This window comes from Chlamydotis macqueenii, chromosome Z (assembly GCF_036417535.1).
Source record: "Chlamydotis macqueenii isolate bChlMac1 chromosome Z, bChlMac1.mat, whole genome shotgun sequence".
NCBI classification, from domain to species: Eukaryota; Metazoa; Chordata; class Aves; order Otidiformes; family Otididae; genus Chlamydotis; species Chlamydotis macqueenii.
Window position 1 is genome coordinate 83956222 of NC_141593.1, and position 67988 is coordinate 84024209.

The 67988-nt window shown below is 52.9% G+C and overlaps 6 protein-coding genes across 6 annotated transcripts in view; all 6 read left to right on the top strand.

Moving 5' to 3' along the window:
- Positions 1–12163: 12163 nt before the first annotated feature.
- On the top strand, positions 12164–12982 carry LOC147596466 (syncytin-A-like). The gene has a single exon (XM_086771417.1). It carries the CDS (start codon positions 12164–12166, stop codon positions 12980–12982), a length of 819 nt encoding a protein of 272 aa, XP_086627543.1.
- Positions 12983–18882: 5900 nt separating this feature from the next.
- On the top strand, positions 18883–24917 carry LOC147596467 (dynein regulatory complex subunit 4-like). Its single transcript, XM_086771418.1, has 11 exons — positions 18883–18969; positions 20239–20436; positions 20633–20839; positions 21132–21186; positions 21588–21793; positions 22067–22234; positions 22571–22657; positions 23647–23856; positions 24194–24259; positions 24579–24754; positions 24866–24917. The coding sequence occupies exons 1-11, from the start codon at positions 18955–18957 to the stop codon at positions 24915–24917; spliced, it is 1440 nt and encodes a 479-aa protein (XP_086627544.1). The 5' UTR covers positions 18883–18954.
- A 6188-nt stretch (positions 24918–31105) lies between these two features.
- On the top strand, positions 31106–37029 carry LOC147596468 (dynein regulatory complex subunit 4-like). Its single transcript, XM_086771419.1, has 10 exons — positions 31106–31192; positions 32462–32659; positions 32856–33062; positions 33355–33409; positions 33811–34016; positions 34290–34457; positions 34794–34880; positions 35870–36079; positions 36417–36482; positions 36802–37029. Exons 1-10 carry the CDS (start codon positions 31178–31180, stop codon positions 37027–37029), a joined length of 1440 nt encoding a protein of 479 aa, XP_086627545.1. The 5' UTR covers positions 31106–31177.
- Positions 37030–43328: 6299 nt separating this feature from the next.
- Positions 43329–49252, top strand: LOC147596469 (dynein regulatory complex subunit 4-like). Its single transcript, XM_086771420.1, has 10 exons — positions 43329–43415; positions 44685–44882; positions 45079–45285; positions 45578–45632; positions 46034–46239; positions 46513–46680; positions 47017–47103; positions 48093–48302; positions 48640–48705; positions 49025–49252. The coding sequence occupies exons 1-10, from the start codon at positions 43401–43403 to the stop codon at positions 49250–49252; spliced, it is 1440 nt and encodes a 479-aa protein (XP_086627546.1). The 5' UTR covers positions 43329–43400.
- A 6299-nt stretch (positions 49253–55551) lies between these two features.
- On the top strand, positions 55552–61575 carry LOC147596470 (dynein regulatory complex subunit 4-like). Its single transcript, XM_086771421.1, has 11 exons — positions 55552–55638; positions 56908–57105; positions 57302–57508; positions 57801–57855; positions 58257–58462; positions 58736–58903; positions 59240–59326; positions 60305–60514; positions 60852–60917; positions 61237–61412; positions 61524–61575. The coding sequence occupies exons 1-11, from the start codon at positions 55624–55626 to the stop codon at positions 61573–61575; spliced, it is 1440 nt and encodes a 479-aa protein (XP_086627547.1). The 5' UTR covers positions 55552–55623.
- Positions 61576–67761: 6186 nt separating this feature from the next.
- The window catches only part of LOC147596471 (dynein regulatory complex subunit 4-like), a 6023-nt gene continuing 5796 nt past the window's right edge, over positions 67762–67988 (top strand). The window contains exon 1 of the mRNA XM_086771422.1: positions 67762–67848. Within this exon, the coding sequence (XP_086627548.1) occupies positions 67834–67848 (15 nt within the window). The 5' untranslated portion in view covers positions 67762–67833. The remainder of the gene's footprint in view (positions 67849–67988) is intronic.

Consider the following 67988-nt stretch of genomic DNA (forward strand, 5'->3'; position numbering starts at 1 on the left):
AGTTTTTCTAACAGTTTTTCAAACTGGCTTTCAGATTTCTCAGTCAGTCTTTCTATAGCTGAGACACAGGCCTGCGTCAGGCAAGAGAGATTGTCTTCATATTGTTGGAGCTGGTTAGCCACTGCACATACTGGTGGCATCTCATCATCTTTCCAACTCATTGCTGCCAATGAGTTGGCATACAAGGATGGTGCACTCTGTACAAATTTCTGCCATACGGGTCAGGTACGTTCAATTTCATCTGGATCTACGGAAGTCCGTGGGTCATCCAGGTTATGATAAATCAGCTCCCGAACAGCTAATTCCCTCAGAAACTGGATACATCTCTCCATGGTGGTCCACTTGCTTGGGTGGCATACAGTATCTTCCTTAAAGAAATACTTGTCCCTCACACCTGACAGGAGTCGCCTCCAGAGGCTGCAGGCTGCTGATTCTCTTCCAATTGCCCTGTCAATGGCTGCTTCCCTAGACAGAGATCCCAGCTGCCTGGCTTCCAGGCTACTGGCCCCACTGTCCCAGCATCAGAGCAACCAGGTGACAAGTTGCTCACCTTGATTACAGCTGAAATCTTTTTGCATATCTTGCAGCTCACTGGATCTGGTGACTACCTCACCTTCTGCCTCTCCCTGTTCATGTGATGACCCTGATTCATCATCATCTTTCACTATGCGAACTGATTTTTTTTTGTGTATTTTTTTTTATGTACAGGGGCAACTGATACTGGTGTAGGTTGTTTTTTTTAGTTTATCTTTGGTACTGCTTGCTGAGGTTTGAGTAGTCAGTGCCTGGCGTGGGGGCCAAAGCAATCGCAGTGCCCGTAGCAGGGGCTGGGGTGGCTGTGGTGCCTGCAGTAGGGGCTGAAGTAGCTGCAGCATTTGTAGCAGGAGTTTGAGTAGCCACAGTGTCTGTTGTGGGGTGTTGGAGGAGCCATAATATTTTTTTAAAAACTGTCTAAAGTTAATCAATATCAAGATCTGAGATAGCTGCAGGAGACCTGCCAACGTGAACACGGTGGAAGGGATACCTAAAGGGTATTCAAAATTCTCAAAAGCTGTTGAAATTAGCTTGCCAAAGTGGGGAAAGCTGTAAACAGATGTTCCCCCCACGGCCTGGCTTCCTGGAACAAAACAACAAGTATAGTTCCAAACAACACCCTTGAGATGGCCCCCAAAATACCCGGGTGGATCTGCCTCTACCTCCTCGCTCTGCACGCTGCCCACCGCCATTGAGTACAAATATGAAATCGGTCCTGTTACCAGTGATCTCACCAAGCAAATCAGTTCCACATAGCACAGCAGAACGATACCTTTGATCCTTTTTATCCAGCATTGATTGTGGGGCCCTGCAAGGAAAGCAACAAGACTACAAGCAAGACTGCATGTACACAGAAAGGCAACAAGGCTATGAGCAAGGTTGCACATACACAGGAAGGACGGTCCGCAATGATTTGCGTGCCTGCTGATGCCCTGTGCCCTGTACTAAGTGAGTCTGGGGAGGGGGTAGGTGCATGGGCATAGGGGGCTGGTGCGTTCGCATGCACAGCAAGCGTATGGGCTTGCATAGCAGGTGTATGGGTATATATTGCGATGTGATGCAGCAGTAAATTGAGAGCTGACTCTACGGCATCTATGTCTGTGTCTCTCTCCCTGGGATGGGATCCCGGTAGGGCGGGTCGGTTCTTTGTTGCATGGCAACAAGTGGTGACCCTGACGTGATCTAATGGATCGGGTTTTCAGTGCACCGAAGTGAGCGGGGCTCGGGGTAATCCAGACCCCATCATGTCGACGGTATCTGCCAAGGAGATGGTGAAGGTTCTGAAGGTACTGGCTAAGGAGGTGGGTGAGAAGGTCTCCTCTAGCGGTATGGAGGATCTTATCCAATGGATGGTGTGTAAGGGGTTGATCCAGCCTTCGCAGGTGATGGATCTGGAAAGGGTAGTAGTGGTGGGGGAGGAGTTGTTAGCTCCTGCCGCCATGGGGAACAAAACTGCCCTGTCCTTTATTCCCGAGTGGGGAGCGGTCAAGAGGTGCCTTGAGAAGGTCCATGATGTTCGGGGTGTCTGGCAGGTCGCGGCCTCAGTGGTTTGCGGGGATTCACTGAGTGAAAGGCGACCTGACTCAGGTCCCGATGGTTGGGCTAGCAGTGATACGCGGGGCGATAGTGAGGCAGGGGCTAGTTTTGAGGTGGCGCCTGAGGAGTCACGGAATGTAGAGTGGGGTCCTAGCACTTTCCTGGTGGGGAAAAGGGATCCGGCTTATAAGCCGGACGTCACAGCTGATTCGTTCTTTGAGCCCAGTGACGCCTGCCTGGGCAGGGCCTCTGCCCTCTGTGCCACCGGACTGCGAGGGCCCGCTTGGGGACACAAGCATGCCCTCAGTCTGGCCGGAGAGGGTTCCCCTTCCCCTGTTGATGGGTCCACAGTCATCGATGTGGCGGCGGGGGAAGACTTAGTACACTGTTTGCTAACGGAGATTCGCCAGCTAGCTGTTGGTTCGGGGGAGTTGGCTCAAGAGTTGGCAAAGCGGACTCTGCTGGCCCTGGCTGAGAGTCAGCCCCTCCCTTTGAATTCGGGCAAGCCCTCGTCATCACCCAACCCTGCCGCCCACTGGCGGTTCGTCGTAAAGAATTGTGCCCTTCAGGGAGAGGCTCACCTGACCCCGACTTGCCCAGATGCCCTGCAAGACGGAGACTTAATGGCTTTTCCGGTGGTCAGGGGCCTGGGTGGGGCAAGGTGGGAGCCCATCAATTGGAAAATTGTTAGGGAGATCCTTGCCGCAGTGGCATCCTCGGGGCTGGGCAGTCCCGTCTGTGAGGCCTTATTAGACGTGCTTGAGTCTCACAATTTTACGCCCTTCAATTGGCGTAGCCTCAGTAAGGCCATCCTTACACCTGTGCAGCTCGTGGTCTTTGAGAGCAAGTGGGAGGGCTTCGCAGTGGACGCTGCCATCAGCTTCACTACCACTGCGGGTCACCCCTGTTTTGGGGTGGGGGCAGACCAGTTGCGTGGTGCTGGGGCCCACGTCGATCCTCGCCGCCAATGCACCTGGGACCCTGCCATACTCCAGCAGGTTAGCCTCTTAGCCAGGAAAGCACTGAAGGCAGTTGCTCGGATGGACACGAAGAGCCCACCATACACTTTGATTTATCAGAAGGCCAACGAACCTTACCTGGGTTTCTTAGATTGCCTTAACAAGAGCCTTGAGGTGTCCGGCCTGCCCAGTACCACTAGAGGTCCTTTGGGGAAAGACCTCGCCTTTTTGAATACCAATGACGTCTGTAAAAAGGCGATCCAAGGATTGCTGGCAGGTTCTGGGTTGGGACAGATGATTGAACCATGTGTTAAGGCTGAGAGAGCAAGGGACGCAGAACCGTTAGCATTTGCAGTCACCTTGGTGGTGAAACAAGTGGTCAGTCCCCCAGGTGGGACCCCCAGACAAGGGTGATGTTTTCAACGTGGGGGTATGGGCCATATGAAGAGTGACTGTCCCTCTGGGAAACCGGGGGGAGCTAGTGAGAAGGTTCGGGCCTTGAAGGAGTGTTTTAAATGTGGGAAGAAAGGACATTCCTTGCGTGAGTGTCGGTCGGGAAACGAGGTTCGGAGCGCCCGTCCGAGTGCGACAACACAAATGCAGGCAGCACTCCCTCCGCGGAGGCCTCTGGCTATGGCCGGGGCACCTTGGCCAGGGCCCAACCAGGAACACGATTAAGAATTGACAAACCCCTCTTTCTCCGGGGCCCGACTTGGACCTCTGTTGTGGGCTCACTGCAGTGGGGAGGACTGGGGTTAGTCTGCAGGGGCTTTGGGGCTGAGGATTGGGGAATACAGGTGTGGCCGTCACATCAAGAAGCAGCGTCAGTGATGGAGGTCATGGTGACGCCACTGATGGACACCCCTGTATACATCCCACAGGATCTGCCCCTTGCCATGGCCATGTGGGATCTAAGTTCAAGACCGCGTATGAGCGTGACACTTTCCCAGGGTCGGGATGAAATTCATGTCATCTGCCTTATCGATTCAGGTGCGGATATTTCTGTGTTTAGTAGAGAGGTCTGGCCCTCTGGGTGGAGGGCGGTTACCTGCCCGCTGGGCATTTCCGGTGTCGGGGGTCATAGCAGCGCCCAATGCAGCGTAGATCTAGTAACGATTAAGGTTGAAGGGGAGGAAGGAGAAGCGCAGGTAAGACCCTGTGTGCTTGCCGGACTCCCTCTCAGCCTGCTAGGCTTTGGCGCAGCTGCAGGCCCGGATCCTCATAGGGCCAGATTTTTGACAGGGGACACTGAGGGTATTGGCCTGGTGAAGCTTTCTTGGAAATCTGACCAGCCCTTGTGGGTCAGTCAGTGGCCCCTATCGCAGGAAAAACTGGCCCATCTTCACACACTGGTGCAGCAGGAAGTGGCCGTTGGCCACCTAGTACCGACCACTAGTCCGTGGAACTCTCCAGTATTTATAATACAGAAGAAATCTGGGAAATGGCAGTTCATACACGACCTGCGAACTGTCAATGACTCCACGCACGACATGGGCCCCCTGCAGCCAGGCTTGCCCATTCCTTCCGTGCTCCCTCACGACTGGCAGCTATTAATAGTGGACTTAAAGGATTGCTTTTTTACCATACCCCTCCATCCTGATGACTGCCCACGGTTCACCCTCACCGTTCCCTCTCTGAACAATAGTGAGCCAGCTAGAAGGTACCATTGGACAGTGCTTCTCCATGGAATGAAAAACTCCCCCACCATATGTCAGTGGTATGTAGCAACGGCTCTACAGCCTTTCCGCCGGAAGCACCCTGAATATCTTGTGTATCATTACATGGATGACATCCTGATTGTGGGGTGCCCCCTGGGGCTGGGTGCTGAGCTTGAGCTGCCGAGCCACTTATCCCGCGTTGGGTTGCAGGTTGCCCCAGGAAGGTCCAACCTTCTGCACCCTTTAGGTCAGTTATCAGCAACAGGAGGGTTCTTCCTCAAAGACGAAAAATAGATGTGCCAGTGTCAACTCTGAGTGACTTGCAGCAGCTTGTCGGCAGTATCCAGTGGATCCGATCTTTTGTCCCATTGACCCCAGAGGAAATGTGTCCCCTGATCAAGGAGTTAGCGAGAAAACCGGACCCATCGGCCCCTCGGCAATTGACGCCAGTCCAACGGGCTGCAATCGCTTGCATCAAGGACAAGCTGGCTACCTTTGTGCTGGGTCGGTGGGTCCCAGGACAAAGCCTGGAGTCCCGTTTTGCAGTCACCACGGCAGGAGTCATGGCATTATTGTATCAGTGGGACCCAGGGGCCCCGGACAGGAATATGATCGTCCCTATTCTGTGGCTGTATTCAGCCTCCAGAGGTCGAACAGTTATCACAGTTTCTGAAGCGCTATCCTGCGTGCCTGCTGGCGTGCATTACAGATGTTGGGGACTTATTTGAGTCATTGCTTCTGCGACCTCCCATGGGTGGCACTCGAAGGAGCTCTTGCGACTGATCCCTGTTTGCAGTCAGCACTCGCTAATTACTCGGGTATCCTTGGGAAACCACGTCCGCACCCGTGGCTGGTGCGGTGTGCGTCCTTCCACTGTAGGCTTGTCATTCCCCTCTCGCCACGCCCTGTGTCCGGCCAGACAGTTTTCACCAATGCATCAGGGAAAACACGACAAGCGGCATACATTTGGTACGATTGGGAGAAATGGCACCAGCATGTGTGGGTAGGAACGGGGAGTCTGCAAGACCTGGAACTGCAGGCTATTCGAGCAGTCCTAGAGTGATGGCTTGCCGAGCCAATTAACATTTGTTGGATACCTGGAGAGCCAGGGGCACTTAGTGAACAATCCAGACCGAATGGAATTGTTGTGTTTTTGAGTAGCAGGCCTCAGGGACATCGATAAGGCCGTTTGTGAGAAAGTACTGAAGCTGCCTGTAAGAAAAATACTGAAGCCACCTGCGAGAAAATAATGAGGCTTCCTGTGAGAAAGTAAACGAAGCAACCTTGAGAAGAAGGAAAACAGCTGGCATACGTGACTGGGGGCTGAACGTGATACAGGGTGCAGGTGGAGAAAGCCGTGCGCGTGAACATAGAGACTTAACGAATCATACTTTAGCTAGGAGCGCGTGCATGATATAGTTAACCAATTAGTAGAGAGCTTGCGCATGATACGGAATTAGAAGGGCTATATTAACCGGGATGTATCAACAATAAATTGGCATTTGCTTGATCATATTGGTCGTCAGCAGTGTCCGTTTCTTCCGCGCCAACAGGTGGCGCCCGAACAGGGACCCTCAGATCGGCGTTGGTCATCCCGACGGAACCGAAATAGGAAAAGAAGAGGGGGCGGAAGCCGGTCGCAGGCGAGTGCTGCCCCGGCACTCGGGAAGTCGCTATAGCGCAAAAAGGTACGAAAGGTACAGAGGGAATCTCGTCTTGGCCAGGCGAGCGGCCGGGGAGGAGATGGGGTCCACACTGACCAAAGAGGAGTCAGCAGTGGTTAAGCTCCTCCAACATATGCTCTCTGCGAGAGGACTGAGTTATGACTCGGCCGTCCTAGAAGCTTTGCTGCAGTGGGCAAAGAAAAGGGAATTAATTCCCACAGTTGATGATGCTTTTGAACTCCCGACATGGGAAAAGATAGGAAAAGAGCTGTGGGATGAAGTAAGTAAAGGATCAAAGGAGGCGAGCAAACTCTCCACTATGTGGAGGCTAATTAACGAAACACTGATAAGCATGAAAGCCGAGCGTTCAGTTGCCGCATCTGCTTTTGCGGCCTTAACTCCAGCCGGCGGGTCCACCTCTGCTACTAGCATGCCGTTCTCGGGTTTAACGAGCCCTGCCGCCGCCCCGGCTCGTGCTGAGGGTGGGGGGGTTCGAGTCCCAGCAAGGACTGCAGGAGCTGCAGCCACAGCCCCTATAACTATAGATATACAAGCACCAGAAGGAAAAACTGCCGAAAGCCTTTCACCACCAGATGTACCACTACCAGGCACCCCGCCACACTGCGCCAGTGCAGGCTCAGAGTCACGAGTCTTTTCGCCGACACCGACAGCTCCGGTTTATCCCCCATTACCACCTTCTTCCGTGCCACCACGGCATGAGGAGGAGGGGGATGAACATTCATCTGGCTCCAAGGACGCACAGCTGGAAGAGACGCTAAAAAGGCTGGAAGCCCTAGAGGTTCGCCTAGAAGCGTCACTGGGAAACTTGTCAACTCCTTCGCCTGTGCCACATCGAGACCTGCCAGCGTCCAACCTATTCGTTCCGAACGGAGCATCGGGTGAGATCAGTCCTTTTGCACCTTTACAAGGGACGCTGGCGGGAGGGGCCGGGGATTTGAATCCGATAGCACGGTGGAAAGAGGTGATTCGAGATGCTTTGATAGAAGGAGAGCCTTTTCCTATGGCATTTCCAGTTGTGACTGATAATACCGGGAGAAGTGTGTGGCAGGCATTAGATTGGAAAATATTGAAGGAAGCTAAAAATGCAGTTACTCAGTATGGGCTAAAATCATCATATACTCAAACTGTGTTGCAGCATATTTTTTTGTCACAGTTGTTAACTCCTTATGATACTAGAATGATTGTCCAGATGCTTTTGCTGCCGTCACAGCAGCTGCAGTTTTTTCAGCACTGGCAGACTGCTTGTGATAAGGCAGCTGCAACTCCTCGGCAACAGGGTGATCCATTATTCGGGGTGCAAACTCAAATGCTGATGGGAGCGGGACCCTACACACGATCTGATTGGCAAGCGCGATTTGCTACCGAAGTATTAGAACTGAGCCAAGATTTGGCTTATAAAGCACTTGCTAGGGTGCACGATGAAAAGTCCGGACCTGCCTTTACGTCAGTAAGGCAAGGTCCCACAGAACCATATGGGAAATTTATTGATCGGTTGCACGCTGCAATAATGGGTCACCCTGATCTGGATGATGACATGAAAGCAAAGTTCTTAGATATGCTTGCCTTTAATAATGCTAATGAAAAAACTAAGAGAGTCCTTAGTGTGCTGCCAAAAGGATCTAGTACAGGGCAACTGCTGGAAACTGCCGAGCGAATGGTAGAAGAAGAAAAGGCTACAGTCATGGCTGCTGTCGTAGGTGCAGCAGTTAAACCCTTGGTACCAAAAAAGCAGGCAAAAAGAAAGAACAAAAGGTGTTTTAGTTGTGGAAAATTGGGTCATTTCACTAAGGATTGTTTGCGATCGGGAAACAGGGCACGGAGCGCGTTCCACCCACGCGCAACGACACAAGTACAGGGTGCTTGGACCGCTGCGCGGCCGCCACAGTCGGCAGTGCCGGAGTGGACTTGGCAACAGCAGTAGATGTGACATTAACAACTTCAGAGGTTCAACTAGTTGATTCTGATCAGCAAGGACCGTTAGGGCATGGGTTAAGTGCATTACTTATAGGCCGTTCATCAGTGTCTCGAAAAGGCATATTTATAGTGCCTGGAATCATTGATGCAGATTATTGCGGGACTATAAAGATTATGGTGTATACACTAACACCACCCCTGACCATACCAGCACAATCAAAGATAGCACAATTGGTACCGTTTCATGCATGTGTTCCTCGGGCGCACTCGGTCGTCCGCGGCCGGGGAGGCTTTGGGTCCACCGGCGCGCCAAGTGTCTTATTGGCAATCGATATCGCCAGGGGAAAGCCAGAAGAAAAGGTCACAATTAAACATCCTAATGGACAATCCTTGGCGCTGTCGATGCTAATTGACACGGGTGCAGATGTTACCATTATTCCTGCAACAAAATGGCCCTGTAATTGGCCATTGGTACCGGCAGTTACTACTGTGGTAGGGGTGGGAGGCGCACAGCGCACGATGATCAGTAAATCAATAGTGTCATTTAATTTTCAAGATGGTACAGTAGTTACCACGAGGCCGTATGTAATGCACATGCCTATAGCTCTTTTAGGTCGAGACGTGCTGTCCCAAATGAAAGCCCAGCTTGTAACCCAGCCTTTTTAGGGGCGGCCATGGTCAAGCAGCCTGTTTTAAAACTCACCTGGACGACGGCAACCCCAGTGTGGGTAGACCAATGGCCGCTAAAGCAGGATAGGCTGCAAATATTACAGAACCTAGTACATGAGCAATTGGAAGCAGGTCATATTGTGCCATCTATAAGCCCTTGGAACACCCCCGTTTTTACTATTCCAAAAAAATCGGGTAGATGGCGACTGCTGCATGATTTACGTGCAGTAAACGCTGTCATGCAGGATATGGGAACTTTACAGTCGGGATTACCTTCCCCTGTAATGATCCCTGAAAATTGGGATTTACTTATTATTGATTTAAAAGATTGTTTTTTCACCATTCCTTTACATCCAGATGACGCAGAAAAATTTGCTTTCACGGTACCAACAGTTAATAAGCAGGAACCTGCTAAAAGGTATCAATGGGTGGTGCTACCCCAAGGCATGAAAAATTCCCCCACAATGTGTCAGAATTTTGTCGCATGGGCTCTGCAGCCATTTCGGCAAGAGCATCAGTCTTTGTTAATCTATCATTATATGGATGACATCTTAATAGCAGGCGAAAAAATGAATGCAGAAAAAATATTACAAGAGTTAATAAAAACTTTAGAGCCAAAAGGACTAAAAATTGCCCCTGAAAAAGTACAGCGTAAAGGCCCATGGCAATATTTAGGCTGGGTAATTACTGGAAGCACGGTGCGACCGCAAAAAATACAAATTCATACAGACATTAAGAACCTCTCAGATGTTCAGAAATTGTTGGGAGACATACAGTGGGTAAGATCCATCACTGGAATCACTAATGATGATTTAGCTCCTTTAATGCCCCTGTTGGGAACTACGACCAAACCAAATGAACGGCGAACTTTATCAGTAGAACAGAAACAGGTGTTAGACCAGATTGTAGAAAAAATTCTAACAGCTACCACACAAAGAAAAATTAATGATTTACCTTTACAGTTTTTGATTGTTAATTCGTCACCAAAGCGACAACATTTAATAGGGCTCATAGTGCAATCAGAAGAACAGCACATTAGAATTTTGGAATGGGTATTTCTATCTTACCAACCCAAAAACACAGTTTGTACAAGGGTCGAGCTGTTAGCTAACATGATTATAAAAGGCAGAAGAAGGATTTTGGAATTGTCAGCTCAAGAACCTACAAGGCTATTTGTACCTATAGCTCAAAATTATTTGGACTGGCTGTTAGCAACTTCAGAGATGCTTCAAGTCGCTTTAGCTGACTACCCAGGTGCTGTAACTAATCATTATCCTTCAGCCAAACTTTTGTCACTGTTGCAAAATCAAGACTTTGAAGAAGCCCCTCGCAGGTCGGAAGTACCGGTAGAAGGACTCACAGTATTTACAGATGCTGGGAGGAAATCTAAACGAGCTGCCATCGCTTGGTACAGTAATAACCAATGGAATCATCAAATTCTTACAGGTTACATCACGGACTCCCTGCAGACGCTTGAACTGAGAGCAGTGGTGTGGGCCTTTCAACAGTGGCACGATGAGCCTCTAAATGTTGTTTCAGATTCATTATATGTGGTGGGCACGACACAGCGTTTAGAACGTGCCATGATAAAAACAGTAAAAAATAATACTTTGTATATGTTATTGATGCAGCTGTTGTTTTTGCTAAATCAACGCAGAGAACCTTATTTTATAACACACATTCGCAGTCATCAGTTTAACCAAGGCTTGTCTATAGGAAACAACATAGTAGACAAGCTAGTCGCTGCTGCATGGAAAAATCAAACGGTTAACCTGTTTGAGCAGGCTCGTTTATCTCATAATTTCTTACATCAATCTGCTAAAGTGCTAGCGAAACAATTTGATTTAAAATTCTCAGATGCTCGAGGAATAGTGCAGTCCTGCCCTGCTTGTCAAAAATCAGGAGTTGGTCTAGGCCTTGGGGTCAACCCTCGAGGTTTAGGTGCCTTGCAATTATGGCAAATGGATGTTACTCATATTGCAGAATTCGGACGTCAGAAGTATGTGCATGTCAGTATTGACACTTACTCGCATGCAATATGGGCCACTGCTCAAACAGGGGAAACAGCCAAACATGTTCTGAAGCATATGCATGCTGCCATTGCCGCACTAGGAGCTCCTCAAGAAATCAAAACTGACAATGGCCCTGCATATGTTTCGCAAACGTTTGTACGCTTTTGCCAACTATGGGGTATTCGCAGAATAACAGGTATTCCTCACTCCCCTACAGGCCAAGCCATTGTAGAGCGTGCACATGCCACCTTAAAATCGCTTTTGCAAAAACAAAAAGGGGGAGAGCCGGCACCCTCTGAAAGGCTTGCAAAAGCGCTTTATGTGCTAAATTATCTGAGATTAACAGGAGACCGTGAATCTCCTCCAATTGTAATTCATCATATGTCATTGCAATCTGGACTGCAGAAAAGTGATTCGGTGAAGGTGCAATACCGGGATTTAAAAACTGGGGAATGGAGAGGTCCGGCAGAAGTGAAAATGACCGGTCGAGGTTATGTTTGTGTTTTGACAGACGAAGGACCACGATGGGTTCCAAGTCGATGGGTGAAACCTTGGAAGGAAGACCTGGGACAGCAGGATGCATCATCATCATCCTCCTGATGCTGGTAACTGGGTGTGTTGGTGAGACTGTAGACTTACATCGTATTGACCCCAGACCAAACATGTGGCTGACATTTGCCAACATTACAAACCAATCATCGTTTTGTGTGTCAATGGCTACTCCTGCTGATCCTTTTCGTACGTGTCTGATTGGTACTCCCTATTGGAATCCGGATGACTGGAAAGGATGGGTCAATAATCACACTGTTTTGAATGAGACTGTGGTGAATCAAACATGCCACGCAAAGATGGAGTGTGCCAGCCTCCGCCCTGGACAGAAACCGGTGTGTTGTTCTGGGAATAGCAATCAAATTGGAATAGCTGCAGCATTGGTGATTAGGCATTTAAATCACAGTTTGCCTTGGGATCCACAAGAATTAGATCTAATGGGATCCTTAAATGGTTCAGGGTCTTGTTTTATGCTGGGAGGTCCCCTTTTTACAGAAAAGGGGGTAAGTACAGCATGGAACAGGAACCAATGGACTGATGTAACTAGTAAAATGACTGACGCCCAAGGAAAACCTGTGTATACTTATCAAAACAGCTCAGGAGATTATTGTAATGGAGCAGTGGGAGCAGAAATCAAAGGTTCAAAGATGCCTCTTTGGGTGAATGACACGGCCAAGGCCATACCCCCGGGATACTTCTTAATTTGTGGGGATCGGGCCTGGTCAGGAGTGCCAAAAGGGGCTATAGGAGGACCATGTTATTTTGGAAAATTGATAATGTTTGCTCCATCTATGAAAGTATTGCGAAATCGTACTCGAGCAAGGAGATCACTAAAAGTATTGGCTCCCAACTGTGACGGCAATTTAACCCTAATGGGTACAGCTGAGCGTATAGCATTATCTATATTTGTTCCTTGGGCGGCATCTGCAAAAGCTTTAGCTAGCTTAAATAGATTAGCTTGTTGGGCACAAAAGCAAATGAATTTAACCTCTAGCATGTTATCGGGATTGTTAGAAGACATGGATAGTATGCGTCATGCTATTTTGCAGAATCGGGCAGCCGTTGATTTTTTGTTATTAGCGCATGGACATGGATGTGAAGATTTTGAAGGTATGTGTTGCATGAATATTTCTGATCACTCTAAATCAATACACTATCAGTTGGCAGAGTTACGCCGGAACATGCATGCAATACAGGTGGAAAATGGACTTTCGGACTGGCTAAAATCATTGGGAGTCACAGGTTGGCTAAAAGATTTGATAGTACATGGGCTGGTAATATTAGTGGCTTTGCTGTTGGCACTAATGGTATTGGGGTGTATTTTAAAATGCTTTGTGAAAGTTATGGAACGTATGATAACTGGGGTCTGGATTGTTCAAAAACAAAAAGGGGGATTTGTTGGATACCTGGAGAGCCAGGGGCACTTAGTGAACAATCCAGACCGAATGGAATTGTTGTGTTTTTGAGTAGCAGGCCTCAGGGACATCGATAAGGCCGTTTGTGAGAAAGTACTGAAGCTGCCTGTAAGAAAAATACTGAAGCCACCTGCGAGAAAATAATGAGGCCGTCTGTGAGAAAGTAATGAAGCTTCCTGTGAGAAAGTAAACGAAGCAACCTTGAGAAGAAGGAAAACAGCTGGCATACGTGACTGGGGGCTGAACGTGATACAGGGTGCAGGTGGAGAAAGCCGTGCGCGTGAACATAGAGACTTAACGAATCATACTTTAGCTAGGAGCGCGTGCATGATATAGTTAACCAATTAGTAGAGAGCTTGCGCATGATACGGAATTAGAAGGGCTATATTAACCGGGATGTATCAACAATAAATTGGCATTTGCTTGATCATATTGGTCGTCAGCAGTGTCCGTTTCTTCCGCGCCAACAAACATTGTCACGGACAGTGAGTACTACTTCGTCCTGGTAACTAGGCTGTCAAAAGCCTTAGCGGTCCTGACTAAGGCCGCCCAAGACCTGCATACCTGTCTCTCAATGCGAGCTGCCCCTTTCTTCATTACCCGCATTTGCAGTCACACTTGGCTGCCAGGCCCACTTGCCGAAGGCAACGCCCGGGCGGACCAAGCAGCTGGGTCACTTGTTGCCATGTACGTGGAGCCGGTGCCAGGTCTGTTTGAAGAGGCCCGTCAATCCCATGAGTTTTATCATCAGGGCACGCACACCATACGACGTCAGTTCCAACTGCCCATCTCACAGGCTTGGGCTATAGCAGCAGCCTGTCCGGCATGCCAAGCAGCAAAGCCAAACCAGCCCTTATACTACCCAGGCATTAACCCCTGGGGGTATGCTCCGAACCAGGTGTGGCAAGTGGATATCACAGAGTACACACCATTTGGCCGTTTTAAGTACATTCATGTTGCGGTCGACACTTGCTCCTGAGCTCTCTTCACATGTCCATTCACAAGGTCCACGGTGCAGAAATCCATCCTGCACTGGAACCTGGCTTTTGCCTGCCTAGGGGTGCCTCGGGAGATAAAGACCGACAATGGGCCGAATTATCGATCACAGGCGTTTTGCCACTTCCTGCAGATGTGGGCAGTCCGCCATATGTTTGGCATTCCTCTGAACAGCACTGGGCGGGCGATTGTAGAAGGCACACACAGAACCCTGAAAGCACAGCTAATGCGCCTAAGAGAGGGGGGAGAGAGGGGTTTGCCAGAGGTCTTAGTCGATAAAGCACTTGTGGTACTGAATCATATGTCCTTTGCCGACCCGCAATCCGTTTACTCTATCCAAAACCATTTTTCTTCGCATCAGCTGTTGTTTGGGGGCAAGGCACTCCCAAAGGTCTGGTAATGCCTGCCGGAAAACCTACATAGGGAAAGTCCTGCTGACCTGCTAACATGGGGACGAGGGTATGCTTGTATCTCCACAGGTGCGGGGACCTGATGGATCCTAGCCCAGTTGGTACAGCCATGGCTGGAGGATCGGCAGGGTGACCGAGCGGCGCGGCACTCTCCAGCTCACCCTGGTGGGATTGATCCTGATTGTGAGTCTTCCAGCGCCAGTGATAACGACTAATTTCTGGGAGTGGTTCATGAACTACACCAACTCCACTCAGGTTTGCATGGTGCTTATGAGTGTTGATGGGCCTTTTACCACTTGTGCCATGGCGGTACGCTTTGCCAATGTCTCCTTCCGACTTGGTAACTTGACCCAGTGGTTAAATTCACCGCAGATTCAAGTCTTACATCAGTATGCCCGCAGAACATTCCTTGTTTGGATTGTACGACAGGGCTGTCGACATCCCAGGAAATGATTTGGATGTCAATATCTCAACAATCTATAGAAATGACTCGCGCCTTTGGGTACAGGTAGAGGACGACTGGAGTACCTTTGCCGATTACGCGCTGTTTAGTGGTTACTTGTTGACGCAGAAGTCACGGACACTGCACACGATCAATATGATCAAGCAAATACCACTTTATTGTTGATACATCCCAGTTAATATAGCCCTTCTAGTTCCTTATCATGCACAAGCTCTTTACTAATTGCTTAACTATATCTATTCACGCACTCTTAGCTAAAATATGATTTGTTAAGTCTCTTGTTCACGTGCACGGTCCTCTCTGCCTACGTCCTGCTTCATGTTCTGCTTTCAGTCACATACACCAGCTTTTCTTCCTCTTTTGAAGGTTGCTTCATCACTTTCTAATCGCAGGCAACCTCTGTGATGTCCTTGAAGCCTACTGCTCACAAACATAACAACTCCATTCAGTCTGGATTGTTCACTAAGTGTCCTTGATTCTAGATATCCGATAGTTGCTCGACTGCTGCTCTGATCCTTAGTGGGGAACCTGCTCTGCAGGCTAAGAGTGTTAAATGGCAGGCCTGGAGAACAACATGCCCCAATGAAGCCACAGTGGGATGGTTATGGTTCAATAGTACCCATGCAGTCATGCCTCTTCCCCTGAGTGAAGATGCGTGGACGGATGAGTTTTTCCCACTGGGTCAAGCTTTTAAGGTGCTGCAGGAGTGTGACAATCGTCGCTGCGCTACTGTGGTGCAGTTGACTCTGAACAATTCTGACCCCATCAGCTTACCGCGGGGCATGTTCCTCATCTGTGGGGGCAGTACTGTATATCCCGTCATTCCCCTACAGCCCCATGGTGGTCCTTGCAGTGTTGGATTCCTCGCAATGACACCGACGACGGTACAGGAGTTCCTGGAGGCTAATGTGACAAGGATAAGGCACCGACGTGATCTTCGCAGTGCCACTTTGGATGCAGGCTGTGACGATGGGATCAGACTGACCGGATGAGTTCAGATTATTTTTGAGACCTTTTTTGTATGGCCGCAGCTTGCCCGAAATACCAAGACCCTCGAACGCTTGGCCTGTTGGGCTGTAAAGAACGCTAACCGCACGGCTCTCATCATATCAGAGTTAACAACCACTTTAGTGGCGCACGATGAGGGGCTGACTCAGGTAAAACTGGCATTAGATTATGCGCTTGCGAGGCTTGGTATCGGTTGCAGTGACTTGGAGGAAGAATTAGGTCTTCAGGGCTATTGCTGTTTGGACTTCAGCAGGAACGCCACATTGGCCTTAGAGAAGGCGCGTACACATGCTGCAAATATTGCCCGGTCAATAGTCAACATCAGGGTCCAGAAGAACTGGGGGTGGTTCTCAGGGCTGTTCCGTTTGCCTCAGTGGCTGGGAAATATAATTCCTATGGGTTTAACTATCATAATTGTCACTTTGATAGCACTCTGCTTGTTTCCACTATTGTTACGGCTTATACACAGCATTATTGATGGGGTTGCTAGACGAATATTCACAATCAATCCCGCTACGACAGCTTCCACCCAGGGGTACCAGCCCCTTCAGCAGCAAGATGTCGGGGCACAATTGTAAAGAGCAAAGAGAGGGGGAAATGTGGGGCCCTGCAAGGAAAGCAACAAGGCTACGAGCAAGGCTGCACGTACACAGAAAGGCGACAAGGCTACGAGCAAGGCTGCAGGTACACAAGAAGGACGGTCTGCAACGATTCGCATGCCTGCTGATGCAATGCCCTGTACTAAGTGAGTTTGGGGAGGGTAGGTGCATTGGCATAGGGGGCGGGTGCATTCGCCTGTGTAGCAAGCGTACGGGCTTGCGTAGCGGGTGTACGGGTATATATTGCGATGTGATGCTGCAGTAAATGGAGAGCTGACTCCATGGCATCTGTGTCTGTGTCTCTCTCCCTGGGATGGGATCCCGGTAGGGTGGGTTGGTTCGTTGTCGCACAGCGACTATTGATAAACTGTACATAAACACCAGTAAACAGCAGCAAGTAAGGTACCGCCCAATACAGCTCTAAAAACAACTCTGAGAACAAATAAAACAACGTGACCAGTGATGACCAGCCGACATAATGAATGGTTGTAACAAATCTGTTTTCAACACACTGTGTTCAAGCCTGTCCTTATCTCAACCCTTCGGACTGACTGGGGGCTTGAACCTTGGATCCTCAGACTAAGGTCAGATGATCTCACAACTGATCTAGTGAGGCCCCTTCGAGCCCCACGTTAGGCGCCAAAAAGACTGTGGTCATTTAGCCCAAGTCACCACACAGTTTCTTGCTCACCCACCCCCTACCCAGCAGGACGGGCGAGAGAAATTGGGAAGAAAGGAAACCTCGTGGGTTGAGATAAAAACAGTTTACAGTTTATTAACTGTTTACTTTTTTAGTAAACAGTTTACTAAAAAACTAAACAGTTTACTAAAAATACTAAAATTTACTATTTTAGTAAATATAATACTATATTTAACAGGATATTAATATATGCAAAATATACAAAATGAACAATGTACAATTTCTCACCACCCGATGTCTGAATGACCGACGCAGCCCATCCCCAGCAGTGATCATGGGGATGACACCGAGCAGCAAGCAAAGGTGGGAGAGCAAGCTAGCAAGGTAGAAGGAATGATGCCAGCAAGCAAGAGAGAAGAAAAGGATGCCAAGGATGCCTGAATGGGTGCCAGAATAGAATGGAATGCCCGAATGGAATGCATACCCCCTCCCATGGGCGACCCCCAATTATATACTGAGCATGACGTTTATGGCATGGAAAGTTCTCTTTGGCCAGTGTGGGTCAATTATTCTGTCTCTCTTTCACCCAGCTTCCCACATCTGCACGTTAAAGAGACTTTAACGAGACTTGGAAAACCAGTGTCCTTGGTCTCATTAACAACAACTTGTATCATCAGAGTGTTTTTATCAACATTCTTCATATACGAAATCCAAAACACACTGGCTACTTAGAGGAAAATTAACTCCATCCCTGCCGAAACCAGGACATATGCCAATAAGCAATAAAAGACTGTATGACTGGAGTCACTCAAACTCCACCCTAATATAAGAAGCAGTGTAAAAGTAAATGGGCCAGGGTAGAAAACTGAGGAAGACGCCATCGTAACTCCACCAGGCCACCATCCTAGAAGACTTTCCGCGCATACATTTTCCTGTACAGACAGTCCGCTCCCCATCCCCAGCTCCTGGGCTCCCTCTGCTGGTTTTGTCCCCCCATGGCCCCACCCTGACCCCCAGACCCCCAAATCCCATGAACCCTTTCTAATCTGGCCGGGCCCCCCAGCACGGCCCCACAGGCAACCAGGCACACACACACACTCCCTTCTTGCACCCCCTCCTTGCACAGATTTTTCCCCACCTCCATTCCAAGCCCCCTGCCCCCCCTGCATCCCCATACCTCCCCCGATGATCCCCTTGTGCCCCACTCCTTGCCCATCCCTCCTTGCACATCTCCCGTTCAGCCCCTGCCTTTGCACACTCCCCTGCTGGCACACTTGCACACCCGATGCATGCACACCCTGCCCCTCGAACACACCTTGCACCCCCTCATTGTGCCATCGGGGCCTGGACTAGGCCCCACCCCCGTTGCCAAGGTGCAGCCCCACGTTGCTAACGGGCGTGTCCGACCACCTCACACCTCTCTCCAGATGCGCGTTCCCATTGCCTTGGAGACCACAGTGTGAGTGGCAGCAGCCATGGTGAGAGCAGGGCCTGAGCTTGTCCTGGGCCCAGCCCTGGGGAGGGAGCCCCTCAGCGCCATGCCCAGGCCTGTGATGCTGCTCCCGAGCCCTTCTTTTGGGTACGGGCATTCTGGGCTTCGCTTTGGGCCAGCAGTGGCTGGGTATGAGCCGTGGCTGTGCTGGAGGCTGTCAGGGGCTTCCAGGCCCCTTCCACGGACCCTGGCTCCCTGTCCCCCTCCTCACCCTGTCCCAGCCATGAGAGCAGGGACATTTGGTAGCCTGGGCTGCTGTGGGAGCTCTGAGCAGCACAGTTTCTTCCCAGCACCTGAGCCATGCACACACCTCGTGTGTTTTGCTTTCTCTCCTTAGGCACCCAAAAAGAAAGGCGGGAAAAAAGGGGAAGAAAGCAAAACTCCAGCAGTGGTGGATGCTTTGTCCCCGCAGGAGATGAGCAAGGAGCAGGTGAGAGAGCCCTCATCTTCCACACCAGTCCCGCTTAGGAAGCCCAGCTCAGCACCTGGCTCCGGCAATGACAGGTGGCGGAGGGTGACAGAGACAAGCAGCTGAGGATCATTTCCCTGCCTGATGGCCAGCTGTGCTGGTGAGGGATTCTCACTGGTCCTGGAAGGAGCAGCCCCCTCGTCCCATCCTCCCTTCTGCTGGTCCGGCCCACTCTGCTCTCCAGCCCTGTGCCCTCCCTGTCTTCTCCCCGACTCCATAACTCCGGCAGCCTGCTCAGCCAGCTGATGGCTCAGCTGGGAGCTCTGTGATGGCAGCCTGCTGTGCTCTTGCTCGCGGTGCCCTCAGTTGCTCCAAGTCCCCTTGTTTTGCCCAGTGTCCTACCAACAGAGGAGCAGATGGCCCTGGGCTGGGGACCTTGCTCCTTGGGAAAGATCTTGCACATCTCAGAGCAAGCAGCATGCCCAGGTGGCCAAGAAGGCCTACAGCATCCTGGATTGTCTCAGAGAGTAGCCAGGATAATTAGGGCAGTGATCGTCCCCTGTAGTCAGCACTGGTGAGGCCGCACCTCCAGTGCTGTGTTCACTTTTGGGCCCCTCACTGAAAGAAAAACATTGAGGTGCTGGAGCACACCCAAAGGAGAGCAACGACGCTGGTGAAGGGTCTGGAGCCCGAGTCCTGTGCTGGAGAAAAGGAGGCTGAGGGGAGATCTTAGTGCTCTCTACAACTACCCGAAAGGAGGTTGGAGCAGAGAGGTTGTGGGTCTCTTCTCCCAAGTAAGAAGTGGTAGGGTGAGAGGAAACCACCTTCACCCAAAGGGTTCTCAAGCATTGGAACAGGCTGCCCAGAGAAGCAGTGGAGTCACCACCCCCAGAGATATTTAAAAGGCACACAGATGTGCTGCTTAGGGACATGGATTGGTGGTGGGCTTGGCAGTGTTGAGATAACGGTTGGACTCAGTGATATTCAAGGTCTTTTCCAACCTAAACGATTCTATGATTTGATTCTACAAATCAGTAGTATTTAGGCACCTGGGAATGGTGTTACTCCTTTTCCAGGGGCTGATGGGTTCTGTCAGGCCCTGGGCAACCCCCACAGTCCCCAGATGTCCCTGTGTCAGGGCCTGTCCCCTTCTCTCCTGCGCGCCTCCATCCCATTGATGGCCACTGTGGCCTGCCAGGTTTGTGACATGGCTTGCCACGGGTGTCTTGTGGAGGTGTCTGTCTGAGGCCTCTTTTTTCCCCTCCCTGGCTCTTCCCCTTGGCTTTGCAGCTGGAGAAGCATGTTGCGCGTCTGCGGGAGGAGCTGGACCGGGAACGGGAAGAGCGCAACTATTTCCAGCTGGAACGTGACAAGTTTCACAGCTTCTGGGAGATGACCCGCCGGCAGCTGGAGGAGCAGAAAGCAGAGTTGCGGAAGAAGGAGTGGGAGATGAAGGAGGCGGAGGAGCAGCAACAAGTGGAGCTGAAGGTGGGAGGGCAGGAGGCTGGGAGATGTTGTGAGTGCCCCAAGCTCTGTCTGAGCCTTGGGCAGCTCTGAGGAGGTGAGGGAAGGGCTAGAGGAGGAGAAGCTGGGTGAGATGCAACCCAGACGCGTCACAGATAAAAATCCCAGGTCCACATGTCTCCTGCAGAAGCCCCTCACCCAGTCTGTAGCTTGTCTTTAGGTTTACAAGCAGAAGGTGAAGCACTTGTTGCACGAACACCAAGAAAACCTCACCGAGCTGAAGGGGGAGGGCACCCTGTCCGTGAAGCGGGCCCAGAAGGATCACTGGGCCCAGGAGATGGAGCTGAGGAAGGACATGCGTTCCATGAAAATGGAGCTGAAGGAGCAGGAGCTGGCCAGTGAGGAGGCACTGAAAAACATGCACCTGGTAGGTCCCTGGCCGGGCCGGAGCCATGTATGAGCCGTGTGCATCTGCTGCAGAGGGAGGTGGTGGGGCTGCGGAGAAGGGCTTCCTGGGGCTCCCAGCTCCTGCGAAATCCCCCTCCTGCAACGGAGAGCTGTGAGAGCTGCTGGAGAACCCATGAGCTGCCGTGTGCAGAGATAACGTGGGACTGGCACCACAGCAGGGGCCTTTCCCAGGGAGCAGGAGGGAATCCTTCAGGATGCAGCTGCCTGAGGATTTGATTATGTGTCTCTGACATGTAGCTTCTCCCTAACAGAAACAAGAGGAGGAGATCACCCAGCTGCACAACAACTTTGAGAGACAGGTGAAAGGTGAGTCCGTGCGCGTAGCTCCTGCGTGACCTCCCTTTGTCAGTGTGCCAGGGGAGGCTTCTCCGAGCTCTGCTGTGCTGCCGGGCTCCGTGGCAGAGCCTCGAGCAGAAAGGGGGATGGGTTTCCCTCCAGTTCTGGCTTGTTTTCCCCGAGTTCTGGACAGTTTTCCCCAAGTTTCCAGAGGGTGCAGGCAGGGCGCCTGTTGCTCTGCTCTCCGTGGTCCCAGTGTAGCTGCTCCGCACACTGGTGGCAGCTGTGGTGACACTGCTAACAAGTGTCTTGAACTCCAGTGATGCCACAGTGGCACACGCCACTCTGGCACCTCACCTATTAATGGCACTGGGGCATGTTACGTGCGATCTCCAGGAGGTCCTCACTCAGCTCTCTGTGTGCTCCCCCAGAGATCAAGGCCAAGTACACCAACAAGATGGAAGTGCTGCGGGACGAGCTTGACTTGTGTAGAACGACCGAGGTCCACAAAGTGGAGGAGGGGAAGAACACCCAGATTGATGAGCTGATGAGGAACCACGAGAAAGCCTTCCGTGACATCAAGGACTACTACAATGATATGCGTGACAAAAACATGGCGCTCATAGACTTGCTCAAGGTACTGCCTGCCCCCCTGCCTCAGCCTGCCTGGCCTGCAGTGTCACCATTCCAGCAATGGACCGCTCCTGTGAGGATTTCACCCAGGTCTGGCCGGTTCCCAGGCGGCCGTGTGGGTGCTGCTACTCTCCTGAGGGTCTGCTACCATTCCAGGAGTGAAGCTCTTGAGCACAGGGTCTTGCTGGGCCAGCAGCAGGAGGGTGTCCGGAGGGTTGGGGAAGCCCTGAGGACCTGGGCAGCCCCCAGGAGTTGGCACTTGTGTTTCCAAGAACAGGAGCAGATGGAGGAGATGAAGAAGAAAGGGAATCGCTTGGAAAAGGAGAAGGCACGTGTGCTGCTCCAGAACAAGCAGCTGAAGGAGCCCCTGCAGCAGGCCCGCGAGCAGCTGTCTGAGCTGCAGAAGAAGTTGGCCAACTATGACAAGGACAAGGAGGCCCTGAGGGTGAGTGCCAGCCCTGTCCTCTCCCCAGTGGCCCTGGCTCTGTCCTGGAGGCAGCCGCTCAGCAGTGACCTCTGCCACTCGGCTTGGCCAGATCCCTGAGCAAAGTCCTCCGAGTTCCTTTGGGCTTCGCTGGGTGCTTGTACGATCTCAAATGGCACTCCGGTAGCGAGAAAGTAGAGTCGCCTCCACAGCAGAGAGGAAAGGGTGTTGGTGCGGGTACTGCTTCATTTTTCTCACCCATTTCTCTTTGCTGGTCACTCTCCTGCCTTGCCCGAACGTGTCCCCCACACCTCCCAGAGAAACCTGTGCTTTTTAACTGCCCCTTCCCACTCGCAGAACATCAGAGCCCATCTGAAACTCACCCAGAAGGAACTGAAGGCTCTTCAGTGGGAACACGAGGTCCTGAAGCAGAGGTTCAGCAAGGTGAGAGCTGCAGATGGGTCTGGGCATCCCACTTCCCTCTCCAAAACCCTGGCCCCTCCGCAGAGGGCTGGTCATGGGGACTGAGCAGAGAGTTTGTGCTTAGCCAAGGGCTTTCAGAAGATCTGATCCAGAGCCCTGAGATAACTGCTACTTCCAGTGAAGCTTCTCACAGCTTTGGCATCTTCCACTCAGCTCAGCAGACAGGCCTGGCCTTGTACTTGGCTAAGCAAGCGCGCACGCTCAGGTAGTCCCCTCCCAGCCAGGGAGCCACTGGCTGCAGCAGCAGTTCTGGAGCAGAGCTGTGGCGAGGGATTGTCATGGGTCAGCACCCCCGGTGGGAGCTCGCTCCCTCCTTCTGCTGGCATTTGGGGGTTGCTTCCCTTGTTTGCCATGCGGGAGTGGCTCGGGATGAGTCCCATTGTCTGAGTTCTCCCAGACTCAGCCTCTCCCCCTCCCAGCGAAGATAAATCTCTGGAGGCAAGAAGAGAGCTTGTTTGTAATTAGCAGAAATCCTCAGGAACAGGAAGACTGGTCTGAGGCCTTGTTATCGATCCATCATGAAGGCAGCAACATATTAATTGCATTCCAAAATAAGCTGTGGTGGAGAAATTGTGTCCTAATTAGGACACTTCTTAACCAGCTGTGAGCCAGGGACTCCTGCCAGCTGCGAGGAGAGGAGAGACCCTTGTGTGCTGTGGGGCCCCCTCTGAAGTGTAAACCAGTGCCCATCCAGCCATTCTGCTGTCAGAGGTGTCTCGGGCCTGGAGGGGAGGCGAGAGCAGAAGTGTGGGTGCTGAGGGAGTGCCAGCCATGAAGGGAGGGAGGGAGAGAAGCTGTGCTCCAGCACCTGCCTTCCTGTGGGCTGCAGGTGCCATGGGGAATGGCCAGGCCGTGGCTGGAGCAGGCAGGGCCAAGCCACCAGACCTGTCTGGTGCTGGCCCGGGGTTGCCGCCAGCCCGGGTGTGAAGGCACGCTGTCTTTGGGAGCAGGTGCAGGCGGAGCGAGATGAGCTCTATCAGAAGTTCACCCAAGCCACAGAAGAGGTGCAGCAGAAGACGGGCTTCAAGAACTTGCTCCTAGAGCGCAAGCTGAAAGGGCTCCTCAGCATGGTGGAGAAAAAGGATGTGGAGCTCAGTGAGGCCTTTGCAGCCTCCAACCTCGACCCGGATGCCCTCTTCTTGGTCTCCAGCAAGCTGGAGGTACTGTGTGGGGCCCGGTGAGGGCTGGCCTTGGAGGGCAGAGGCTGCCTTATGGTGAAAGCTGACCCTGAGCCATGCAAGCCCTCGTCCTCCGTGGCTGAAGCTGCCATGTCACTCATCCATGTCCCTCACCTCTGCCTGGGGCTGGCTGTCCCTGGCAGTTCTGGCTGGAAGGACATAGAGCGGTGGCCACCTGTCAGGCTGTACTGCAAGCTAAGTCCTGCTGCCAGCTCGGCCGCTGCGCAGCAGCTCCTCTGTGCACTCTGTCACACTGCTCACAGCCGCCGTGTCCCCAGGGCCGTGTAGCTGTTGCCTGATGCACCATCTCCCTTTGCAGGACTTGGTCAGTTCGAAGAACACCACCATCAGGCAGCTGCAGCTGCAGCTAGCCCAAGTCTGCAAGGTGAGGGAAGGGGATGAAGCTTCCCTGAGCCCTGCAGGTCAGGGCTGGGGCCTGGTGGGTGCTGGCTGTGGCTTGGTGGGGTGGAAATGGGAATTTCTACTCCAAGCCTTGCACCAAGTGGATGGAAGGGAACTTCCAGCAGGCCGGCTGAGCTGCTTCATGGCCTGGGCAGGAGCCAGCCCAGGCTGCGGTTTCCCCTGCAAAGGAAGGCATTTTGGGGTCCTCTCCATGCAGGGAGGTGCAGAGCGTCCATGGCAAGGCAGGGAGGTGCTGGGCTGGAGCTCGGTATCAGGCTGAGCATGGGACGCTTCTCTTGCAGGCACACAATGACATGCTGCACACGTTGGAGGCCAAGCTGAGAGCCTTTGGGATCCCCGTGGACAACCTGGGCTTTAAGCCACTGGCGAGCCCCGTGCTGGGGCAGGTGCTGGGACAGGGCCCTGCGGGACTCATCGCTGTGCCCTCCTGGCGCCAGCTGGCGCGAAGGGACCCGCTGTGCCGTGCAGGGCCTCATTGGTGCTCCGCGACAATAAACAGAGCCCAGTGAGCCTTTGGCTCACTGTAGTCACATAGGGTAAATTTTGTATGAAATCTATGTGCCCTTAGAGGGAACACGGAGTCTCAGAACTGCTACAACATCTCGTTTGTTAGCAGTTAGCCCAGCATGTCTGGGGTGATTAAGAAGAGTGGTAGAACAAAGGCAGGCCTCAAACCCCAGCTGTGAAGATAGGCCCTGAGCCATCACTTTGGAGCCAGAAAATCAAGGAAAACGCGACCTGTTCCCAAGACCACGGATGGAGATTTTAAGGAAGGGTTCCGCCAGAGAATTTGAGGAGGGCCCACTCTGACAACCCCCAAGACCACCAGAAGACCCTTGACTCAAAAGACTGAGCATGCACAAGTGGGTGGGGAATATTACAATGGTTTCCAGGAAAACTGATGATTATGTATTAGTGTTCAGGGAATTATTAATGATGATGTATGAAATCACTAAATAGATTCTGTCCAGATTTTCAGACCGGCATGTATGCTGGGTGGAAGGATCCCCCGTGCATCCAGCGCTGCAACAAAGAATGCTGCTTCTTAATGCTATATTGCTGTTCAGGAGTTTGATTCCCGATTTTGGTGACACAGCTACTGGAGAAATGAGGGAAAAGGTCATGCCAGCATCAGTCCCTGCGACCACTGACTCACCAACCCTCTACTTCATTCCTACCACTGATTTAAAAGAAATGGGGGGAGTAACAGGACTGAGTGCGCGTAGGAATTGACGGGCCGGGCGAGGAGACTGGAACCAATCATTCTATAGAATAGTAATGCACATGTATTCGAAAGCTGAATCTGTAAAGGCTTTTTGTTCAAATACACTGCAGAGGGTCCCACTTGGTGTGATCCATTTGTGGGAGACTGTAGTGGATGGGAATATGAGCAAGTGTATCGATGTAAGCAAATGCAGCAAAGTGAGTAATGCGGATGGGAATAGGGGTGAATGTATCAAAGCAAACAGGACCTGAGCACAATGGGCAAAGCGAGAGTACATGCTGAGAAGCAACGGTGTGAAGAAGTACGTGATGAAGAACAATGCTACAACGTCAATCAAAAGCGTGAAGCAAATTGGACAAATAGTGGGGTGGTAGAGATCGTGCTAATAGTTGCCCTATAGGAATAGAGATCGTAGACAAAGAGCATCCAGGTAAAGAGTATAAAACACTGCTGTAAAAATAAACTTTGGCCTTTTGGGCTCACTTGCTGTCTTGCCCGTTACTCTGTCCCACCAATATGCCACAGATGGCGCCCAAACAGGGACGCACTTAAACTTCAAAAGGAACAAGGACGGAAACTCTGAAGAGGCTTGAACAAAGCCTGCACTGGTGGCATAGCCCAGTTGAACCAGAGGCCGGAATCCAGAAACCGGGATTGAGGATCCACACATCAGAAAGCGCGCTCATCACTTGCATACAGGTGAGCAACTGGGAATCATGGGAGGGAAAATATCCTCAGATGAGATGCAAAGCATTGATGTAATGGGAAAAATGCTGAAAACGCAGGGCAGGACTGTTACCAGCCCACAGTTAATGACTTTATTAGAGTGGATTCGTGAAAATCATCCGCAATTTCCTGCAGACGGGACTTTTCAAATAGAGGCTTGGGAGAAAGTGGGCACAAGCCTTCAAAAAATCGCTGCAGCAGCTTTTTGCAGCCAAGCTTGCAAAAACTTAGCCACTTGGGTACAAATCATGCTAACCCTCGACAATGTTTCAACAGAGTCTACTAATTCTTCTTTGCCTGAGGCGTCGGCATCTCCATTACCAGACCCTCAACCTGTAAGCGTGTCCCCCTGTAACAATGGCATCTCCCCAGAAACTGGCTGGGGGGAGGGATTAGCACAGAGAACTCCGTGCCGCGGGTCGGGGCAGAAAACTCCGTGCTGTATTCCTGTTCCCCTGCAACCTGCACTTGTACACCCTGCTTCCACGCTTTTACCGTCGCTGTCGTCACCACAGTCTCGCGTGCCAGATTTGCCTCGGGTTTCACCTATCAATTCTTTTCCTGATACTGCGCTTGCTAATAACGAAACCTCTCTGGAGGTAGATGTATTTAATGTGGGTTCAAAAGACTTTGAAAAGAAACCTGATCTGTTCCCTCCTCCGTGAAATGTGAATGTTAGTCATGCAGCTGTGAATGTTGAAATGTGTGGTATCTGGGAAGAGCGTAAAAAAGAGGCAATGCAGAATGGTGACTGGCAAACTGTTTTAGCCTGTCCAGTTATGTATCAAGCTAATCAGCAGCTGGTTTCGCAGCCTCTCAGTTATGATGCTATAAAGGAGCTGCGACGGACAGTAAAGAAGGGAGGGATACATTCTTCTTTTACTACACCCTTACTTGAGGCAAAAGCAGAGTCGTATACTCTGGATCCACATGATTGGAAATTGTTAATGAAAATGGTGTTAACACCTACACAGTCCATGATTTTAAAGAAGGATGGACTGTGCAAAGTATTACAAAATTTAAATCAACAGATTCCAATAGGATATGAACAACTGGCAGGAGAAAATGCTTATAGTAACTCGCTCCTGCAGGCACAGTTCCCGAGAGAAGCGTATGCTCAAATTAGACATATTGCTCTTAGGGCAGTGAGAAAAATCCCAGCATCAAAAGGCGAAGGACCTCAATCTTTTGTTAAGGTGCTGCAAGGAGCTAATGAGCCATATGCAGATTTCATAGATCGTCTGCAAGCTACTTTCGAGCAGCAGTTCGACAATGATGATGCAAGAGGGATGTTGCTATTACAACTGGCTGTTGAAAATGCTAACAATGATTGTAAGCATGTACTGCAACCTATGAAAAACCATAATCCCTCTTTGGCTGTGTAGTAGTTCAGCCCCGATCGGGACCAGACTACGCAGTCTCTCTCTCATTCCCCCCACCCTCCGAGAGAATAGGGAGAGATAATATAAGGAAAAACAGCTCGAGGTTTGAGATAAGGACAGGGAGAAATCCTTAAAGTTACCGTTACGGGCAAAACAGACTCGACTTGGGGAAAAACACTCATTTATTTCTAAAACTAGCAGGAGAATGAGACAGGGAACAAGATAACCTCCCCCCACCCCTCCCTCTTCCCGGGCTTAACATTTTCTCTACTACCTCCTGTTGCCTTTGTTGGCGTGGCGACCTGGTTCAGGAACGGCACGGCGACCAACCCCAGGCCGCTCGGTCCATCAGCTCGCTGACACCAGTGTGGTGGACGGCAAATGGCGTTTATTGAGGGGTAACACGACCTTATATAGCTTAGGTTTACAACGTTATTTCCGTCTGCTTGCATCACAAACTGACCGCTATTGGTCATCAGGAGAGAGACCCTATCTTTCCGTACAGCGCGATATCTTCCGGTCGCCAGACCCTAGCTACCCACATTTCCCCCCTCCCTATGAGTAATTAAATTGATCAAAATATCACAGTCTTTTCCCATTCAAATGCAAACGATTTTGACTGGCCTCATGGAGAGGGAGGCAAAAGAAAAAAAGCGTCCTTTCAAATCCGGAGCAGCAAGCCAAAGTGGTTCAGGTGTCATCACAGTCAGCAGGGCGTATGGATCCGCCACTGCTGGGTAGAGGTCTTCTTACTTTCCGTACGTCCAGTCCCAACGATATCTTTCCAGTGAGCAAGTACACAACCTAAAGGGCTTTTCTTTAATGTTCCTCCACTCTGACCTCCTCCCATATTTACTGATTCATTCTCTGATCCTGTCTTTACTCCGTGTCCAGCAACTCAGTTGCTGTACCACCCCTTCCCCAGAGTTTGAGGGGTGCTGCCACTCCCCCAGAATCCGACTGGGCGACTACTTCCTCTCTTCCCTCAGCCCGACTTCCTCTTTCCAGCGTACACATACACAACCCTCTCTTTACTCACCTAGAACACTCAAAATTCCAGCTAAACACTGCTCACAACTTTTCATTGCAGCACTTACTTGCACTCTGGAACAAACACAGGTTTACAAGAGGTATCGCGGTGTAAAGGATACCATTCAGGGCCATCGGGGTCCCACTACAAGGGAACAAAGAAATCTACAATGACAGAACACAATAAATTGGTACCGCAACTACAAAGACGCACTTTGGATCCAGTTCAAGAATACGTACACCGTGATCTCGGATAAAAACATACTAAACGTATAGTTAAGTTAGTTCAAATATTCTGTTCTTGTTCTACGTTTTACAGCAATCGTAAAGAATATATATATCTTAAAATAGTTGTTACCTTAAAAAGATCGATTAACGGCACTTTGTGAGTAGGCGTAAAAGCGAAGGCAAGCCTAATACTGTTAGTAAACCTGAGTGAAAATACTGTGTAATCATCTCGCGATAGCGAGTGTAAGGCACGCTGGGCGGATGGTAAATGGGGAACGATTAGGGATAATTCTAAACAAACAGAACCTTAAAGCAATTGTCGGTGTTCCATGCGTTCCACTAACATGACGTTAACCGTCTCTAATCGGCTCTTGACAAACGACACGAGTCTGTTTAATATACAGGGTCCGAAGACCAATGCTAACACGATCATTGTGACTGGCCCTCCCAGGGTAGATACCAGGGTGGTTAACCACGGTGTGGCGAGTAAACCCTTTGTCCCCCGTCTGCCACCCGGACCGGGAACGCCAGCGTGGCTGTTGGGACCCAATCCGCACAGGCAATCTTTATTTCCCTCCAATCCGTGAGAGGAACTCCTTCCCCTCGCGATTCCTTTTTATTTTGGCTGGGGATATTTTTGCTTTTAATTTTATTTACCCTCGTGTCCTCCTCCTCTGAGTCTGAATCGGTTACGAGCCGCTCGCCCCAGCTCGCGGCTGTTCCGGAGTCGGAACTCGACTGACTGGTTACTTCCGGGTTCTGATGCCTGTTTGTTGGGCGCCGCCTACTTCCTTGGTGGGCGGGCCGTTCCCTCCCCCTTGGCTTGTCCCTCCGTTTTGGTTCGCCCCGCCTTCTGCTCGGCGGGCCGCTCTGATTGGCTGTCGGCGCTTCACTCACACTCCCCTCCCCTCCCCGGTCGCCCCCACCACTCTTCTCCTTCTTGTCCTCCTGCCCTTCACCTTTGTGTGCGCTTCTTAGCTCGAGCGCTTCTTCTTTGTTCCCACCGGGGACATCTTCGCCCCGCCCTCCCCCCGGGGTTCGGCGCCATTATGAGGCGCATAAGGTGGTGGTCTCGCCCGGGCTTCAGCGCCCCTGGCTTCCTCAGTTAACCCACCCCAGAAGGACAGTGCGCGCTTCTGTGCCTCCGTAATCGGGTCAGGGTTTGGGGACTGAGGGGGCGAGGGGTTCAGGGGTAGAGGGGGCGTGTCGCCCTCTTGTAAGTTTTTGGACTCCGTGGAATCACCGCCGTTTGGGGGGTGCGGAGTCTGCGTAGCTGCCCCGACTCCCAATTTCGGAGTGACTAACAAACAGTCCCTTGCCGCCCTCCAGGTTTCCTGCTCTTGTAAGGCCTTCTGCAGGGCCTGTACGACTTTCCCCCACGACTTAAGGTTTTTCCCGCTACCCGAGGACATCGTCTCCTCGGCTAATGCTTTAGTGCATTTATCCCACACTTCAGGGTGGAGAATATCCACCGGCTGGTCAATGACCCCAATTTGTAAAAGCCTCGCAACTGCGACAGTAAAATCTTTGGGCTTACAATCAATACCCCACTGCTTATGTAATTGTGATACGACCTTCACAAGGGCTTCCATCCTCCTTGTTGGTCCGGGAGCGTCCTCCCCGTCGGGCTGGTCCTGCCGCTCCGGCCGCCGTTCACCCGTCCAGGCGACTTCCCGGGTTTCGGCACCACTTGTTGCCTTTGTTGGCGTGGCGACCTGGTTCAGGGCCTGGACTAGGCCCCACCCCCGTTGCCACGGTGCAGCCCCACGTTGCTAACGGGCGTGTCCGACCACCTCACACCTCTCTCCAGATGCGCGTTCCCATTGCCTTGGAGACCACAGTGTGAGTGGCAGCAGCCATGGTGAGAGCAGGGCCTGAGCTTGTCCTGGGCCCAGCCCTGGGGAGGGAGCCCCTCAGCGCCATGCCCAGGCCTGTGATGCTGCTCCCGAGCCCTTCTTTTGGGTACGGGCATTCTGGGCTTCGCTTTGGGCCAGCAGTGGCTGGGTATGAGCCGTGGCTGTGCTGGAGGCTGTCAGGGGCTTCCAGGCCCCTTCCACGGACCCTGGCTCCCTGTCCCCCTCCTCACCCTGTCCCAGCCATGAGAGCAGGGACATTTGGTGGCCTGGGCTGCTGTGGGAGCTCTGAGCAGCACAGTTTCTTCCCAGCACCTGAGCCATGCACACACCTCGTGTGTTTTGCTTTCTCTCCTTAGGCACCCAAAAAGAAAGGCGGGAAAAAAGGGGAAGAAAGCAAAACTCCAGCAGTGGTGGATGCTTTGTCCCCGCAGGAGATGAGCAAGGAGCAGGTGAGAGAGCCCTCATCTTCCACACCAGTCCCGCTTAGGAAGCCCAGCTCAGCACCTGGCTCCGGCAATGACAGGTGGCGGAGGGTGACAGAGACAAGCAGCTGAGGATCATTTCCCTGCCTGATGGCCAGCTGTGCTGGTGAGGGATTCTCACTGGTCCTGGAAGGAGCAGCCCCCTCGTCCCATCCTCCCTTCTGCTGGTCCGGCCCACTCTGCTCTCCAGCCCTGTGCCCTCCCTGTCTTCTCCCCGACTCCATAACTCCGGCAGCCTGCTCAGCCAGCTGATGGCTCAGCTGGGAGCTCTGTGATGGCAGCCTGCTGTGCTCTTGCTCGCGGCGCCCTCAGTTGCTCCAAGTCCCCTTGTTTTGCCCAGTGTCCTACCAACAGAGGAGCAGATGGCCCTGGGCTGGGGACCTTGCTCCTTGGGAAAGATCTTGCACATCTCAGAGCAAGCAGCATGCCCAGGTGGCCAAGAAGGCCTACAGCATCCTGGATTGTCTCAGAGAGTAGCCAGGATAATTAGGGCAGTGATCGTCCCCTGTAGTCAGCACTGGTGAGGCCGCACCTCCAGTGCTGTGTTCACTTTTGGGCCCCTCACTGAAAGAAAAACATTGAGGTGCTGGAGCACACCCAAAGGAGAGCAACGACGCTGGTGAAGGGTCTGGAGCCCGAGTCCTGTGCTGGAGAAAAGGAGGCTGAGGGGAGATCTTAGTGCTCTCTACAACTACCCGAAAGGAGGTTGGAGCAGAGAGGTTGTGGGTCTCTTCTCCCAAGTAAGAAGTGGTAGGGTGAGAGGAAACCACCTTCACCCAAAGGGTTCTCAAGCATTGGAACAGGCTGCCCAGAGAAGCAGTGGAGTCACCACCCCCAGAGATATTTAAAAGGCACGCAGATGTGCTGCTTAGGGACATGGATTGGTGGTGGGCTTGGCAGTGTTGAGATAACGGTTGGACTCAGTGATATTCAAGGTCTTTTCCAACCTAAACGATTCTATGATTTGATTCTACAAATCAGTAGTATTTAGGCACCTGGGAATGGTGTTACTCCTTTTCCAGGGGCTGATGGGTTCTGTCAGGCCCTGGGCAACCCCCACAGTCCCCAGATGTCCCTGTGTCAGGGCCCGTCCCCTTCTCTCCTGCGCGCCTCCATCCCATTGATGGCCACTGTGGCCTGCCAGGTTTGTGACATGGCTTGCCACGGGTGTCTTGTGGAGGTGTCTGTCTGAGGCCTCTTTTTTCCCCTCCCTGGCTCTTCCCCTTGGCTTTGCAGCTGGAGAAGCATGTTGCGCGTCTGCGGGAGGAGCTGGACCGGGAACGGGAAGAGCGCAACTATTTCCAGCTGGAACGTGACAAGTTTCACAGCTTCTGGGAGATGACCCGCCGGCAGCTGGAGGAGCAGAAAGCAGAGTTGCGGAAGAAGGAGTGGGAGATGAAGGAGGCGGAGGAGCAGCAACAAGTGGAGCTGAAGGTGGGAGGGCAGGAGGCTGGGAGATGTTGTGAGTGCCCCAAGCTCTGTCTGAGCCTTGGGCAGCTCTGAGGAGGTGAGGGAAGGGCTAGAGGAGGAGAAGCTGGGTGAGATGCAACCCAGACGCGTCACAGATAAAAATCCCAGGTCCACATGTCTCCTGCAGAAGCCCCTCACCCAGTCTGTAGCTTGTCTTTAGGTTTACAAGCAGAAGGTGAAGCACTTGTTGCACGAACACCAAGAAAACCTCACCGAGCTGAAGGGGGAGGGCACCCTGTCCGTGAAGCGGGCCCAGAAGGATCACTGGGCCCAGGAGATGGAGCTGAGGAAGGACATGCGTTCCATGAAAATGGAGCTGAAGGAGCAGGAGCTGGCCAGTGAGGAGGCACTGAAAAACATGCACCTGGTAGGTCCCTGGCCGGGCCGGAGCCATGTATGAGCCGTGTGCATCTGCTGCAGAGGGAGGTGGTGGGGCTGCGGAGAAGGGCTTCCTGGGGCTCCCAGCTCCTGCGAAATCCCCCTCCTGCAACGGAGAGCTGTGAGAGCTGCTGGAGAACCCATGAGCTGCCGTGTGCAGAGATAACGTGGGACTGGCACCACAGCAGGGGCCTTTCCCAGGGAGCAGGAGGGAATCCTTCAGGATGCAGCTGCCTGAGGATTTGATTATGTGTCTCTGACATGTAGCTTCTCCCTAACAGAAACAAGAGGAGGAGATCACCCAGCTGCACAACAACTTTGAGAGACAGGTGAAAGGTGAGTCCGTGCGCGTAGCTCCTGCGTGACCTCCCTTTGTCAGTGTGCCAGGGGAGGCTTCTCCGAGCTCTGCTGTGCTGCCGGGCTCCGTGGCAGAGCCTCGAGCAGAAAGGGGGATGGGTTTCCCTCCAGTTCTGGCTTGTTTTCCCCGAGTTCTGGACAGTTTTCCCCAAGTTTCCAGAGGGTGCAGGCAGGGCGCCTGTTGCTCTGCTCTCCGTGGTCCCAGTGTAGCTGCTCCGCACACTGGTGGCAGCTGTGGTGACACTGCTAACAAGTGTCTTGAACTCCAGTGATGCCACAGTGGCACACGCCACTCTGGCACCTCACCTATTAATGGCACTGGGGCATGTTACGTGCGATCTCCAGGAGGTCCTCACTCAGCTCTCTGTGTGCTCCCCCAGAGATCAAGGCCAAGTACACCAACAAGATGGAAGTGCTGCGGGACGAGCTTGACTTGTGTAGAACGACCGAGGTCCACAAAGTGGAGGAGGGGAAGAACACCCAGATTGATGAGCTGATGAGGAACCACGAGAAAGCCTTCCGTGACATCAAGGACTACTACAATGATATGCGTGACAAAAACATGGCGCTCATAGACTTGCTCAAGGTACTGCCTGCCCCCCTGCCTCAGCCTGCCTGGCCTGCAGTGTCACCATTCCAGCAATGGACCGCTCCTGTGAGGATTTCACCCAGGTCTGGCCGGTTCCCAGGCGGCCGTGTGGGTGCTGCTACTCTCCCGAGGGTCTGCTACCATTCCAGGAGTGAAGCTCTTGAGCACAGGGTCTTGCTGGGCCAGCAGCAGGAGGGTGTCCGGAGGGTTGGGGAAGCCCTGAGGACCTGGGCAGCCCCCAGGAGTTGGCACTTGTGTTTCCAAGAACAGGAGCAGATGGAGGAGATGAAGAAGAAAGGGAATCGCTTGGAAAAGGAGAAGGCACGTGTGCTGCTCCAGAACAAGCAGCTGAAGGAGCCCCTGCAGCAGGCCCGCGAGCAGCTGTCTGAGCTGCAGAAGAAGTTGGCCAACTATGACAAGGACAAGGAGGCCCTGAGGGTGAGTGCCAGCCCTGTCCTCTCCCCAGTGGCCCTGGCTCTGTCCTGGAGGCAGCCGCTCAGCAGTGACCTCTGCCACTCGGCTTGGCCAGATCCCTGAGCAAAGTCCTCCGAGTTCCTTTGGGCTTCGCTGGGTGCTTGTACGATCTCAAATGGCACTCCGGTAGCGAGAAAGTAGAGTCGCCTCCACAGCAGAGAGGAAAGGGTGTTGGTGCGGGTACTGCTTCTTTTTTCTCACCCATTTCTCTTTGCTGGTCACTCTCCTGCCTTGCCCGAACGTGTCCCCGACACCTCCCAGAGAAACCTGTGCTTTTTAACTGCCCCTTCCCACTCGCAGAACATCAGAGCCCATCTGAAACTCACCCAGAAGGAACTGAAGGCTCTTCAGTGGGAACACGAGGTCCTGGAGCAGAGGTTCAGCAAGGTGAGAGCTGCAGATGGGTCTGGGCATCCCACTTCCCTCTCCAAAACCCTGGCCCCTCCGCAGAGGGCTGGTCATGGGGACTGAGCAGAGAGTTTGTGCTTAGCCAAGGGCTTTCAGAAGATCTGATCCAGAGCCCTGAGATAACTGCTACTTCCAGTGAAGCTTCTCACAGCTTTGGCATCTTCCACTCAGCTCAGCAGACAGGCCTGGCCTTGTACTTGGCTAAGCAAGCGCGCACGCTCAGGTAGTCCCCTCCCAGCCAGGGAGCCACTGGCTGCAGCAGCAGTTCTGGAGCAGAGCTGTGGCGAGGGATTGTCATGGGTCAGCACCCCCGGTGGGAGCTCGCTCCCTCCTTCTGCTGGCATTTGGGGGTTGCTTCCCTTGTTTGCCATGCGGGAGTGGCTCGGGATGAGTCCCATTGTCTGAGTTCTCCCAGACTCAGCCTCTCCCCCTCCCAGCGAAGATAAATCTCTGGAGGCAAGAAGAGAGCTTGTTTGTAATTAGCAGAAATCCTCAGGAACAGGAAGACTGGTCTGAGGCCTTGTTATCGATCCATCATGAAGGCAGCAACATATTAATTGCATTCCAAAATAAGCTGTGGTGGAGAAATTGTGTCCTAATTAGGACACTTCTTAACCAGCTGTGAGCCAGGGACTCCTGCCAGCTGCGAGGAGAGGAGAGACCCTTGTGTGCTGTGGGGCCCCCTCTGAAGTGTAAACCAGTGCCCATCCAGCCATTCTGCTGTCAGAGGTGTCTCGGGCCTGGAGGGGAGGCGAGAGCAGAAGTGTGGGTGCTGAGGGAGTGCCAGCCATGAAGGGAGGGAGGGAGAGAAGCTGTGCTCCAGCACCTGCCTTCCTGTGGGCTGCAGGTGCCATGGGGAATGGCCAGGCCGTGGCTGGAGCAGGCAGGGCCAAGCCACCAGACCTGTCTGGTGCTGGCCCGGGGTTGCCGCCAGCCCGGGTGTGAAGGCACGCTGTCTTTGGGAGCAGGTGCAGGCGGAGCGAGATGAGCTCTATCAGAAGTTCACCCAAGCCACAGAAGAGGTGCAGCAGAAGACGGGCTTCAAGAACTTGCTCCTAGAGCGCAAGCTGAAAGGGCTCCTCAGCATGGTGGAGAAAAAGGATGTGGAGCTCAGTGAGGCCTTTGCAGCCTCCAACCTCGACCCGGATGCCCTCTTCTTGGTCTCCAGCAAGCTGGAGGTACTGTGTGGGGCCCGGTGAGGGCTGGCCTTGGAGGGCAGAGGCTGCCTTATGGTGAAAGCTGACCCTGAGCCATGCAAGCCCTCGTCCTCCGTGGCTGAAGCTGCCATGTCACTCATCCATGTCCCTCACCTCTGCCTGGGGCTGGCTGTCCCTGGCAGTTCTGGCTGGAAGGACATAGAGCGGTGGCCACCTGTCAGGCTGTACTGCAAGCTAAGTCCTGCTGCCAGCTCGGCCGCTGCGCAGCAGCTCCTCTGTGCACTCTGTCACACTGCTCACAGCCGCCGTGTCCCCAGGGCCGTGTAGCTGTTGCCTGATGCACCATCTCCCTTTGCAGGACTTGGTCAGTTCGAAGAACACCACCATCAGGCAGCTGCAGCTGCAGCTAGCCCAAGTCTGCAAGGTGAGGGAAGGGGATGAAGCTTCCCTGAGCCCTGCAGGTCAGGGCTGGGGCCTGGTGGGTGCTGGCTGTGGCTTGGTGGGGTGGAAATGGGAATTTCTACTCCAAGCCTTGCACCAAGTGGATGGAAGGGAACTTCCAGCAGGCCGGCTGAGCTGCTTCATGGCCTGGGCAGGAGCCAGCCCAGGCTGCGGTTTCCCCTGCAAAGGAAGGCATTTTGGGGTCCTCTCCATGCAGGGAGGTGCAGAGCGTCCATGGCAAGGCAGGGAGGTGCTGGGCTGGAGCTCGGTATCAGGCTGAGCATGGGACGCTTCTCTTGCAGGCACACAATGACATGCTGCACACGTTGGAGGCCAAGCTGAGAGCCTTTGGGATCCCCGTGGACAACCTGGGCTTTAAGCCACTGGCGAGCCCCGTGCTGGGGCAGGTGCTGGGACAGGGCCCTGCGGGACTCATCGCTGTGCCCTCCTGGCGCCAGCTGGCGCGAAGGGACCCGCTGTGCCGTGCAGGGCCTCATTGGTGCTCCGTGACAATAAACAGAGCCCAGTGAGCCTTTGGCTCACTGTAGTCACATAGGGTAAATTTTGTATGAAATCTATGTGCCCTTAGAGGGAACACGGAGTCTCAGAACTGCTACAACATCTTGTTTGTTAGCAGTTAGCCCAGCATGTCTGGGGTGATTAAGAAGAGTGGTAGAACAAAGGCAGGCCTCAAACCCCAGCTGTGAAGATAGGCCCTGAGCCATCACTTTGGAGCCAGAAAATCAAGGAAAACGCGACCTGTTCCCAAGACCACGGATGGAGATTTTAAGGAAGGGTTCCGCCAGAGAATTTGAGGAGGGCCCACTCTGACAACCCCCAAGACCACCAGAAGACCCTTGACTCAAAAGACTGAGCATGCACAAGTGGGTGGGGAATATTACAATGGTTTCCAGGAAAACTGATGATTATGTATTAGTGTTCAGGGAATTATTAATGATGATGTATGAAATCACTAAATAGATTCTGTCCAGATTTTCAGACCGGCATGTATGCTGGGTGGAAGGATCCCCCGTGCATCCAGCGCTGCAACAAAGAATGCTGCTTCTTAATGCTATATTGCTGTTCAGGAGTTTGATTCCCGATTTTGGTGACACAGCTACTGGAGAAATGAGGGAAAAGGTCATGCCAGCATCAGTCCCTGCGACCACTGACTCACCAACCCTCTACTTCATTCCTACCACTGATTTAAAAGAAATGGGGGGAGTAACAGGACTGAGTGCGCGTAGGAATTGACGGGCCGGGCGAGGAGACTGGAACCAATCATTCTATAGAATAGTAATGCACATGTATTCGAAAGCTGAATCTGTAAAGGCTTTTTGTTCAAATACACTGCAGAGGGTCCCACTTGGTGTGATCCATTTGTGGGAGACTGTAGTGGATGGGAATATGAGCAAGTGTATCGATGTAAGCAAATGCAGCAAAGTGAGTAATGCGGATGGGAATAGGGGTGAATGTATCAAAGCAAACAGGACCTGAGCACAATGGGCAAAGCGAGAGTACATGCTGAGAAGCAACGGTGTGAAGAAGTACGTGATGAAGAACAATGCTACAACGTCAATCAAAAGCGTGAAGCAAATTGGACAAATAGTGGGGTGGTAGAGATCGTGCTAATAGTTGCCCTATAGGAATAGAGATCGTAGACAAAGAGCATCCAGGTAAAGAGTATAAAACACTGCTGTAAAAATAAACTTTGGCCTTTTGGGCTCACTTGCTGTCTTGCCCGTTACTCTGTCCCACCAATATGCCACAGATGGCGCCCAAACAGGGACGCACTTAAACTTCAAAAGGAACAAGGACGGAAACTCTGAAGAGGCTTGAACAAAGCCTGCACTGGTGGCATAGCCCAGTTGAACCAGAGGCCGGAATCCAGAAACCGGGATTGAGGATCCACACATCAGAAAGCGCGCTCATCACTTGCATACAGGTGAGCAACTGGGAATCATGGGAGGGAAAATATCCTCAGATGAGATGCAAAGCATTGATGTAATGGGAAAAATGCTGAAAACGCAGGGCAGGACTGTTACCAGCCCACAGTTAATGACTTTATTAGAGTGGATTCGTGAAAATCATCCGCAATTTCCTGCAGACGGGACTTTTCAAATAGAGGCTTGGGAGAAAGTGGGCACAAGCCTTCAAAAAATCGCTGCAGCAGCTTTTTGCAGCCAAGCTTGCAAAAACTTAGCCACTTGGGTACAAATCATGCTAACCCTCGACAATGTTTCAACAGAGTCTACTAATTCTTCTTTGCCTGAGGCGTCGGCATCTCCATTACCAGACCCTCAACCTGTAAGCGTGTCCCCCTGTAACAATGGCATCTCCCCAGAAACTGGTTGGGGGGAGGGATTAGCACAGAGAACTCCGTGCCGCGGGTCGGGGCAGAAAACTCCGTGCTGTATTCCTGTTCCCCTGCAACCTGCACTTGTACACCCTGCTTCCACGCTTTTACCGTCGCTGTCGTCACCACAGTCTCGCGTGCCAGATTTGCCTCGGGTTTCACCTATCAATTCTTTTCCTGATACTGCGCTTGCTAATAACGAAACCTCTCTGGAGGTAGATGTATTTAATGTGGGTTCAAAAGACTTTGAAAAGAAACCTGATCTGTTCCCTCCTCCGTGAAATGTGAATGTTAGTCATGCAGCTGTGAATGTTGAAATGTGTGGTATCTGGGAAGAGCGTAAAAAAGAGGCAATGCAGAATGGTGACTGGCAAACTGTTTTAGCCTGTCCAGTTATGTATCAAGCTAATCAGCAGCTGGTTTCGCAGCCTCTCAGTTATGATGCTATAAAGGAGCTGCGACGGACAGTAAAGAAGGGAGGGATACATTCTTCTTTTACTACACCCTTACTTGAGGCAAAAGCAGAGTCGTATACTCTGGATCCACATGATTGGAAATTGTTAATGAAAATGGTGTTAACACCTACACAGTCCATGATTTTAAAGAAGGATGGACTGTGCAAAGTATTACAAAATTTAAATCAACAGATTCCAATAGGATATGAACAACTGGCAGGAGAAAATGCTTATAGTAACTCGCTCCTGCAGGCACAGTTCCCGAGAGAAGCGTATGCTCAAATTAGACATATTGCTCTTAGGGCAGTGAGAAAAATCCCAGCATCAAAAGGCGAAGGACCTCAATCTTTTGTTAAGGTGCTGCAAGGAGCTAATGAGCCATATGCAGATTTCATAGATCGTCTGCAAGCTACTTTCGAGCAGCAGTTCGACAATGATGATGCAAGAGGGATGTTGCTATTACAACTGGCTGTTGAAAATGCTAACAATGATTGTAAGCATGTACTGCAACCTATGAAAAACCATAATCCCTCTTTGGCTGTGTAGTAGTTCAGCCCCGATCGGGACCAGACTACGCAGTCTCTCTCTCATTCCCCCCACCCTCCGAGAGAATAGGGAGAGATAATATAAGGAAAAACAGCTCGAGGTTTGAGATAAGGACAGGGAGAAATCCTTAAAGTTACCGTTACGGGCAAAACAGACTCGACTTGGGGAAAAACACTCATTTATTTCTAAAACTAGCAGGAGAATGAGACAGGGAACAAGATAACCTCCCCCCACCCCTCCCTCTTCCCGGGCTTAACATTTTCTCTACTACCTCCTGTTGCCTTTGTTGGCGTGGCGACCTGGTTCAGGAACGGCACGGCGACCAACCCCAGGCCGCTCGGTCCATCAGCTCGCTGACACCAGTGTGGTGGACGGCAAATGGCGTTTATTGAGGGGTAACACGACCTTATATAGCTTAGGTTTACAACGTTATTTCCGTCTGCTTGCATCACAAACTGACCGCTATTGGTCATCAGGAGAGAGACCCTATCTTTCCGTACAGCGCGATATCTTCCGGTCGCCAGACCCTAGCTACCCACATTTCCCCCCTCCCTATGCGTAATTAAATTGATCAAAATATCACAGTCTTTTCCCATTCGAATGCAAACGATTTTGACTGGCCTCATGGAGAGGGAGGCAAAAGAAAAAAAGCGTCCTTTCAAATCCGGAGCAGCAAGCCAAAGTGGTTCAGGTGTCATCACAGTCAGCAGGGCGTATGGATCCGCCACTGCTGGGTAGAGGTCTTCTTACTTTCCGTACGTCCAGTCCCAACGATATCTTTCCAGTGAGCAAGTACACAACCTAAAGGGCTTTTCTTTAATGTTCCTCCACTCTGACCTCCTCCCATATTTACTGATTCATTCTCTGATCCTGTCTTTACTCCGTGTCCAGCAACTCAGTTGCTGTACCACCCCTTCCCCAGAGTTTGAGGGGTGCTGCCACTCCCCCAGAATCCGACTGGGCGACTACTTCCTCTCTTCCCTCAGCCCGACTTCCTCTTTCCAGCGTACACATACACAACCCTCTCTTTACTCACCTAGAACGCTCGAAATTCCAGCTAAACACTGCTCACAACTTTTCATTGCAGCACTTACTTGCACTCTGGAACAAACACAGGTTTACAAGAGGTATCGCGGTGTAAAGGATACCATTCAGGGCCATCGGGGTCCCACTACAAGGGAACAAAGAAATCTACAATGACAGAACACAATAAATTGGTACCGCAACTACAAAGACGCACTTTGGATCCAGTTCAAGAATACGTACACCGTGATCTCGGATAAAAACATACTAAACGTATAGTTAAGTTAGTTCAAATATTCTGTTCTTGTTCTACGTTTTACAGCAATCGTAAAGAATATATATATCTTAAAATAGTTGTTACCTTAAAAAGATCGATTAACGGCACTTTGTGAGTAGGCGTAAAAGCGAAGGCAAGCCTAATACTGTTAGTAAACCTGAGTGAAAATACTGTGTAATCATCTCGCGATAGCGAGTGTAAGGCACGCTGGGCGGATGGTAAATGGGGAACGATTAGGGATAATTCTAAACAAACAGAACCTTAAAGCAATTGTCGGTGTTCCATGCGTTCCACTAACATGACGTTAACCGTCTCTAATCGGCTCTTGACAAACGACACGAGTCTGTTTAATATACAGGGTCCGAAGACCAATGCTAACACGATCATTGTGACTGGCCCTCCCAGGGTAGATACCAGGGTGGTTAACCACGGTGTGGCGAGTAAACCCTTTGTCCCCCGTCTGCCACCCGGACCGGGAACGCCAGCGTGGCTGTTGGGACCCAATCCGCACAGGCAATCTTTATTTCCCTCCAATCCGTGAGAGGAACTCCTTCCCCTCGCGATTCCTTTTTATTTTGGCTGGGGATATTTTTGCTTTTAATTTTATTTACCCTCGTGTCCTCCTCCTCTGAGTCTGAATCGGTTACGAGCCGCTCGCCCCAGCTCGCGGCTGTTCCGGAGTCGGAACTCGACTGACTGGTTACTTCCGGGTTCTGATGCCTGTTTGTTGGGCGCCGCCTACTTCCTTGGTGGGCGGGCCGTTCCCTCCCCCTTGGCTTGTCCCTCCGTTTTGGTTCGCCCCGCCTTCTGCTCGGCGGGCCGCTCTGATTGGCTGTCGGCGCTTCACTCACACTCCCCTCCCCTCCCCGGTCGCCCCCACCACTCTTCTCCTTCTTGTCCTCCTGCCCTTCACCTTTGTGTGCGCTTCTTAGCTCGAGCGCTTCTTCTTTGTTCCCACCGGGGACATCTTCGCCCCGCCCTCCCCCCGGGGTTCGGCGCCATTATGAGGCGCATAAGGTGGTGGTCTCGCCCGGGCTTCAGCGCCCCTGGCTTCCTCAGTTAACCCACCCCAGAAGGACAGTGCGCGCTTCTGTGCCTCCGTAATCGGGTCAGGGTTTGGGGACTGAGGGGGCGAGGGGTTCAGGGGTAGAGGGGGCGTGTCGCCCTCTTGTAAGTTTTTGGACTCCGTGGAATCACCGCCGTTTGGGGGGTGCGGAGTCTGCGTAGCTGCCCCGACTCCCAATTTCGGAGTGACTAACAAACAGTCCCTTGCCGCCCTCCAGGTTTCCTGCTCTTGTAAGGCCTTCTGCAGGGCCTGTACGACTTTCCCCCACGACTTAAGGTTTTTCCCGCTACCCGAGGACATCGTCTCCTCGGCTAATGCTTTAGTGCATTTATCCCACACTTCAGGGTGGAGAATATCCACCGGCTGGTCAATGACCCCAATTTGTAAAAGCCTCGCAACTGCGACAGTAAAATCTTTGGGCTTACAATCAATACCCCACTGCTTATGTAATTGTGATACGACCTTCACAAGGGCTTCCATCCTCCTTGTTGGTCCGGGAGCGTCCTCCCCGCCGGGCTGGTCCTGCCGCTCCGGCCGCCGTTCACCCGTCCAGGCGACTTCCCGGGTTTCGGCACCACTTGTTGCCTTTGTTGGCGTGGCGACCTGGTTCAGGGCCTGGACTAGGCCCCACCCCCGTTGCCACGGTGCAGCCCCACGTTGCTAACGGGCGTGTCCGACCACCTCACACCTCTCTCCAGATGCGCGTTCCCATTGCCTTGGAGACCACAGTGTGAGTGGCAGCAGCCATGGTGAGAGCAGGGCCTGAGCTTGTCCTGGGCCCAGCCCTGGGGAGGGAGCCCCTCAGCGCCATGCCCAGGCCTGTGATGCTGCTCCCGAGCCCTTCTTTTGGGTACGGGCATTCTGGGCTTCGCTTTGGGCCAGCAGTGGCTGGGTATGAGCCGTGGCTGTGCTGGAGGCTGTCAGGGGCTTCCAGGCCCCTTCCACGGACCCTGGCTCCCTGTCCCCCTCCTCACCCTGTCCCAGCCATGAGAGCAGGGACATTTGGTGGCCTGGGCTGCTGTGGGAGCTCTGAGCAGCACAGTTTCTTCCCAGCACCTGAGCCATGCACACACCTCGTGTGTTTTGCTTTCTCTCCTTAGGCACCCAAAAAGAAAGGCGGGAAAAAAGGGGAAGAAAGCAAAACTCCAGCAGTGGTGGATGCTTTGTCCCCGCAGGAGATGAGCAAGGAGCAGGTGAGAGAGCCCTCATCTTCCACACCAGTCCCGCTTAGGAAGCCCAGCTCAGCACCTGGCTCCGGCAATGACAGGTGGCGGAGGGTGACAGAGACAAGCAGCTGAGGATCATTTCCCTGCCTGATGGCCAGCTGTGCTGGTGAGGGATTCTCACTGGTCCTGGAAGGAGCAGCCCCCTCGTCCCATCCTCCCTTCTGCTGGTCCGGCCCACTCTGCTCTCCAGCCCTGTGCCCTCCCTGTCTTCTCCCCGACTCCATAACTCCGGCAGCCTGCTCAGCCAGCTGATGGCTCAGCTGGGAGCTCTGTGATGGCAGCCTGCTGTGCTCTTGCTCGCGGTGCCCTCAGTTGCTCCAAGTCCCCTTGTTTTGCCCAGTGTCCTACCAACAGAGGAGCAGATGGCCCTGGGCTGGGGACCTTGCTCCTTGGGAAAGATCTTGCACATCTCAGAGCAAGCAGCATGCCCAGGTGGCCAAGAAGGCCTACAGCATCCTGGATTGTCTCAGAGAGTAGCCAGGATAATTAGGGCAGTGATCGTCCCCTGTAGTCAGCACTGGTGAGGCCGCACCTCCAGTGCTGTGTTCACTTTTGGGCCCCTCACTGAAAGAAAAACATTGAGGTGCTGGAGCACACCCAAAGGAGAGCAACGACGCTGGTGAAGGGTCTGGAGCCCGAGTCCTGTGCTGGAGAAAAGGAGGCTGAGGGGAGATCTTAGTGCTCTCTACAACTACCCGAAAGGAGGTTGGAGCAGAGAGGTTGTGGGTCTCTTCTCCCAAGTAAGAAGTGGTAGGGTGAGAGGAAACCACCTTCACCCAAAGGGTTCTCAAGCATTGGAACAGGCTGCCCAGAGAAGCAGTGGAGTCACCACCCCCAGAGATATTTAAAAGGCACGCAGATGTGCTGCTTAGGGACATGGATTGGTGGTGGGCTTGGCAGTGTTGAGATAACGGTTGGACTCAGTGATATTCAAGGTCTTTTCCAACCTAAACGATTCTATGATTTGATTCTACAAATCAGTAGTATTTAGGCACCTGGGAATGGTGTTACTCCTTTTCCAGGGGCTGATGGGTTCTGTCAGGCCCTGGGCAACCCCCACAGTCCCCAGATGTCCCTGTGTCAGGGCCCGTCCCCTTCTCTCCTGCGCGCCTCCATCCCATTGATGGCCACTGTGGCCTGCCAGGTTTGTGACATGGCTTGCCACGGGTGTCTTGTGGAGGTGTCTGTCTGAGGCCTCTTTTTTCCCCTCCCTGGCTCTTCCCCTTGGCTTTGCAGCTGGAGAAGCATGTTGCGCGTCTGCGGGAGGAGCTGGACCGGGAACGGGAAGAGCGCAACTATTTCCAGCTGGAACGTGACAAGTTTCACAGCTTCTGGGAGATGACCCGCCGGCAGCTGGAGGAGCAGAAAGCAGAGTTGCGGAAGAAGGAGTGGGAGATGAAGGAGGCGGAGGAGCAGCAACAAGTGGAGCTGAAGGTGGGAGGGCAGGAGGCTGGGAGATGTTGTGAGTGCCCCAAGCTCTGTCTGAGCCTTGGGCAGCTCTGAGGAGGTGAGGGAAGGGCTAGAGGAGGAGAAGCTGGGTGAGATGCAACCCAGACGCGTCACAGATAAAAATCCCAGGTCCACATGTCTCCTGCAGAAGCCCCTCACCCAGTCTGTAGCTTGTCTTTAGGTTTACAAGCAGAAGGTGAAGCACTTGTTGCACGAACACCAAGAAAACCTCACCGAGCTGAAGGGGGAGGGCACCCTGTCCGTGAAGCGGGCCCAGAAGGATCACTGGGCCCAGGAGATGGAGCTGAGGAAGGACATGCGTTCCATGAAAATGGAGCTGAAGGAGCAGGAGCTGGCCAGTGAGGAGGCACTGAAAAACATGCACCTGGTAGGTCCCTGGCCGGGCCGGAGCCATGTATGAGCCGTGTGCATCTGCTGCAGAGGGAGGTGGTGGGGCTGCGGAGAAGGGCTTCCTGGGGCTCCCAGCTCCTGCGAAATCCCCCTCCTGCAACGGAGAGCTGTGAGAGCTGCTGGAGAACCCATGAGCTGCCGTGTGCAGAGATAACGTGGGACTGGCACCACAGCAGGGGCCTTTCCCAGGGAGCAGGAGGGAATCCTTCAGGATGCAGCTGCCTGAGGATTTGATTATGTGTCTCTGACATGTAGCTTCTCCCTAACAGAAACGAGAGGAGGAGATCACCCAGCTGCACAACAACTTTGAGAGACAGGTGAAAGGTGAGTCCGTGCGCGTAGCTCCTGCGTGACCTCCCTTTGTCAGTGTGCCAGGGGAGGCTTCTCCGAGCTCTGCTGTGCTGCCGGGCTCCGTGGCAGAGCCTCGAGCAGAAAGGGGGATGGGTTTCCCTCCAGTTCTGGCTTGTTTTCCCCGAGTTCTGGACAGTTTTCCCCAAGTTTCCAGAGGGTGCAGGCAGGGCGCCTGTTGCTCTGCTCTCCGTGGTCCCAGTGTAGCTGCTCCGCACACTGGTGGCAGCTGTGGTGACACTGCTAACAAGTGTCTTGAACTCCAGTGATGCCACAGTGGCACACGCCACTCTGGCACCTCACCTATTAATGGCACTGGGGCATGTTACGTGCGATCTCCAGGAGGTCCTCACTCAGCTCTCTGTGTGCTCCCCCAGAGATCAAGGCCAAGTACACCAACAAGATGGAAGTGCTGCGGGACGAGCTTGACTTGTGTAGAACGACCGAGGTCCACAAAGTGGAGGAGGGGAAGAACACCCAGATTGATGAGCTGATGAGGAACCACGAGAAAGCCTTCCGTGACATCAAGGACTACTACAATGATATGCGTGACAAAAACATGGCGCTCATAGACTTGCTCAAGGTACTGCCTGCCCCCCTGCCTCAGCCTGCCTGGCCTGCAGTGTCACCATTCCAGCAATGGACCGCTCCTGTGAGGATTTCACCCAGGTCTGGCCGGTTCCCAGGCGGCCGTGTGGGTGCTGCTACTCTCCCGAGGGTCTGCTACCATTCCAGGAGTGAAGCTCTTGAGCACAGGGTCTTGCTGGGCCAGCAGCAGGAGGGTGTCCGGAGGGTTGGGGAAGCCCTGAGGACCTGGGCAGCCCCCAGGAGTTGGCACTTGTGTTTCCAAGAACAGGAGCAGATGGAGGAGATGAAGAAGAAAGGGAATCGCTTGGAAAAGGAGAAGGCACGTGTGCTGCTCCAGAACAAGCAGCTGAAGGAGCCCCTGCAGCAGGCCCGCGAGCAGCTGTCTGAGCTGCAGAAGAAGTTGGCCAACTATGACAAGGACAAGGAGGCCCTGAGGGTGAGTGCCAGCCCTGTCCTCTCCCCAGTGGCCCTGGCTCTGTCCTGGAGGCAGCCGCTCAGCAGTGACCTCTGCCACTCGGCTTGGCCAGATCCCTGAGCAAAGTCCTCCGAGTTCCTTTGGGCTTCGCTGGGTGCTTGTACGATCTCAAATGGCACTCCGGTAGCGAGAAAGTAGAGTCGCCTCCACAGCAGAGAGGAAAGGGTGTTGGTGCGGGTACTGCTTCTTTTTTCTCACCCATTTCTCTTTGCTGGTCACTCTCCTGCCTTGCCCGAACGTGTCCCCGACACCTCCCAGAGAAACCTGTGCTTTTTAACTGCCCCTTCCCACTCGCAGAACATCAGAGCCCATCTGAAACTCACCCAGAAGGAACTGAAGGCTCTTCAGTGGGAACACGAGGTCCTGAAGCAGAGGTTCAGCAAGGTGAGAGCTGCAGATGGGTCTGGGCATCCCACTTCCCTCTCCAAAACCCTGGCCCCTCCGCAGAGGGCTGGTCATGGGGACTGAGCAGAGAGTTTGTGCTTAGCCAAGGGCTTTCAGAAGATCTGATCCAGAGCCCTGAGATAACTGCTACTTCCAGTGAAGCTTCTCACAGCTTTGGCATCTTCCACTCAGCTCAGCAGACAGGCCTGGCCTTGTACTTGGCTAAGCAAGCGCGCACGCTCAGGTAGTCCCCTCCCAGCCAGGGAGCCACTGGCTGCAGCAGCAGTTCTGGAGCAGAGCTGTGGCGAGGGATTGTCATGGGTCAGCACCCCCGGTGGGAGCTCGCTCCCTCCTTCTGCTGGCATTTGGGGGTTGCTTCCCTTGTTTGCCATGCGGGAGTGGCTCGGGATGAGTCCCATTGTCTGAGTTCTCCCAGACTCAGCCTCTCCCCCTCCCAGCGAAGATAAATCTCTGGAGGCAAGAAGAGAGCTTGTTTGTAATTAGCAGAAATCCTCAGGAACAGGAAGACTGGTCTGAGGCCTTGTTATCGATCCATCATGAAGGCAGCAACATATTAATTGCATTCCAAAATAAGCTGTGGTGGAGAAATTGTGTCCTAATTAGGACACTTCTTAACCAGCTGTGAGCCAGGGACTCCTGCCAGCTGCGAGGAGAGGAGAGACCCTTGTGTGCTGTGGGGCCCCCTCTGAAGTGTAAACCAGTGCCCATCCAGCCATTCTGCTGTCAGAGGTGTCTCGGGCCTGGAGGGGAGGCGAGAGCAGAAGTGTGGGTGCTGAGGGAGTGCCAGCCATGAAGGGAGGGAGGGAGAGAAGCTGTGCTCCAGCACCTGCCTTCCTGTGGGCTGCAGGTGCCATGGGGAATGGCCAGGCCGTGGCTGGAGCAGGCAGGGCCAAGCCACCAGACCTGTCTGGTGCTGGCCCGGGGTTGCCGCCAGCCCGGGTGTGAAGGCACGCTGTCTTTGGGAGCAGGTGCAGGCGGAGCGAGATGAGCTCTATCAGAAGTTCACCCAAGCCACAGAAGAGGTGCAGCAGAAGACGGGCTTCAAGAACTTGCTCCTAGAGCGCAAGCTGAAAGGGCTCCTCAGCATGGTGGAGAAAAAGGATGTGGAGCTCAGTGAGGCCTTTGCAGCCTCCAACCTCGACCCGGATGCCCTCTTCTTGGTCTCCAGCAAGCTGGAGGTACTGTGTGGGGCCCGGTGAGGGCTGGCCTTGGAGGGCAGAGGCTGCCTTATGGTGAAAGCTGACCCTGAGCCATGCAAGCCCTCGTCCTCCGTGGCTGAAGCTGCCATGTCACTCATCCATGTCCCTCACCTCTGCCTGGGGCTGGCTGTCCCTGGCAGTTCTGGCTGGAAGGACATAGAGCGGTGGCCACCTGTCAGGCTGTACTGCAAGCTAAGTCCTGCTGCCAGCTCGGCTGCTGCGCAGCAGCTCCTCTGTGCACTCTGTCACACTGCTCACAGCCGCCGTGTCCCCAGGGCCGTGTAGCTGTTGCCTGATGCACCATCTCCCTTTGCAGGACTTGGTCAGTTCGAAGAACACCACCATCAGGCAGCTGCAGCTGCAGCTAGCCCAAGTCTGCAAGGTGAGGGAAGGGGATGAAGCTTCCCTGAGCCCTGCAGGTCAGGGCTGGGGCCTGGTGGGTGCTGGCTGTGGCTTGGTGGGGTGGAAATGGGAATTTCTACTCCAAGCCTTGCACCAAGTGGATGGAAGGGAACTTCCAGCAGGCCGGCTGAGCTGCTTCATGGCCTGGGCAGGAGCCAGCCCAGGCTGCGGTTTCCCCTGCAAAGGAAGGCATTTTGGGGTCCTCTCCATGCAGGGAGGTGCAGAGCGTCCATGGCAAGGCAGGGAGGTGCTGGGCTGGAGCTCGGTATCAGGCTGAGCATGGGACGCTTCTCTTGCAGGCACACAATGACATGCTGCACACGTTGGAGGCCAAGCTGAGAGCCTTTGGGATCCCCGTGGACAACCTGGGCTTTAAGCCACTGGCGAGCCCCGTGCTGGGGCAGGTGCTGGGACAGGGCCCTGCGGGACTCATCGCTGTGCCCTCCTGGCGCCAGCTGGCGCGAAGGGACCCGCTGTGCCGTGCAGGGCCTCATTGGTGCTCCGTGACAATAAACAGAGCCCAGTGAGCCTTTGGCTCACTGTAGTCACATAGGGTAAATTTTGTATGAAATCTATGTGCCCTTAGAGGGAACACGGAGTCTCAGAACTGCTACAACATCTTGTTTGTTAGCAGTTAGCCCAGCATGTCTGGGGTGATTAAGAAGAGTGGTAGAACAAAGGCAGGCCTCAAACCCCAGCTGTGAAGATAGGCCCTGAGCCATCACTTTGGAGCCAGAAAATCAAGGAAAACGCGACCTGTTCCCAAGACCACGGATGGAGATTTTAAGGAAGGGTTCCGCCAGAGAATTTGAGGAGGGCCCACTCTGACAACCCCCAAGACCACCAGAAGACCCTTGACTCAAAAGACTGAGCATGCACAAGTGGGTGGGGAATATTACAATGGTTTCCAGGAAAACTGATGATTATGTATTAGTGTTCAGGGAATTATTAATGATGATGTATGAAATCACTAAATAGATTCTGTCCAGATTTTCAGACCGGCATGTATGCTGGGTGGAAGGATCCCCCGTGCATCCAGCGCTGCAACAAAGAATGCTGCTTCTTAATGCTATATTGCTGTTCAGGAGTTTGATTCCCGATTTTGGTGACACAGCTACTGGAGAAATGAGGGAAAAGGTCATGCCAGCATCAGTCCCTGCGACCACTGACTCACCAACCCTCTACTTCATTCCTACCACTGATTTAAAAGAAATGGGGGGAGTAACAGGACTGAGTGCGCGTAGGAATTGACGGGCCGGGCGAGGAGACTGGAACCAATCATTCTATAGAATAGTAATGCACATGTATTCGAAAGCTGAATCTGTAAAGGCTTTTTGTTCAAATACACTGCAGAGGGTCCCACTTGGTGTGATCCATTTGTGGGAGACTGTAGTGGATGGGAATATGAGCAAGTGTATCGATGTAAGCAAATGCAGCAAAGTGAGTAATGCGGATGGGAATAGGGGTGAATGTATCAAAGCAAACAGGACCTGAGCACAATGGGCAAAGCGAGAGTACATGCTGAGAAGCAACGGTGTGAAGAAGTACGTGATGAAGAACAATGCTACAACGTCAATCAAAAGCGTGAAGCAAATTGGACAAATAGTGGGGTGGTAGAGATCGTGCTAATAGTTGCCCTATAGGAATAGAGATCGTAGACAAAGAGCATCCAGGTAAAGAGTATAAAACACTGCTGTAAAAATAAACTTTGGCCTTTTGGGCTCACTTGCTGTCTTGCCCGTTACTCTGTCCCACCAATATGCCACAGATGGCGCCCAAACAGGGACGCACTTAAACTTCAAAAGGAACAAGGACGGAAACTCTGAAGAGGCTTGAACAAAGCCTGCACTGGTGGCATAGCCCAGTTGAACCAGAGGCCGGAATCCAGAAACCGGGATTGAGGATCCACACATCAGAAAGCGCGCTCATCACTTGCATACAGGTGAGCAACTGGGAATCATGGGAGGGAAAATATCCTCAGATGAGATGCAAAGCATTGATGTAATGGGAAAAATGCTGAAAACGCAGGGCAGGACTGTTACCAGCCCACAGTTAATGACTTTATTAGAGTGGATTCGTGAAAATCATCCGCAATTTCCTGCAGACGGGACTTTTCAAATAGAGGCTTGGGAGAAAGTGGGCACAAGCCTTCAAAAAATCGCTGCAGCAGCTTTTTGCAGCCAAGCTTGCAAAAACTTAGCCACTTGGGTACAAATCATGCTAACCCTCGACAATGTTTCAACAGAGTCTACTAATTCTTCTTTGCCTGAGGCGTCGGCATCTCCATTACCAGACCCTCAACCTGTAAGCGTGTCCCCCTGTAACAATGGCATCTCCCCAGAAACTGGTTGGGGGGAGGGATTAGCACAGAGAACTCCGTGCCGCGGGTCGGGGCAGAAAACTCCGTGCTGTATTCCTGTTCCCCTGCAACCTGCACTTGTACACCCTGCTTCCACGCTTTTACCGTCGCTGTCGTCACCACAGTCTCGCGTGCCAGATTTGCCTCGGGTTTCACCTATCAATTCTTTTCCTGATACTGCGCTTGCTAATAACGAAACCTCTCTGGAGGTAGATGTATTTAATGTGGGTTCAAAAGACTTTGAAAAGAAACCTGATCTGTTCCCTCCTCCGTGAAATGTGAATGTTAGTCATGCAGCTGTGAATGTTGAAATGTGTGGTATCTGGGAAGAGCGTAAAAAAGAGGCAATGCAGAATGGTGACTGGCAAACTGTTTTAGCCTGTCCAGTTATGTATCAAGCTAATCAGCAGCTGGTTTCGCAGCCTCTCAGTTATGATGCTATAAAGGAGCTGCGACGGACAGTAAAGAAGGGAGGGATACATTCTTCTTTTACTACACCCTTACTTGAGGCAAAAGCAGAGTCGTATACTCTGGATCCACATGATTGGAAATTGTTAATGAAAATGGTGTTAACACCTACACAGTCCATGATTTTAAAGAAGGATGTACTGTGCAAAGTATTACAAAATTTAAATCAACAGATTCCAATAGGATATGAACAACTGGCAGGAGAAAATGCTTATAGTAACTCGCTCCTGCAGGCACAGTTCCCGAGAGAAGCGTATGCTCAAATTAGACATATTGCTCTTAGGGCAGTGAGAAAAATCCCAGCATCAAAAGGCGAAGGACCTCAATCTTTTGTTAAGGTGCTGCAAGGAGCTAATGAGCCATATGCAGATTTCATAGATCGTCTGCAAGCTACTTTCGAGCAGCAGTTCGACAATGATGATGCAAGAGGGATGTTGCTATTACAACTGGCTGTTGAAAATGCTAACAATGATTGTAAGCATGTACTGCAACCTATGAAAAACCATAATCCCTCTTTGGCTGTGTAGTAGTTCAGCCCCGATCGGGACCAGACTACGCAGTCTCTCTCTCATTCCCCCCACCCTCCGAGAGAATAGGGAGAGATAATATAAGGAAAAACAGCTCGAGGTTTGAGATAAGGACAGGGAGAAATCCTTAAAGTTACCGTTACGGGCAAAACAGACTCGACTTGGGGAAAAACACTCATTTATTTCTAAAACTAGCAGGAGAATGAGACAGGGAACAAGATAACCTCCCCCCACCCCTCCCTCTTCCCGGGCTTAACATTTTCTCTACTACCTCCTGTTGCCTTTGTTGGCGTGGCGACCTGGTTCAGGAACGGCACGGCGACCAACCCCAGGCCGCTCGGTCCATCAGCTCGCTGACACCAGTGTGGTGGACGGCAAATGGCGTTTATTGAGGGGTAACACGACCTTATATAGCTTAGGTTTACAACGTTATTTCCGTCTGCTTGCATCACAAACTGACCGCTATTGGTCATCAGGAGAGAGACCCTATCTTTCCGTACAGCGCGATATCTTCCGGTCGCCAGACCCTAGCTACCCACATTTCCCCCCTCCCTATGCGTAATTAAATTGATCAAAATATCACAGTCTTTTCCCATTCGAATGCAAACGATTTTGACTGGCCTCATGGAGAGGGAGGCAAAAGAAAAAAAGCATCCTTTCAAATCCGGAGCAGCAAGCCAAAGTGGTTCAGGTGTCATCACAGTCAGCAGGGCGTATGGATCCGCCACTGCTGGGTAGAGGTCTTCTTACTTTCCGTACGTCCAGTCCCAACGATATCTTTCCACTGAGCAAGTACACAACCTAAAGGGCTTTTCTTTAATGTTCCTCCACTCTGACCTCCTCCCATATTTACTGATTCATTCTCTGATCCTGTCTTTACTCCGTGTCCAGCAACTCAGTTGCTGTACCACCCCTTCCCCAGAGTTTGAGGGGTGCTGCCACTCCCCCAGAATCCGACTGGGCGACTACTTCCTCTCTTCCCTCAGCCCGACTTCCTCTTTCCAGCGTACACATACACAACCCTCTCTTTACTCACCTAGAACACTCGAAATTCCAGCTAAACACTGCTCACAACTTTTCATTGCAGCACTTACTTGCACTCTGGAACAAACACAGGTTTACAAGAGGTATCGCGGTGTAAAGGATACCATTCAGGGCCATCGGGGTCCCACTACAAGGGAACAAAGAAATCTACAATGACAGAACACAATAAATTGGTACCGCAACTACAAAGACGCACTTTGGATCCAGTTCAAGAATACGTACACCGTGATCTCGGATAAAAACATACTAAACGTATAGTTAAGTTAGTTCAAATATTCTGTTCTTGTTCTACGTTTTACAGCAATCGTAAAGAATATATATATCTTAAAATAGTTGTTACCTTAAAAAGATCGATTAACGGCACTTTGTGAGTAGGCGTAAAAGCGAAGGCAAGCCTAATACTGTTAGTAAACCTGAGTGAAAATACTGTGTAATCATCTTGCGATAGCGAGTGTAAGGCACGCTGGGCGGATGGTAAATGGGGAACGATTAGGGATAATTCTAAACAAACAGAACCTTAAAGCAATTGTCGGTGTTCCATGCGTTCCACTAACATGACGTTAACCGTCTCTAATCGGCTCTTGACAAACGACACGAGTCTGTTTAATATACAGGGTCCGAAGACCAATGCTAACACGATCATTGTGACTGGCCCTCCCAGGGTAGATACCAGGGTGGTTAACCACGGTGTGGCGAGTAAACCCTTTGTCCCTCGTCTGCCACCCGGACTGGGAACGCCAGCGTGGCTGTTGGGACCCAATCCGCACAGGCAATCTTTATTTCCCTCCAATCCGTGAGAGGAACTCCTTCCCCTCGCGATTCCTTTTTATTTTGGCTGGGGATATTTTTGCTTTTAATTTTATTTACCCTCGTGTCCTCCTCCTCTGAGTCTGAATCGGTTACGAGCCGCTCGCCCCAGCTCGCGGCTGTTCCGGAGTCGGAACTCGACTGACTGGTTACTTCCGGGTTCTGATGCCTGTTTGTTGGGCGCCGCCTACTTCCTTGGTGGGCGGGCCGTTCCCTCCCCCTTGGCTTGTCCCTCCGTTTTGGTTCGCCCCGCCTTCTGCTCGGCGGGCCGCTCTGATTGGCTGTCGGCGCTTCACTCACACTCCCCTCCCCTCCCCGGTCGCCCCCACCACTCTTCTCCTTCTTGTCCTCCTGCCCTTCACCTTTGTGTGCGCTTCTTAGCTCGAGCGCTTCTTCTTTGTTCCCACCGGGGACATCTTCGCCCCGCCCTCCCCCCGGGGTTCGGCGCCATTATGAGGCGCATAAGGTGGTGGTCTCGCCCGGGCTTCAGCGCCCCTGGCTTCCTCAGTTAACCCACCCCAGAAGGACAGTGCGCGCTTCTGTGCCTCCGTAATCGGGTCAGGGTTTGGGGACTGAGGGGGCGAGGGGTTCAGGGGTAGAGGGGGCGTGTCGCCCTCTTGTAAGTTTTTGGACTCCGTGGAATCCCCGCCGTTTGGGGGGTGCGGAGTCTGCGTAGCTGCCCCGACTCCCAATTTCGGAGTGACTAACAAACAGTCCCTTGCCGCCCTCCAGGTTTCCTGCTCTTGTAAGGCCTTCTGCAGGGCCTGTACGACTTTCCCCCACGACTTAAGGTTTTTCCCGCTACCCGAGGACATCGTCTCCTCGGCTAATGCTTTAGTGCATTTATCCCACACTTCAGGGTGGAGAATATCCACCGGCTGGTCAATGACCCCAATTTGTAAAAGCCTCGCAACTGCGACAGTAAAATCTTTGGGCTTACAATCAATACCCCACTGCTTATGTAATTGTGATACGACCTTCACAAGGGCTTCCATCCTCCTTGTTGGTCCGGGAGCGTCCTCCCCGCCGGGCTGGTCCTGCCGCTCCGGCCGCCGTTCACCCGTCCAGGCGACTTCCCGGGTTTCGGCACCACTTGTTGCCTTTGTTGGCGTGGCGACCTGGTTCAGGGCCTGGACTAGGCCCCACCCCCGTTGCCACGGTGCAGCCCCACGTTGCTAACGGGCGTGTCCGACCACCTCACACCTCTCTCCAGATGCGCGTTCCCATTGCCTTGGAGACCACAGTGTGAGTGGCAGCAGCCATGGTGAGAGCAGGGCCTGAGCTTGTCCTGGGCCCAGCCCTGGGGAGGGAGCCCCTCAGCGCCATGCCCAGGCCTGTGATGCTGCTCCCGAGCCCTTCTTTTGGGTACGGGCATTCTGGGCTTCGCTTTGGGCCAGCAGTGGCTGGGTATGAGCCGTGGCTGTGCTGGAGGCTGTCAGGGGCTTCCAGGCCCCTTCCACGGACCCTGGCTCCCTGTCCCCCTCCTCACCCTGTCCCAGCCATGAGAGCAGGGACATTTGGTGGCCTGGGCTGCTGTGGGAGCTCTGAGCAGCACAGTTTCTTCCCAGCACCTGAGCCATGCACACACCTCGTGTGTTTTGCTTTCTCTCCTTAGGCACCCAAAAAGAAAGGCGGGAAAAAAGGGGAAGAAAGCAAAACTCCAGCAGTGGTGGATGCTTTGTCCCCGCAGGAGATGAGCAAGGAGCAGGTGAGAGAGCCCTCATCTTCCACACCAGTCCCGCTTAGGAAGCCCAGCTCAGCACCTGGCTCCGGCAATGACAGGTGGTGGAGGGTGACAGAGACAAGCAGCTGAGGATCATTTCCCTGCCTGATGGCCAGCTGTGCTGGTGAGGGATTCTCACTGGTCCTGGAAGGAGCAGCCCCCTCGTCCCATCCTCCCTTCTGCTGGTCCGGCCCACTCTGCTCTCCATCCCTGTGCCCTCCCTGTCTTCTCCCCGACTCCATAACTCCGGCAGCCTGCTCAGCCAGCTGATGGCTCAGCTGGGAGCTCTGTGATGGCAGCCTGCTGTGCTCTTGCTCGCGGTGCCCTCAGTTGCTCCAAGTCCCCTTGTTTTGCCCAGTGTCCTACCAACAGAGGAGCAGATGGCCCTGGGCTGGGGACCTTGCTCCTTGGGAAAGATCTTGCACATCTCAGAGCAAGCAGCATGCCCAGGTGGCCAAGAAGGCCTACAGCATCCTGGATTGTCTCAGAGAGTAGCCAGGATAATTAGGGCAGTGATCGTCCCCTGTAGTCAGCACTGGTGAGGCCGCACCTCCAGTGCTGTGTTCACTTTTGGGCCCCTCACTGAAAGAAAAACATTGAGGTGCTGGAGCACACCCAAAGGAGAGCAACGACGCTGGTGAAGGGTCTGGAGCCCGAGTCCTGTGCTGGAGAAAAGGAGGCTGAGGGGAGATCTTAGTGCTCTCTACAACTACCCGAAAGGAGGTTGGAGCAGAGAGGTTGTGGGTCTCTTCTCCCAAGTAAGAAGTGGTAGGGTGAGAGGAAACCACCTTCACCCAAAGGGTTCTCAAGCATTGGAACAGGCTGCCCAGAGAAGCAGTGGAGTCACCACCCCCAGAGATATTTAAAAGGCACGCAGATGTGCTGCTTAGGGACATGGATTGGTGGTGGGCTTGGCAGTGTTGAGATAACGGTTGGACTCAGTGATATTCAAGGTCTTTTCCAACCTAAACGATTCTATGATTTGATTCTACAAATCAGTAGTATTTAGGCACCTGGGAATGGTGTTACTCCTTTTCCAGGGGCTGATGGGTTCTGTCAGGCCCTGGGCAACCCCCACAGTCCCCAGATGTCCCTGTGTCAGGGCCCGTCCCCTTCTCTCCTGCGCGCCTCCATCCCATTGATGGCCACTGTGGCCTGCCAGGTTTGTGACATGGCTTGCCACGGGTGTCTTGTGGAGGTGTCTGTCTGAGGCCTCTTTTTTCCCCTCCCTGGCTCTTCCCCTTGGCTTTGCAGCTGGAGAAGCATGTTGCGCGTCTGCGGGAGGAGCTGGACCGGGAACGGGAAGAGCGCAACTATTTCCAGCTGGAACGTGACAAGTTTCACAGCTTCTGGGAGATGACCCGCCGGCAGCTGGAGGAGCAGAAAGCAGAGTTGCGGAAGAAGGAGTGGGAGATGAAGGAGGCGGAGGAGCAGCAACAAGTGGAGCTGAAGGTGGGAGGGCAGGAGGCTGGGAGATGTTGTGAGTGCCCCAAGCTCTGTCTGAGCCTTGGGCAGCTCTGAGGAGGTGAGGGAAGGGCTAGAGGAGGAGAAGCTGGGTGAGATGCAACCCAGACGCGTCACAGATAAAAATCCCAGGTCCACATGTCTCCTGCAGAAGCCCCTCACCCAGTCTGTAGCTTGTCTTTAGGTTTACAAGCAGAAGGTGAAGCACTTGTTGCACGAACACCAAGAAAACCTCACCGAGCTGAAGGGGGAGGGCACCCTGTCCGTGAAGCGGGCCCAGAAGGATCACTGGGCCCAGGAGATGGAGCTGAGGAAGGACATGCGTTCCATGAAAATGGAGCTGAAGGAGCAGGAGCTGGCCAGTGAGGAGGCACTGAAAAACATGCACCTGGTAGGTCCCTGGCCGGGCCGGAGCCATGTATGAGCCGTGTGCATCTGCTGCAGAGGGAGGTGGTGGGGCTGCGGAGAAGGGCTTCCTGGGGCTCCCAGCTCCTGCGAAATCCCCCTCCTGCAACGGAGAGCTGTGAGAGCTGCTGGAGAACCCATGAGCTGCCGTGTGCAGAGATAACGTGGGACTGGCACCACAGCAGGGGCCTTTCCCAGGGAGCAGGAGGGAATCCTTCAGGATGCAGCTGCCTGAGGATTTGATTATGTGTCTCTGACATGTAGCTTCTCCCTAACAGAAACAAGAGGAGGAGATCACCCAGCTGCACAACAACTTTGAGAGACAGGTGAAAGGTGAGTCCGTGCGCGTAGCTCCTGCGTGACCTCCCTTTGTCAGTGTGCCAGGGGAGGCTTCTCCGAGCTCTGCTGTGCTGCCGGGCTCCGTGGCAGAGCCTCGAGCAGAAAGGGGGATGGGTTTCCCTCCAGTTCTGGCTTGTTTTCCCCGAGTTCTGGACAGTTTTCCCCAAGTTTCCAGAGGGTGCAGGCAGGGCGCCTGTTGCTCTGCTCTCCGTGGTCCCAGTGTAGCTGCTCCGCACACTGGTGGCAGCTGTGGTGACACTGCTAACAAGTGTCTTGAACTCCAGTGATGCCACAGTGGCACACGCCACTCTGGCACCTCACCTATTAATGGCACTGGGGCATGTTACGTGCGATCTCCAGGAGGTCCTCACTCAGCTCTCTGTGTGCTCCCCCAGAGATCAAGGCCAAGTACACCAACAAGATGGAAGTGCTGCGGGACGAGCTTGACTTGTGTAGAACGACCGAGGTCCACAAAGTGGAGGAGGGGAAGAACACCCAGATTGATGAGCTGATGAGGAACCACGAGAAAGCCTTCCGTGACATCAAGGACTACTACAATGATATGCGTGACAAAAACATGGCGCTCATAGACTTGCTCAAGGTACTGCCTGCCCCCCTGCCTCAGCCTGCCTGGCCTGCAGTGTCACCATTCCAGCAATGGACCGCTCCTGTGAGGATTTCACCCAGGTCTGGCCGGTTCCCAGGCGGCCGTGTGGGTGCTGCTACTCTCCCGAGGGTCTGCTGCCATTCCAGGAGTGAAGCTCTTGAGCACAGGGTCTTGCTGGGCCAGCAGCAGGAGGGTGTCCGGAGGGTTGGGGAAGCCCTGAGGACCTGGGCAGCCCCCAGGAGTTGGCACTTGTGTTTCCAAGAACAGGAGCAGATGGAGGAGATGAAGAAGAAAGGGAATCGCTTGGAAAAGGAGAAGGCACGTGTGCTGCTCCAGAACAAGCAGCTGAAGGAGCCCCTGCAGCAGGCCCGCGAGCAGCTGTCTGAGCTGCAGAAGAAGTTGGCCAACTATGACAAGGACAAGGAGGCCCTGAGGGTGAGTGCCAGCCCTGTCCTCTCCCCAGTGGCCCTGGCTCTGTCCTGGAGGCAGCCGCTCAGCAGTGACCTCTGCCACTCGGCTTGGCCAGATCCCTGAGCAAAGTCCTCCGAGTTCCTTTGGGCTTCGCTGGGTGCTTGTACGATCTCAAATGGCACTCCGGTAGCGAGAAAGTAGAGTCGCCTCCACAGCAGAGAGGAAAGGGTGTTGGTGCGGGTACTGCTTCTTTTTTCTCACCCATTTCTCTTTGCTGGTCACTCTCCTGCCTTGCCCGAACGTGTCCCCGACACCTCCCAGAGAAACCTGTGCTTTTTAACTGCCCCTTCCCACTCGCAGAACATCAGAGCCCATCTGAAACTCACCCAGAAGGAACTGAAGGCTCTTCAGTGGGAACACGAGGTCCTGAAGCAGAGGTTCAGCAAGGTGAGAGCTGCAGATGGGTCTGGGCATCCCACTTCCCTCTCCAAAACCCTGGCCCCTCCGCAGAGGGGACTGAGCAGAGAGTTTGTGCTTAGCCAAGGGCTTTCAGAAGATCTGATCCAGAGCCCTGAGATAACTGCTACTTCCAGTGAAGCTTCTCACAGCTTTGGCATCTTCCACTCAGCTCAGCAGACAGGCCTGGCCTTGTACTTGGCTAAGCAAGCGCGCACGCTCAGGTAGTCCCCTCCCAGCCAGGGAGCCACTGGCTGCAGCAGCAGTTCTGGAGCAGAGCTGTGGCGAGGGATTGTCATGGGTCAGCACCCCCGGTGGGAGCTCGCTCCCTCCTTCTGCTGGCATTTGGGGGTTGCTTCCCTTGTTTGCCATGCGGGAGTGGCTCGGGATGAGTCCCATTGTCTGAGTTCTCCCAGACTCAGCCTCTCCCCCTCCCAGCGAAGATAAATCTCTGGAGGCAAGAAGAGAGCTTGTTTGTAATTAGCAGAAATCCTCAGGAACAGGAAGACTGGTCTGAGGCCTTGTTATCGATCCATCATGAAGGCAGCAACATATTAATTGCATTCCAAAATAAGCTGTGGTGGAGAAATTGTGTCCTAATTAGGACACTTCTTAACCAGCTGTGAGCCAGGGACTCCTGCCAGCTGCGAGGAGAGGAGAGACCCTTGTGTGCTGTGGGGCCCCCTCTGAAGTGTAAACCAGTGCCCATCCAGCCATTCTGCTGTCAGAGGTGTCTCGGGCCTGGAGGGGAGGCGAGAGCAGAAGTGTGGGTGCTGAGGGAGTGCCAGCCATGAAGGGAGGGAGGGAGAGAAGCTGTGCTCCAGCACCTGCCTTCCTGTGGGCTGCAGGTGCCATGGGGAATGGCCAGGCCGTGGCTGGAGCAGGCAGGGCCAAGCCACCAGACCTGTCTGGTGCTGGCCCGGGGTTGCCGCCAGCCCGGGTGTGAAGGCACGCTGTCTTTGGGAGCAGGTGCAGGCGGAGCGAGATGAGCTCTATCAGAAGTTCACCCAAGCCACAGAAGAGGTGCAGCAGAAGACGGGCTTCAAGAACTTGCTCCTAGAGCGCAAGCTGAAAGGGCTCCTCAGCATGGTGGAGAAAAAGGATGTGGAGCTCAGTGAGGCCTTTGCAGCCTCCAACCTCGACCCGGATGCCCTCTTCTTGGTCTCCAGCAAGCTGGAGGTACTGTGTGGGGCCCGGTGAGGGCTGGCCTTGGAGGGCAGAGGCTGCCTTATGGTGAAAGCTGACCCTGAGCCATGCAAGCCCTCGTCCTCCGTGGCTGAAGCTGCCATGTCACTCATCCATGTCCCTCACCTCTGCCTGGGGCTGGCTGTCCCTGGCAGTTCTGGCTGGAAGGACATAGAGCGGTGGCCACCTGTCAGGCTGTACTGCAAGCTAAGTCCTGCTGCCAGCTCGGCCGCTGCGCAGCAGCTCCTCTGTGCACTCTGTCACACTGCTCACAGCCGCCGTGTCCCCAGGGCCGTGTAGCTGTTGCCTGATGCACCATCTCCCTTTGCAGGACTTGGTCAGTTCGAAGAACACCACCATCAGGCAGCTGCAGCTGCAGCTAGCCCAAGTCTGCAAGGTGAGGGAAGGGGATGAAGCTTCCCTGAGCCCTGCAGGTCAGGGCTGGGGCCTGGTGGGTGCTGGCTGTGGCTTGGTGGGGTGGAAATGGGAATTTCTACTCCAAGCCTTGCACCAAGTGGATGGAAGGGAACTTCCAGCAGGCCGGCTGAGCTGCTTCATGGCCTGGGCAGGAGCCAGCCCAGGCTGCGGTTTCCCCTGCAAAGGAAGGCATTTTGGGGTCCTCTCCATGCAGGGAGGTGCAGAGCGTCCATGGCAAGGCAGGGAGGTGCTGGGCTGGAGCTCAGTATCAGGCTGAGCATGGGACGCTTCTCTTGCAGGCACACAATGACATGCTGCACACGTTGGAGGCCAAGCTGAGAGCCTTTGGGATCCCCGTGGACAACCTGGGCTTTAAGCCACTGGCGAGCCCCGTGCTGGGGCAGGTGCTGGGACAGGGCCCTGCGGGACTCATCGCTGTGCCCTCCTGGCGCCAGCTGGCGCGAAGGGACCCGCTGTGCCGTGCAGGGCCTCATTGGTGCTCCGCGACAATAAACAGAGCCCAGTGAGCCTTTGGCTCACTGTAGTCACATAGGGTAAATTTTGTATGAAATCTATGTGCCCTTAGAGGGAACACGGAGTCTCAGAACTGCTACAACATCTCGTTTGTTAGCAGTTAGCCCAGCATGTCTGGGGTGATTAAGAAGAGTGGTAGAACAAAGGCAGGCCTCAAACCCCAGCTGTGAAGATAGGCCCTGAGCCATCACTTTGGAGCCAGAAAATCAAGGAAAACGCGACCTTCCCAAGACCACGGATGGAGATTTTAAGGAAGGGTTCCGCCAGAGAATTTGAGGAGGGCCCACTCTGACAACCCCCAAGACCACCAGAAGACCCTTGACTCAAAAGACTGAGCATGCACAAGTGGGTGGGGAATATTACAATGGTTTCCAGGAAAACTGATGATTATGTATTAGTGTTCAGGGAATTATTAATGATGATGTATGAAATCACTAAATAGATTCTGTCCAGATTTTCAGACCGGCATGTATGCTGGGTGGAAGGATCCCCCGTGCATCCAGCGCTGCAACAAAGAATGCTGCTTCTTAATGCTATATTGCTGTTCAGGAGTTTGATTCCCGATTTTGGTGACACAGCTACTGGAGAAATGAGGGAAAAGGTCATGCCAGCATCAGTCCCTGCGACCACTGACTCACCAACCCTCTACTTCATTCCTACCACTGATTTAAAAGAAATGGGGGGAGTAACAGGACTGAGTGCGCGTAGGAATTGACGGGCCGGGCGAGGAGACTGGAACCAATCATTCTATAGAATAGTAATGCACATGTATTCGAAAGCTGAATCTGTAAAGGCTTTTTGTTCAAATACACTGCAGAGGGTCCCACTTGGTGTGATCCATTTGTGGGAGACTGTAGTGGATGGGAATATGAGCAAGTGTATCGATGTAAGCAAATGCAGCAAAGTGAGTAATGCGGATGGGAATAGGGGTGAATGTATCAAAGCAAACAGGACCTGAGCACAATGGGCAAAGCGAGAGTACATGCTGAGAAGCAACGGTGTGAAGAAGTACGTGATGAAGAACAATGCTACAACGTCAATCAAAAGCGTGAAGCAAATTGGACAAATAGTGGGGTGGTAGAGATCGTGCTAATAGTTGCCCTATAGGAATAGAGATCGTAGACAAAGAGCATCCAGGTAAAGAGTATAAAACACTGCTGTAAAAATAAACTTTGGCCTTTTGGGCTCACTTGCTGTCTTGCCCGTTACTCTGTCCCACCAATATGCCACAGATGGCGCCCAAACAGGGACGCACTTAAACTTCAAAAGGAACAAGGACGGAAACTCTGAAGAGGCTTGAACAAAGCCTGCACTGGTGGCATAGCCCAGTTGAACCAGAGGCCGGAATCCAGAAACCGGGATTGAGGATCCACACATCAGAAAGCGCGCTCATCACTTGCATACAGGTGAGCAACTGGGAATCATGGGAGGGAAAATATCCTCAGATGAGATGCAAAGCATTGATGTAATGGGAAAAATGCTGAAAACGCAGGGCAGGACTGTTACCAGCCCACAGTTAATGACTTTATTAGAGTGGATTCGTGAAAATCATCCGCAATTTCCTGCAGACGGGACTTTTCAAATAGAGGCTTGGGAGAAAGTGGGCACAAGCCTTCAAAAAATCGCTGCAGCAGCTTTTTGCAGCCAAGCTTGCAAAAACTTAGCCACTTGGGTACAAATCATGCTAACCCTCGACAATGTTTCAACAGAGTCTACTAATTCTTCTTTGCCTGAGGCGTCGGCATCTCCATTACCAGACCCTCAACCTGTAAGCGTGTCCCCCTGTAACAATGGCATCTCCCCAGAAACTGGTTGGGGGGAGGGATTAGCACAGAGAACTCCGTGCCGCGGGTCGGGGCAGAAAACTCCGTGCTGTATTCCTGTTCCCCTGCAACCTGCACTTGTACACCCTGCTTCCACGCTTTTACCGTCGCTGTCGTCACCACAGTCTCGCGTGCCAGATTTGCCTCGGGTTTCACCTATCAATTCTTTTCCTGATACTGCGCTTGCTAATAACGAAACCTCTCTGGAGGTAGATGTATTTAATGTGGGTTCAAAAGACTTTGAAAAGAAACCTGATCTGTTCCCTCCTCCGTGAAATGTGAATGTTAGTCATGCAGCTGTGAATGTTGAAATGTGTGGTATCTGGGAAGAGCGTAAAAAAGAGGCAATGCAGAATGGTGACTGGCAAACTGTTTTAGCCTGTCCAGTTATGTATCAAGCTAATCAGCAGCTGGTTTCGCAGCCTCTCAGTTATGATGCTATAAAGGAGCTGCGACGGACAGTAAAGAAGGGAGGGATACATTCTTCTTTTACTACACCCTTACTTGAGGCAAAAGCAGAGTCGTATACTCTGGATCCACATGATTGGAAATTGTTAATGAAAATGGTGTTAACACCTACACAGTCCATGATTTTAAAGAAGGATGTACTGTGCAAAGTATTACAAAATTTAAATCAACAGATTCCAATAGGATATGAACAACTGGCAGGAGAAAATGCTTATAGTAACTCGCTCCTGCAGGCACAGTTCCCGAGAGAAGCGTATGCTCAAATTAGACATATTGCTCTTAGGGCAGTGAGAAAAATCCCAGCATCAAAAGGCGAAGGACCTCAATCTTTTGTTAAGGTGCTGCAAGGAGCTAATGAGCCATATGCAGATTTCATAGATCGTCTGCAAGCTACTTTCGAGCAGCAGTTCGACAATGATGATGCAAGAGGGATGTTGCTATTACAACTGGCTGTTGAAAATGCTAACAATGATTGTAAGCATGTACTGCAACCTATGAAAAACCATAATCCCTCTTTGGCTGTGTAGTAGTTCAGCCCCGATCGGGACCAGACTACGCAGTCTCTCTCTCATTCCCCCCACCCTCCGAGAGAATAGGGAGAGATAATATAAGGAAAAACAGCTCGAGGTTTGAGATAAGGACAGGGAGAAATCCTTAAAGTTACCGTTACGGGCAAAACAGACTCGACTTGGGGAAAAACACTCATTTATTTCTAAAACTAGCAGGAGAATGAGACAGGGAACAAGATAACCTCCCCCCACCCCTCCCTCTTCCCGGGCTTAACATTTTCTCTACTACCTCCTGTTGCCTTTGTTGGCGTGGCGACCTGGTTCAGGAACGGCACGGCGACCAACCCCAGGCCGCTCGGTCCATCAGCTCGCTGACACCAGTGTGGTGGACGGCAAATGGCGTTTATTGAGGGGTAACACGACCTTATATAGCTTAGGTTTACAACGTTATTTCCGTCTGCTTGCATCACAAACTGACCGCTATTGGTCATCAGGAGAGAGACCCTATCTTTCCGTACAGCGCGATATCTTCCGGTCGCCAGACCCTAGCTACCCACATTTCCCCCCTCCCTATGCGTAATTAAATTGATCAAAATATCACAGTCTTTTCCCATTCGAATGCAAACGATTTTGACTGGCCTCATGGAGAGGGAGGCAAAAGAAAAAAAGCGTCCTTTCAAATCCGGAGCAGCAAGCCAAAGTGGTTCAGGTGTCATCACAGTCAGCAGGGCGTATGGATCCGCCACTGCTGGGTAGAGGTCTTCTTACTTTCCGTACGTCCAGTCCCAACGATATCTTTCCAGTGAGCAAGTACACAACCTAAAGGGCTTTTCTTTAATGTTCCTCCACTCTGACCTCCTCCCATATTTACTGATTCATTCTCTGATCCTGTCTTTACTCCGTGTCCAGCAACTCAGTTGCTGTACCACCCCTTCCCCAGAGTTTGAGGGGTGCTGCCACTCCCCCAGAATCCGACTGGGCGACTACTTCCTCTCTTCCCTCAGCCCGACTTCCTCTTTCCAGCGTACACATACACAACCCTCTCTTTACTCACCTAGAACACTCGAAATTCCAGCTAAACACTGCTCACAACTTTTCATTGCAGCACTTACTTGCACTCTGGAACAAACACAGGTTTACAAGAGGTATCGCGGTGTAAAGGATACCATTCAGGGCCATCGGGGTCCCACTACAAGGGAACAAAGAAATCTACAATGACAGAACACAATAAATTCGTACCGCAACTACAAAGACGCACTTTGGATCCAGTTCAAGAATACGTACACCGTGATCTCGGATAAAAACATACTAAACGTATAGTTAAGTTAGTTCAAATATTCTGTTCTTGTTCTACGTTTTACAGCAATCGTAAAGAATATATATATCTTAAAATAGTTGTTACCTTAAAAAGATCGATTAACGGCACTTTGTGAGTAGGCGTAAAAGCGAAGGCAAGCCTAATACTGTTAGTAAACCTGAGTGAAAATACTGTGTAATCATCTCGCGATAGCGAGTGTAAGGCACGCTGGGCGGATGGTAAATGGGGAACGATTAGGGATAATTCTAAACAAACAGAACCTTAAAGCAATTGTCGGTGTTCCATGCGTTCCACTAACATGACGTTAACCGTCTCTAATCGGCTCTTGACAAACGACACGAGTCTGTTTAATATACAGGGTCCGAAGACCAATGCTAACACGATCATTGTGACTGGCCCTCCCAGGGTAGATACCAGGGTGGTTAACCACGGTGTGGCGAGTAAACCCTTTGTCCCCCGTCTGCCACCCGGACCGGGAACGCCAGCGTGGCTGTTGGGACCCAATCCGCACAGGCAATCTTTATTTCCCTCCAATCCGTGAGAGGAACTCCTTCCCCTCGCGATTCCTTTTTATTTTGGCTGGGGATATTTTTGCTTTTAATTTTATTTACCCTCGTGTCCTCCTCCTCTGAGTCTGAATCGGTTACGAGCCGCTCGCCCCAGCTCGCGGCTGTTCCGGAGTCGGAACTCGACTGACTGGTTACTTCCGGGTTCTGATGCCTGTTTGTTGGGCGCCGCCTACTTCCTTGGTGGGCGGGCCGTTCCCTCCCCCTTGGCTTGTCCCTCCGTTTTGGTTCGCCCCGCCTTCTGCTCAGCGGGCCGCTCTGATTGGCTGTCGGCGCTTCACTCACACTCCCCTCCCCTCCCCGGTCGCCCCCACCACTCTTCTCCTTCTTGTCCTCCTGCCCTTCACCTTTGTGTGCGCTTCTTAGCTCGAGCGCTTCTTCTTTGTTCCCACCGGGGACATCTTCGCCCCGCCCTCCCCCCGGGGTTCGGCGCCATTATGAGGCGCATAAGGTGGTGGTCTCGCCCGGGCTTCAGCGCCCCTGGCTTCCTCAGTTAACCCACCCCAGAAGGACAGTGCGCGCTTCTGTGCCTCCGTAATCGGGTCAGGGTTTGGGGACTGAGGGGGCGAGGGGTTCAGGGGTAGAGGGGGCGTGTCGCCCTCTTGTAAGTTTTTGGACTCCGTGGAATCACCGCCGTTTGGGGGGTGCGGAGTCTGCGTAGCTGCCCCGACTCCCAATTTCGGAGTGACTAACAAACAGTCCCTTGCCGCCCTCCAGGTTTCCTGCTCTTGTAAGGCCTTCTGCAGGGCCTGTACGACTTTCCCCCACGACTTAAGGTTTTTCCCGCTACCCGAGGACATCGTCTCCTCGGCTAATGCTTTAGTGCATTTATCCCACACTTCAGGGTGGAGAATATCCACCGGCTGGTCAATGACCCCAATTTGTAAAAGCCTCGCAACTGCGACAGTAAAATCTTTGGGCTTACAATCAATACCCCACTGCTTATGTAATTGTGATACGACCTTCACAAGGGCTTCCATCCTCCTTGTTGGTCCGGGAGCGTCCTCCCCGCCGGGCTGGTCCTGCCGCTCCGGCCGCCGTTCACCCGTCCAGGCGACTTCCCGGGTTTCGGCACCACTTGTTGCCTTTGTTGGCGTGGCGACCTGGTTCAGGGCCTGGACTAGGCCCCACCCCCGTTGCCACGGTGCAGCCCCACGTTGCTAACGGGCGTGTCCGACCACCTCACACCTCTCTCCAGATGCGCGTTCCCATTGCCTTGGAGACCACAGTGTGAGTGGCAGCAGCCATGGTGAGAGCAGGGCCTGAGCTTGTCCTGGGCCCAGCCCTGGGGAGGGAGCCCCTCAGCGCCATGCCCAGGCCTGTGATGCTGCTCCCGAGCCCTTCTTTTGGGTACGGGCATTCTGGGCTTCGCTTTGGGCCAGCAGTGGCTGGGTATGAGCCGTGGCTGTGCTGGAGGCTGTCAGGGGCTTCCAGGCCCCTTCCACGGACCCTGGCTCCCTGTCCCCCTCCTCACCCTGTCCCAGCCATGAGAGCAGGGACATTTGGTGGCCTGGGCTGCTGTGGGAGCTCTGAGCAGCACAGTTTCTTCCCAGCACCTGAGCCATGCACACACCTCGTGTGTTTTGCTTTCTCTCCTTAGGCACCCAAAAAGAAAGGCGGGAAAAAAGGGGAAGAAAGCAAAACTCCAGCAGTGGTGGATGCTTTGTCCCCGCAGGAGATGAGCAAGGAGCAGGTGAGAGAGCCCTCATCTTCCACACCAGTCCCGCTTAGGAAGCCCAGCTCAGCACCTGGCTCCGGCAATGACAGGTGGCGGAGGGTGACAGAGACAAGCAGCTGAGGATCATTTCCCTGCCTGATGGCCAGCTGTGCTGG

Excerpts from the sequence above, each read along its gene's own strand:
- LOC147596466 (XM_086771417.1), top strand. The coding sequence starts at position 12,164 with ATGCCTCTTTGGGTGAATGACACGGCCAAGGCCATACCCCCGGGATAC.
- LOC147596467 (XM_086771418.1), top strand. Across the intron at positions 21,187-21,587 it reads CTTTGAGAGACAGGTGAAAG|AGATCAAGGCCAAGTACACC; the intron begins GTGAGTCCGTGC and ends GTGCTCCCCCAG. Across the intron at positions 24,755-24,865 it reads CTGGCGCGAAGGGACCCGCT|AGGGAACACGGAGTCTCAGA; the intron begins GTGCCGTGCAGG and ends ATGTGCCCTTAG.
- LOC147596468 (XM_086771419.1), top strand. Across the intron at positions 33,063-33,354 it reads CACTGAAAAACATGCACCTG|AAACAAGAGGAGGAGATCAC; the intron begins GTAGGTCCCTGG and ends TCTCCCTAACAG. Across the intron at positions 36,483-36,801 it reads AGCTAGCCCAAGTCTGCAAG|GCACACAATGACATGCTGCA; the intron begins GTGAGGGAAGGG and ends CTTCTCTTGCAG.
- LOC147596469 (XM_086771420.1), top strand. Across the intron at positions 45,633-46,033 it reads CTTTGAGAGACAGGTGAAAG|AGATCAAGGCCAAGTACACC; the intron begins GTGAGTCCGTGC and ends GTGCTCCCCCAG. Across the intron at positions 48,706-49,024 it reads AGCTAGCCCAAGTCTGCAAG|GCACACAATGACATGCTGCA; the intron begins GTGAGGGAAGGG and ends CTTCTCTTGCAG.
- LOC147596470 (XM_086771421.1), top strand. Across the intron at positions 58,463-58,735 it reads CGCTCATAGACTTGCTCAAG|GAGCAGATGGAGGAGATGAA; the intron begins GTACTGCCTGCC and ends TTCCAAGAACAG. Across the intron at positions 61,413-61,523 it reads CTGGCGCGAAGGGACCCGCT|AGGGAACACGGAGTCTCAGA; the intron begins GTGCCGTGCAGG and ends ATGTGCCCTTAG.